The 58,213-nt window shown below is 65.9% G+C and overlaps 1 protein-coding gene across 3 annotated transcripts; it reads right to left on the minus strand.

The window, feature by feature from the left end:
- Positions 1-3,356: 3,356 nt before the first annotated feature.
- Positions 3,357-43,145, minus strand: WNT7B (Wnt family member 7B). Of its 3 annotated transcripts, none has more exons than XM_070051538.2 (4): positions 42,615-43,145; positions 23,265-23,491; positions 10,165-10,436; positions 3,357-5,611 (listed from the first exon to the last, which is right to left on the minus strand). In XM_070051538.2, exons 1-4 carry the CDS (start codon positions 42,683-42,685, stop codon positions 5,132-5,134), a joined length of 1,050 nt encoding a protein of 349 aa, XP_069907639.1. In that variant the 5' UTR covers positions 42,686-43,145; the 3' UTR covers positions 3,357-5,131. The 3 variants fall into 3 exon arrangements, with proteins under 3 accessions (XP_069907639.1, XP_069907638.1, XP_089163867.1); XM_070051537.2 differs by lacking the exon at positions 42,615-43,145 and adding an exon at positions 39,182-39,631; XM_089307741.1 differs by lacking the exons at positions 10,165-10,436; positions 23,265-23,491; positions 42,615-43,145 and adding an exon at positions 7,783-8,011.
- Positions 43,146-58,213: the final 15,068 nt, after the last annotated feature.

Consider the following 58,213-nt stretch of genomic DNA (forward strand, 5'->3'; position numbering starts at 1 on the left):
CTCCCAGCCCAATTTTTCTTGGGTGCGCACCAGGCAGCCTGGGTTCGGAGAAGTCGGCTGGTTCCCTGGCTCTTCGCCTGAGTTGGCCATGAGGGGTGTGGCAGTGAGAGCTCCTGCCCTATGCCAGCAACCACAGGGCTCAAGAGTAAGAGTCCTCTATCCTCCTAGAATCTTCTGGAACCTTCTGGAAACTTGTCAGTTTCGGCAGTTCCACTCGCCCCTGTCCCAGCACCCACGCTCCCTCTGACCTGGCTCCCGGCCTCCCTCCCACGCCTCTGCTCTTTTCCATTTCTCCTCCTGATCCCGGTTCTGATGCAGCCTCCTCCAGGAAGCTGTTGGAGCGCCCCGAAGGCCGGGCCCCGGGCCCCTGTGTGCTCCCCAGCCTGGCTGCAGGAAGCAGAGGGGCCTGTTTACTGGTCCTCTGTCCCCCACTCTGGCCTGGCACTGCTGAGGACAAGCCCCCTTCCGTGCTCGGTTCTGAGACCCACAGTGGCCGGCCAGGCTAGACGGACCAGGGAAGAAACGAGTCTAGTGAACGGAGCGAGGAGGCTGCAGCCGGAAACCCGGGAGGGGCCTCGGGAAGACGGCGGGGTGCAGGGGGCCCAGGGCAGAGCCTGCAGCCGGGCGTCCATAGCCGAGACCTCCGGCAGGGCCCAGCTGCAGGACCGGGGCCCTGAGGCCACTGTCAGGTCTCGGGTAGGGGCAGGGGCGGAGCGGGCTGCCCACCCGGAGTCCGGCAGCTGGAGGGCAGCCCAGGCCTGCCGCGCGGCCGTGGGCCCTCTGCCTGCAGGTGGGGTAAGAGGACTCCTGACCTGCGGCCCGGCCTCCTCCCTTGGTGCCTGCTGGCGAGGCCCCGGGCCATGCTGAGAGGGGGCTCCCTTGGCAGCACGGGGTCCTGCGGTGTGCAGAGAACAGATAGGGCCGCCTGGGCCGGAGCCAAATGCCCTTAGGGGAGCCTGGGGTGGGGGTCTCAGAGAAGGGCTGGGTGGGCGACACCTACCCCTGGAGCCCGGTGGGCTATGGGGGGCTCTGGCCCTGGGTCCCCCTCACCGGTGCCTTTGGCCAGCTGCCTGCCCCTGCCCGGGCCTCTCCTCCCGGGCTCCAGAGGGCCCTGGGTGGTGGCAGAATCCCAGAGAGGGACCTAGAAGCGGTCCAGGCTGCCATCAGCTGGGCATCGTGGCCCCAGGGGCAGTGCTCGGGGGGCCGGGCTCCCCTGTCGCATCAGCAACTTCCAGTGGCCACCCTGCCGCCACCCCTCCCCGGCCTCCTCCCAGGCTGCAGCCCCACCAGCCCAGCCCCGCCCGGGGTGTCAGCCCTTTCTCCCTCCTCCAGGGAGAAAGTGGCCCTCGCCAGTTCAGCCAGGTGTCTCACCCAGAGCTTGCCTGCTGTTCTTCAACCCGGTCTTTCTTGTTCTGTCCTTGGTGAAGACAGTGGCACTTGTCAAGCTGCTCTCCGAGACCCGCCTCAGTCTCTCGCTCCCTGCCCTCTCTGTGTGGCCTTGGACAGGGTCGGTGGGCCTCAGACCCCCCGCCCCGAACCTCTGGGTCAGTTCCTCCCCTTCTCGGTGCCTCATTTTGCCCATCTGTGAAATGGAACTGACACTGACCTGTGTTCTGGGAAGGGGTGTTGGGAAGGTCACAGGTGCCTGTGGTCCAGGCCCAAGGCTAGTACAGGGGTGCACAGAGCACCCCAGAAACAGGACCCCTACTAGTGAGGGGAGAGAGGTAGAACAGGGCCGGGGGGAGCCCTCCCTCCCAACAGATTCTGAGAAGCTGGGGTGCAGGGAAGGAAAGGAGCAGGGTAGAGGAGAGGGGGTCCCAGGCAGGGAGGGGCAGCGCGCAGGGGGCTGGGGGCAGCGGGCGGTGAGGCTGAAGTTCATGAAGGGCTGCGAAGGCCACACCGAGGAGACAGTCCGCCCAGCCGGGCCGCGGGGCCCCGTGAGCTCAGACGCCGCCGAGTGGACGGCAGGCGGCCCCGAGGGGCGGGTGCGGTGCTAGCACTTGGGAGGGGCGGCTGGGTGGCCCATGGCAGAGCCTCTGTGCATCTCTTGTCCATTCTACAGAAGGGAGGAGGCTCAGGGCGTGGAGGAACAGGCCCAACCCCTCCCTCTCCCCCAGCTGCCCACCACTTGGGGAGCAGAGAGGGCGCCAAGGGGGCTGGGCGGGGCCTGGGTGGGGCAGGTGGAGGGTGGGGGTGGGTGTGGGAGGGGCTCCCCAGCTACAGGGTCACCCAATCCCGCCACCCACACGGGGCCCCTGTGACTTGCCCGTGTCTGGGGGTGGGGATGGGTGGGGGCATCACCCTCGGGGACTAATGGGCTCCTGGTAGGGGGTCGCTGGGGAAGCTCTCCTGAAGTTTAACCTGCGAGGTGGAGAGTGCGGGGACGTCAGTTGGGGCAGGGGCTCCCGCCTTGCCAGGGCCCCGTGGAGGATGAGCAGCGGCCCTGGGAGGCCGGCCCTGGGCTTGAACCGTGGCCAAGAAGCGAGCAGAGTCTGGGCACCGGAGCCGGGGCGTTCTGGGCGCACCTTCCTCATTCCTGGCCCTGTGGGAGTAGCCGGACGCCGGCGTTCCTCTGCAGCCGCCACTGCCCGTTGCTTACCGTCTCGCAGGGAACCGGGGCCTCCTGCCAAAGGGCCCTGGCCTGGGCCCACCGACCATCGCGTCCTGGCCCCGGGCCACCTCCCGCTGCAGAGGCTGCACCTCGGCGAGGGTCACCCCGGAGGCTGCCTGCCTGTCAGCAGGGGACAGGGTTCGGCCTCGAGGTCCCGTACTCCACCCAGGCGAAGCCCACCCAGAGGCCGCTGCAGTGGCTCTGGCTCCGGGGCCAGCTCCGTGGGTGCCGGCTGGGTGCAGCCAGGAGGACCGGGCTGTTTGATCAGCGGTTCCGCCCTATGCCAAGCTGCCGGGCAGCGGGCAGTGGCCAAACCGGCCCTGCCGCATGCCTTCCAGCCCTCGGCAGGAATGCCATCCCCAGCCCCGGTTACCACGGCCCCCGGCTGGGCCCCGGGGAGGAGCAGCAAGGCCTGGTGGGGGCAAGGAAGGCCCCTGGGGGCACTGGGGCCTAAAACCACCAGACACCACCGGAGAGACCCACAGGGCCCCAAGCCAGACCCCATCTTGGCTCAGAAGTGGGAGGCACGGGGACAGGGAGCCGGCCCAGGACCTCTTAGCCCCTTCCGAGGGCCACACCTGCCCAGCCAGGGGGTCTGAGCTGGGCTCCAGGCTCCCCGCAGCCCAGCGCTGGCCAGGAAGGCCTCAGGGTCTGTGTCCAGCACCAGCAGGGCCGGTTTTGGGGAGGAGCCACCCCAGGACCAGGGCCGGGGGCGTGGGGCGCCGCGTGGGGATCACACACTCACTTCTCCGATTCCAGCATTTATTGGGCCGAGCGCTCCCCTCCAGGGGAGGCCGGTGACACAGCCTGTCAGAAGTGGGCGCTCCAAGGACACCCAGCGCCTCCCCTCCCCCGCGCCAGGCAGAGGACCCTGCTCCTGCCCAGGGCCACGCCCACCAAGGACCGACAGGGAGGGCGGGGTCTCGGCTGGGCGCCTGGGGGCCCAGGGACAGTGCGAGTGACTCGGTGGCAACAGGGGCCCCCGAGGATCCATTTCAAGCAGAGGAGGAGCCTGGCGCGGGGACCGTGGCTGCGGCCGCGCCCCTCCAGAACCCAGTGTAGGTCACAATAACTTAAGACTATAGACATTTGACGCTATATAACAACATAAGTTAACCAGATCCCACGGCACAGGACGCCGGGCTGTGCGCTCGGAGGTGTCCCTGGACGTAGAGGAGTGAGCAGGGGGCCGGGGTGGCGTGGGGCGTTCTCGGCAGCCCAGAGCATCCTGGCGGCAGGAGGGGCACGAGGAGAGATGCAGGCGGAGCCCCGACGGGGGCCGCAGCCCCAGGCTGGTGTCCAGGCCACTCCTTCGCTGTGCCTCCCAGAAAGCCCCCAGGGAGGGGCAGTGGGCAGTGGGGGGCACCAGAAGCCCCACCCCCTGCATCTCAGGGGCGGAGTGTCCAGCAGGGCCACACGGTCCCGAGTCCTGGCTTCCGGTTCTCTCCCCACACTCCAGTGGGCCCCCTCCCAGCGCTCCGGTCTTGAAGTTTCTGGGGCCAGGCGAGGACGACCCTCGGGGAGGTGTCCCCAGGACAGCAGGCAGGGCTGTGGTGCAGTGAGGGCCCCGCCCTGGGCCTGAGCTTTCTCAGCATCAGGGTCGGGGTGAGAAGACAGGACCGGGCCAGGGAGACCCTCAGAGACACGGAAAAGGGCTGTGGGAGGGGCCGGTTCCCCAGGTTCCCCGGGCCACGCTGGGAGCCCCGGTGTGTTCTCGGGTCAGCAGCTCCCTGCACACGCAGTCCCTGCCCCCCCCCCCCGGCACCCCACCCCAGCTGCTGGAGGTCAGGCCGGCTGCAGAGTGGGGGAGATGACGGGGGGCCAGGGAGACCCTCAGCAGTGCCTTTTCGATTTGCCTGACCTGATTTTCAAAAGGAGGGACTCTGGGGTCGGCGTCCAGGCCCCTGCCCAGCTGGCTCCCGGGGCCCCCAGCACTGCCTGCAGCTCCCGCAGCAAGGGGGCGCAGAGAGGCCTGGCCGGGGTGGAGCGCGGAGTCGGGGTGCTGCGAATCCTCTTCTGACAACCCGGGACGCATAAATAACTCGGGCCAGCAGGCCGGGAAACAGCGGCGGGGAAGGGGACCCCGGAGTCTCGCCGGAGTCTCGCCGTCACGCTGGTCTCAGGGACCCCGGGCGTCCTTGGGTGGAGGCTCCGGAGACAAGGGGAGGAGTCCGCCGGGCTGCGGAGGGAGCGGGCGCAGGCCAGGGGCGGGGCCGCGGCGGAGGGGCGGGGCCGCGGCGGAGGGCGGGGCCGCGGAGGAGGGGCGGGGCTGCGGCGGAGGGGCGGGGCCGCGGCGGAGGGGCGGGGCCGCGGCGGAGGGGCGGGGCTGCAGCGGAGGGGCGGGGCCGCGGAGGAGGGCGGGGCCGCGGAGGAGGGCGGGGCCGCGGCGGAGGGGCGGGGCCGCGGCGGAGGGCGGGGCCGCGGCGGAGGGGCGGGGCTGCGGCGGAGGGGCGGGGCCGCGGAGGAGGGCGGGGCTGCGGCGGAGGGGCGGGGCTGCGGCGGAGGGCGGGGCCGCGGCCCTCACTTGCAGGTGAAGACCTCGGTGCGCTCGCTGCACGTGTTGCACTTGACGAAGCAGCACCAGTGGAATTTGCAGTTGCACTGCCACACCTTGGTGTACTGGTGGGTGTTGTAGCCGCGGCCGCAGCACATGGTGTCGCAGCCGTCGGCGCCGGGCGAGGTGCGGTTGCACAGGCGGCCCTGCGTGCCCACGCTGCCCGTGGCCGCGTCCTCCTCGCAGTAGTTGGGCGACTTCTCGATGTACACCAGGTCCGTCTCCATGGGCTTCTGGTAGCTGCGCAGCTGCTTGATGCGCAGGAAGGTGGGCTGCCGCAGGCGGCTGGCGCGCACCACCTCCACCTGCACGGCCGCGTTGTACTTCTCCTTCAGCAGGTGGCCCACCTCGCGGAACTTGGGCAGCGTGGTCCAGCAGGTCTTGGTGGTGCAGGAGCCCGACACGCCGTGGCACTTGCACTCCAGCTTCATGCGGTCCTCCAGAACCTGCCGGCGACAGACGGGGCAGCCACTCAGCGCAGCCGCGCCCCACCCCGAGCCCGGCCCCAGCCTCCGCCGCTCATCCTGGCCTGGCTCTGGCTGTCGTGGGCACGCCGGGAGCAAGCCAGCAGATGGGAGCACTCTCTGAGTGTCTGTCTCTCTCCACTGCTTTTCTATTTAGCTAATTAGTAAGAAAGACCTGCGTTGTGAGCGGCAGGCCCCCCAAGCACAGTGAGAACCCTGAGGCCCCGGGTTGAGCTCTCCCCACAGCCGCCCAGCAGCAGGTGCACTGAGGCCCCGGGCCGGGTGGGACCTTGCTGCAGGTCTCCGGCCCACCCACTCCACTCCCCAGCCTGGCATGGGCCCCACGTGTGCTCAGAGCCTAACAGTGTGGCTGGTCCACGAGGGCCTGGCATGCCCACGGGGCGTGGTCCATGTCTGCTGGGGCCCAGCAGGGCACCGAGGGGTGGCGAGGGCACCGGGTGCTCAGACCCTCACCCCTCCGTGAGGCCCGGCCGCGCCGCCCCGGAAGCCGAGGCCCCGGCCCAGCCGTTGCTGCTCTCGCACCCCAGCCCCACGAGGGCCCTCCGCGGGTGCAGCCCTGTGTTTTCCTTGGGCCTCCCTCCGCAGCCCTGGAAGGCTGATTCCCAGAGCCAGCCCTGACCCCAGGTACTCATTTACCCGGATCGAATGCGCCTGCCAGCCAGGTCTGATTAAAGATAGGGAATCATTAGCTGTGGCCCCATGGCTGCGGGAGAGGCTCTTTGTCAGCTGTCGGGGCCCCGCCAGCCTCACCTCGGAGCCCGGCCTTGCAAGACTGGGCCAGAACTCACCGCTGTGGGGCACCTGCTGCGGAGGCCCCAGCTCTGCCCCAGACAAGACGTCCCCCAGCGAATGAACAAATGAATGGGAGAAAAAGTGGGAGAAACCATCCACAGCCTGTCCACCGTCGGCCCCGGGCAGGTCCCTGGCCTGGTCGCAGGAGTCCCCGAACCTCAGAGGGGAACCCCGGGCTCACAGTGTGGGAAGCAGAGAAGAAGGTGGTGCAGGGTCTGTGGGAGCCCATGGCAGCCCAACTCTGCCGCTCGCAGTGGGGGAGGGCTTCCCAGAGGCGGTGGCACCTATACTGGGTGTTCGGGGGGGGGGGGCAGGAGCTCATCAGGAGAGGCTCGGCGTGAGCAAAGGTCTAAGAGCTGTGGACCAGGGGACAAGAAAGAAGGGCTGGGCCCAAGCTGCGGCTGGCAGGGGCTAGAGTTGGGGGCGGGGTGAGTGGCTTCCTGGGGGGAGGGAGCAGAGGGAGGCAGGCGGGCAGCAGGGGTGGGCGGGGGCGAGGCTTGGGGAACAGTCTGAGCTGGAACTTCAGGGCTTGGTGCCTGGGATGAGGGGTACCCGGCTGAGGACACCTGCCAGGACGTGGGCTGGGGGTCCTGGGCCAAGGGCGGCCCCCTGGAGATGGCATGTGTGGGCTCCCTCCCTGCCCGGCTCTCCCTGTCAGCCTCCCGCGCCCCTCACCCACCCGCGGGCACCTTTGCTTGGATCTCTGCCTCTCCGGAAAGTGGCCCCTGCAGCCCGGCAGCTGCCTTGGTCACGCTGCCTGCCCGATGCCCGCTCCGGCCGGGCAGTCCCCCAGAGTTCCCCACAGAGCCCTCACTCCCGCCGGCTGCCCGTCCTCCCCTGGCTGGTCTGGATGCCAGGGCCTGGCGGAGCCAGGAGGCCAGGGGTAGTGCAGGCCAGGTGGCCCGGGCTCCAGTTGCCGCCCAGGGTCCCCGCTATGGCCTGCTGGACGGCCACCTCCTCACCACACTCTGCCTCCTGCCCCTGAGCCTCTGCCCTCCTCCTCCCCCGGCCCCTGTCTCTCGGTCCTCATCAAGGCCAGGCAGCCCCTCCGAGGGTGCGCAGACCCCTGCACGGCGGGTGGAGCTGAAGGGACAGCTGTTTGCAGAGCGAGGGGCTGCACCTCGCCTGGCTGGGTCCCGGGGCCGAGCCCGTCCTGGGCGTGATCACAGGGCTCAAGAATGTGCGCTTCCTTCTCCAGCGCCCCCTCGGCTGGAGCCACGGCGCCAGCGGCCGCCGGAACCTCAGGGCACCATGACCACCCCGCCCAGCCCTGAGGTCCCCCGGGGGTGCAGAGGGAGCCCACCCTGCCCAACAGGGCTGAGACTGAGGCTGGGCCCCACCTGCAGGCCTCGGCTTCTCCTTCTTCCCGGCGTGAGAGCGTGGTCCGTGCTCTGGGCACTGGGCTCAGCCATAGCTGAGAGCCAGCCCTGGCTGGGAGCAGCGTCTTGGCTCCAGACAGCACGTGCGTCACCCCTCCCAGGACCTGGGGGTCTCGTCCAGACGACAGAATGACCCGGCCACCAGCAGACCCGTGGTGGACCGTCGCTCAGGTAAAGGTTGTGCTAGGTCCCGCTCCCAGCTTTCCTGCCCCCCCCCCCCCCGGAGCTGGTGGCACCAGACAGCCATAGGCGCCAGCCCCACGCCACCAAGCACAGGAGCCCAGGGCTGCCTCTCGGAGGCACAGCCTGGGGCCTGCACAGGGCTAGCGAGCACCTTCCGCCTATCTGGGCGTTGTCTCCCCCCCCACATGACCGCAGAGCGGCCGGAAGGCTCCAGGAGGCCACCCACACCTGCGGCACCCCGTGGGCACTGGGGGGATATGGTCCTCAGGGGCACGGGGGGAGGGGCAGCAGGAGGTGAGCAGGCCCCGGGGCAGAGGGAGGTGAGCAGGCCCCGGGGCAGCTGGTCTGGCCCCAGCTGACTGGCCAGGCAGTGGCCTGCATAGCGCCCCCTGTTTGCGTCCACCGGAAGGGACCTCGCTGGGAACAGGCCCCCGACCTCCCCTCTCTCCCAGGGGCACCCCGGGGGCTGCAGCGCCCTCTGGCCTCCCATCACCTGGGACTCACCGAGGCCAGCCCTGGGGTTCTCGGGTTCTCGGGTTCCCTCTGCCTGGTCCATGTCACTGTGCCCGGGCACCTGCTATGGCTCCTGTGGCCTGGAGGCCAAAATCCAGCCTGGCCATCCCAGCTTTCACCACGATGCCTGTCCAGCCTGGTGGCCTCCGGGCGTGCCCTGCACGCCGCGAACCCCCGTGCCTTTGCCGGGCCGGTTCCCCTCCTGGACTGCCCTTCCCCACTTCTTGGCCCTGTAGGCATCCTTGCCAGAGCAGTGACCAGAGCTCAGGCCTCCGGTGCCATGTGACCAGCTCTGCTGTCCCTCTTGGCCTCAGCTGTCCTCATCTGTGAAATGGGGGCAGTAATGAGGGGAGCTATGCAAAAGCCCCTATTCAGAACCCACACTGCTGTAGACGCTGAAGAAGAGCTGATTCTCATGAGACTCAGCTTGCCTCCTCCTCCAGGGAGTCCTCCTGAATGTCCCCAGGTAAATGGAGCACAGCCTCCTCTGCCCCCCCCCCCAGTGCCCGAGGGGCAGGGACCCCAGGGACGGGGACGGAGGCCACAGTGGCAAAGACCGTGTCACCCCTTCCTTCAACAGGAGCTGCCCCCCCCACACACACACAGCCAGACAGTGGCACACCCTGGGCCGCGGCCTGGGCCACCACTCTGCTCCCGCCAGCCAGAGCCTCCTGCAGCCCCTCAGGCGCCAGCTCCGCGCACCACGTCCACAGGGCTCCAGGGCCACCTCCTTCTGCTCCCTCCCACGGCTCCCAGGCTTCCACTGTTCCTGGATGTAGCCCCCGAAGGCCTCACTGGGCCCCCTCCCCCTAGCCAGGGCCATGTCTGACTGCTCCCTGCCCACGCCTAGCCCTAGCACCTGCCACAGAGCAGGGGCAAGAAGTGTTTGTTGAGTGAATCAGCGAGCCAGAGGTGGACTCTGCTTCGATCCCAGGGACAGAGGGATTCTCTAACTCTTCTCCACCTGGAAAGCAAGTCTCCCGTTCCCCAGGAGCCCCTCGGGCCCTGGGTGCAGCCCAGTGAGGCGTTCCGCTCGGCCGGCCGCCCTATCTCAGGCCATCTGGCCGCCTGGCTCCTCCCAGCCCGGTATCTGGGGCCTCATCTCCCCGCGGTGGCCCGCCGGGCCCTGACTTCTTCCCCAGTGTGTCCCTGCCTGGACCGCCCCACCGTCCACCCCTCCCCCACTCCCCGTGCATGAAGCTGGCGACTGCCCAGGGGCCCTGGCTCCCAGCTTCTGCCTCCTGGGACATCCTTCCCCGGGCCCCTCGACGGAATCTGAACCGAGCCCTGCCGCAGCCTCGGAGGCCAGGGCACCAACAGAGTCCCACGATCTGGGGACCCCAGCCTGGCCCAGCCGGGCCCCTGCACTGAAGCGACACCCACCAGCTGGGGGCTATAAGCAAATCGGAGGCTCAGTGTGCACAGTGTGCGGTGGGAGAGCAGGCCCACTTCCTGGAGGCTGGGGAGGGGACTCAGAGGGGAGGCACCACCCACACGGCAGGGGGTGGCTCGGGAGCTCGGAGCCCCTCCCTCCCCCGCCCCCCCCCCCCCGGGCCGGGCTCCGCCCACCTTCCTGCCCGCCCCCCCACCCTCCCCCCCACCCTCCCCCCACCCCCACCCCCCCCCCCGGGGCCGGGCTCCGCCTACCTTCCTGCCCGCCTCGTTGTTGTGCAGGTTCATGAGGCGCCGCGCGTTCTTCTTGATCTCGCGGGCGTCCACGAAGCGCCGGGAGAAGTCGATGCCGTAGCGCACGTCGGCGGAGCAGCCGCCCCACTTCCAGCCCTCGGCCTGGTTGTAGTAGCCCTGCTTCTCCCGGTCGCAGCCGCAGTTGCTCAGGTTGCCCTGGCTGCAGGCGGCCGTGACGGCGTGGGCCACGCCGGCCGCGGTGATGGCGTAGGTGAAGGCGGCCTCACGGCTCCCTGCGGGAGAGACCAGGTGCCCTCTGCGTCCCCAGCTCGCCGAGGTGGGGCAGGTGGAGCCCACCTTGCCACGCGGCATTGAGGGCGGTGCCTGGTATACAGCAGGCACTCAAGCCCGCTGTGACTTTGCCACCAGCAGGTAACCTGTCACCTGGCGACCTGTCACCTGTTCCCAAGAGCCTGCGCTGGAGAGGTTCTCAGCCGTGGTGACCGGCACGGGGGCGGGGGCTCCAGCTCCAGCCCCCTCCCCTCTGCCAGCCTCCGCGCCGTGACTGTGCACAGACGGGTGGTTTTGCTGATCCCATGGGGACCAGGCATGCAGGGAGGCCAGGAGGGAGCTCAGGGGCCCAGGGAGCACCCACGGGGCTCAGAGCTGCACCTGGGCCCCCGGCGGCTGCCTCCATCTCCCTGACTGCCCATCATCAACCCTCGCCAGGCCCCGCCCCCTCCTGACACCCCAGGCTAGCTCGGGACCCCGAACTGCCCAGACCTGGGCACCAGTCCTTCCCAGAGCCACCAGCCAGAAGGGAGCCCCTGCTGCTCAGCCACCCCGTCCCAGGTGGTCACAGCATCCGCTGGGCTCAGCCCACAGGGCGGGACTTCCTGACGCCAAGCGAGGCCAGGCCCCCTGCATCCCCACACTGACTCCCACCCCTGGGGTCCCTCCCGACTTTCCCACAGCTGGGCCCGTGTTGTCCCCATGTCGCCAGCACCTGGCACTGTGCCAGTGATGCCACCCCGAGGACCAGGAGCCGGGGAGCAAGACCTGAGCAGGCCAGCACCCCGGCCGGGGGCCCCCAGCACCCACGTGCCCCTCCGTGTCCCCAGCTGCTGTTCCCGCTGCTGGGGACTGAGAGGGTGGCCTGCAGATTGCAGTAGGGTCAAGGGTCAAGTCAGGCCGAGAACACCCACTGGGCACCAAGGGCACACCTGGCCTTGGGCTGGGCACACTGCCTCACCTCCCACTAGTGGGGTCCCTGCTCCCCAGCACAGCTCGGTCCGGCTGAGAAGCAGGTGGGGCCTCCAGCCTTAGGGGCCCAGGCCGCAGTGCTTTGTGGGGCCTTCCATCCTCTGGGAAGAGTTAAGGGGGCACAGGGGCTGGCAGCCCTTCCTCCCCTTGGGGTCCAGCAGAGAGCCCCTCTCTGCGCCCCCAGCACATGAGGCCTTGCCAGGGGCCCAGCCTCCTCCCTCTGGCCACTCCCCCGCCACGCCGCCCTGGGTAGTGCCCGCCAGCTTTGGGGGGAACCCACCAGCTTGGGGTCCCCACCCTGCCACAGCCTGGCATACGCGGAGCAGGCCACCTGCACAGCTCATGGTGCCACCCGGCTCTGTGCTGGCCGGCACTGCTCACTGAGATACACGAAGGAGCCCCAGGGCCCTGTGCCACCGGCGGCCAGCGGGCTGGGGCCCCAGACAGGCAGGGACAGGGACAGAGAATGCGGGAAGCCGCCCCCAGCCCGGGGCGAATCCGGTCTGATCCTGCAGGGAAGCCCCGGATCTGTGGTGGGTTCCTGAACTCCTGGCTCTCTCAGCGCAGCCCAGTCCACGCGGCCTAAGGCGGGGGTTCCCTGGCCTGCTCTGTGGGCTGGCGCTAAGGGAAGCCTCCTGGATGAGGCGATGTTTTGAGCAGGTAAAGTCCTAGCAAGGAGCGTGCGTGAACTTCCTGAGTCTGTGTGTGTGCAGTATCTGCGGTGTGTGCTGTGTGACGCGTTACGGGTGTGTGCACGCGTGGTGTGTGTGCTCCGGACAGGCGTCCCCGCAGGAGCACAGGGCCCAGGTGTGGAGGGGCGGCTGTAGGCCGGATGGGTGCCCAGCCCGGCCGGTCGCTGTGGGACTCGGACCCCAGCGAGCAGAGCGCACTGGAGCTGCTCGTGGGTGGGGTTCTGCCGCGCCCGCCACCGCCCGCTCGCGGTCTCCCCTGAGCTCCCTCAGCCCTCACACTCCGGGCGGGGGTGGGGGGGTTTCACTTCTACTCCTACTGCACAGAGGCGGAGTCGAGGGCTCAGAGGGCAGAAGAGCAGTGGCCGAGCAGGACGTGATGCACGGCCCAGAACAGCTGAGGGAGGCCGGAAGCCCTCCTGGGCCAGCCTGGCCCCGGGCAGGAGGAGGCGGGGAGGGGCTGAGCACAACCCGAAGACCCTCTGTGCTTTGCCGCAGGCAGCTCCGCGGCAGAGGGCCGGGCACGGATGGAGGCAGCGTGGTTGCACTCTCCTGGGGCCACTCTCAGCTGTCCGGAGGCCCCAGCCTGCTCTGCGCTCTGACCGGGAGCCAGCAGTGCCCTGAATGATGCTGGGGGCAGGAGAACAGGCCACACACTGGCCACCGTGAGCTGCCACTTCTTGCCCATGAGGATGAGGAAAAGAGCCACTGCTGGTGGGGGACGGTAGACGGGGTGGACGGTAGACGGGCGACAGCAGCTGCCAGTCCCTCGGGTCCCTGCACGCCAGGTGCACCCCTGCAAGACTGAAGACACATGTGCTCGCAAGTGAGCCACGTGGCAGAACTGTCGATGCCAGCGGGCGGGCAGGTGGGCAGAGACGGCCCCAGGAGCTGCAGAGACGCCCATGCTGCTTCCTGGCCCAGCCAGGCCCCGGGGTGCACAAGCCGTAGGCTCCGTGGGTGTGACACATCGGGGACAGGGGACCTAGAGCCGGAGGGAAGTGGCCTTGTGGGAGATGCGGGCTTGGGAGGGAGGGTGGAGGACACAGGACTCCTGGAATAAAGGAAACCCCTGGGGATCGCAGGCTTTAGGGGGCGGGGCCGGTCCTCTGGCAACGCGGCCTTCAACACACAGCAGCCGATGGCATTTAGGGCACTTCCACCCCTCGTCCTGCTCAGCTCCATGACCAGCCCCACTCCACCAGGACACAGAAGAGGCAGGTGACAGGCCCAAGGCCACACAGGGTCCCAGTTCAGCCCCCTACACCCCAGCAGGACAAGGCTGCTGCCGCGGGCCTGGGGTAAGGGGAGGTGGGGATCTCCAAGTCACATCCTGGCCGTCTCTGCCCCATCCCACAGGTCCCCCATTTGTCTGGAATTGGGTGGAGGATACTGCCCCCATGTACCCCATTCATCCTGGGAGAGACGGAGACACAGTGAGGCCAGGCAACACTCCCAAACCACAGCAGCAGCTCGGGGTCACTCGGCCAGGCCAGCGCAGACAGAGGCCGTACTCGGGTTTCAGGGCCTGGAGGTAGCTGCTGGGCACGTGGGGCTGTGCAGCGGAGCCCAGGGACCCCAGGCAGGGTCCAGTGCGCCCTTGTGACTGCCCACGGGGGCCTGGGGGTGCAGCAGTCTCCTGGGTGGTCCCGTCCCTGCATGCCCGGCATACGCAGGTTCAGGCTGGGGTGAGGTGAGGCGGGAGCACTGGGTTGGGTGAACCCTGAGCTCCTGCCCCTGCAAGCCTAGCCTGGACCACCTGGACCCTGCCAGTGACAGCTGAGACAGCATCCGCATCAACCAAGGCGGGGGCACAGCGCACACCCCTCTGGGTCCTGGGAGGCAGCATTGCTGGCAGCAGGCCTAGGCCTGGGCAGGCCCGGTGGGTGTTGTGTGTGTGTGAGAGGTGCAGGGATGGGTGTGGTATGGGTGTGAGGATTCAGGTATTGGTGTGAGGGTACAGATGTGGGTGTGAGGGTACAGGTGTGGTGTGGGGTACAGATGTGGGTGTGATGTGCAGATGTGGGTGTGGGGTGCAGGTGTGGGTGTGAGGATTCAGGTATTGGTGTGAGGGTACAGATGTGGGTGTGAGGGTACAGGTGTGGGTGTGAGGATACAGGTGTGGGTGTGAGGGTACAGGTGTGGGTATGAGGGTAGAGTGTGTGAGGAACAGGTGTGGGTGTGAGGGTGCAGGTGCGGGTGTGGGGTGCAGGTGTCGGTGTGAGGATACAGATGTGGGTGTGAGGGTGCAGGTGTGGTTATGAGGGTAGAGTGTGTGTGAGGATACAGGTGTGTGTGGGATACAGGTGTGAAGATGCAGGAGTAGGTGTGGGGTACAGATGTGGTTGTGAGGATATAGATGTGGGTGTGAGGGTGTAGGTGTGGGTGTGAGGGGGTGCAGGTGTGGGTGTGAGGTACAGGTGTGGGTGTGGGTGTACAGGTGTGGGTGTGAGGTGCAGGTGTGGGTATGAGGGTACAGAGTGTGTGTGAGGAACAGGTATTGGTGTGAGGTACAGGTGTGGGTGTGAGGAACAGTTGTTGGTGTGAGGGTACAGGTGTGGATGTGAGGTACAGGTATGGGTGTGAGGGTACAGATGTGGGTGTGAGGGTACAGATGTGGGTGTGAGGGTGTGGGGAGCAACTCGGACTAGACTAAGTTACTGGAATTAAGACTTATTCTGTGCATCTGCTCTCCCACAATATGGCGCTGGGAGAGAAGAAAACAGCTTCTACACAGCTGCCTCCAGTTCAGCCAATAAACTGTAGGACTTGCTCCTGATTGGAGGAGAGCAGCGTACTCGGCGTGTGGGCAGCCGAGTTAGGATTGGCGGAGGAGGACTATAAAGGAGGAGAGAGACGGCATGCACCAGGAACATCTAAGAGGAACATCTAAGGGGAACACCTGTGCAGCCCCCAGAGAGCCGGCCGGCGGTGTGCCGCTCCCCTGAGGAAGTGGGGAAAGTGGCCAGGGGGAACCGCCCTTCCACGGAGGTGGAAGGGACGGCAGCCAACCCGGGAAGAACCAGCAGCAAACCCGGGAAGGGCCGAGCAGACGAAAGAACAGTGCAGGGTCCTGTGTCGTTCCTCCACGAAGAGGGGGAGCGACATAATGGTGCCGTGACTCGGATAGAAAACTTAGGAGGGAAGAAACGGGAAGAAATGGGAAAATACCGGAGAGAGAGAGACTAGCAAACAGCCTAGGGGAAAGCCGGATGAAAAAGGTGCCGGAAGAAGCTATTGAAAGCCTAGGCATAGACTCAGATACGGACTACGGGGGGGAAGCTGGGAGAAATCTCTAAGGTTGAAAGCGAAAGTGAAAGCTAGAACAAACAGACTCGGATACGGACTGTGGGGAGAGGCCAGGAGAAATGAGGGAGGAGTATTGTTGGAGGAAAGCTTGGGGAAACATACCGGGTAGAGAAAAATGTTAGGGAAATTGAAGCCGCGGGGGGCAGGCCGAGGCGGAGACGAAAGCCACTTTGGGATTCTCAAGTTAGCCCAGGAATAAGGGGTGAAAAGTTAAAACCAGAAGCGGAAATGTAAGCCAGGTTGGGATCCATCTGATTAGCCCGGGGAGCAAAGGACGGGAAGCCAAATCGTGGGGCAGAAACGTGAGCTGGGTTGAATTCGCCAGGTTAGCCCGGGGAACTTAGATTGAATGCTAGTGGCGGAGACGTAAGCTACGCTGTGTGACTTGCGGAGGCTGCCGCGCGCAGAGAGAGCGTGCGGGGCACAAGTAGATAGGGAACGCTGGGCTGGTGCGAGGCCGTGGTGCAGGCGCGAAGCCGGGAAGCCGCGCAGATGAGAGAGGCGCGGGCTGAAGCGGCTCAGAGCCGGGAAGCCGCCGAGAAGCAGCCTCGGGGCGGGCGCTGGGAAGCCGCAGGGATAAGAGAAACAGAAGTTTAGAAGTAAAATAAAAGAAATAGGAATGTTGGTAGACAGATGTAAAATGGGAGAAATAGGAATGCCCGGAGATATAGAGAAAAATAAAGCCTTCCCTCAACATGGCAATGAGAGAGCTTGGATTCGGTCTGCCTGATTAGTGAGGCGATGAGCACCTGCGGGCAGCTAGCAGCTTATGCGCCGCAGGTCACCGAAGACAGGCACGTTATTAACATCAATAGTCTCCCCACAATACCGCAATGAGAAGGCTTAGATTCGGTCTGCCTGATTAGTAGGGCGATAAGCACCAGCAGGCAGCTCGACCAGAGTATGAGCTGCAGGTCACCGAAGATAGGCACGAATCAACACCAATAGGCCTCCCCACAATATGGCAATGAAAAGGCTTGGATTCGGTCTGCCTGATTAGTAAGGTGGTAAGCACCAGTAGGCAGCTCGACCAGAGTATGAGCCGCAGGTCACCGAAGACAGGCACGCATCAGCGCCTAAAAACCTCCTCACAACATGGCGAAGAGAGGACCCGGATTCGGTTTGCCTGATTGATAGGACTTGTAAGAACCTGTGGCAACTCTAGCAAGTAGAGCAGAGTGTGTGCCGCGGGACACCGAAGACAGGCGCGTATCAACGCCAAAAAATAAAAAGAAAGGGGGATCTGTGGGGAGCAACTCGGACTAGACTAAGTTACTGGAATTAAGACTTATTCTGGGCATCTGCTCTCCCACAATATGGCGCTGGGAGAGAAGAAAACAGCTTCTACACAGCTGCCTCCAGTTCAGCCAATAAACTGTAGGACTTGCTCCTGATTGGAGGAGAGCAGCGTACTCGGCGTGTGGGCAGCCGAGTTAGGATTGGCGGAGGAGGACTATAAAGGAGGAGAGAGACGGCATGCACCAGGAACATCTAAGAGGAACATCTAAGGGGAACACCTGTGCAGCCCCCAGAGAGCCGGCCGGCGGTGTGCCGCTCCCCTGCGGAAGTGGGGAATGTGGCAGGGGGAACCGCCCTTCCACGGAGGTGGAAGGGACAGTAGCCAACCCGGGAAGAACCAGCAGCAAACCCGGGGAGGGCCGAGCAGACGAAAGAACAGTGCAGGGTCCTGTGTCGTTCCTCCACGAAGAGGGGGAGCGACATAATGGTGCCGTGACTCGGATAGGAAGCCTAGGCAGGGCTTAGTGTCGTTCCTCCACGAAGAGGGGGAGCGACATGAGGGTACAGATGTGGGTGTGAGGGTACATTTGTGGGTGTGAGGTTTAGGTGTGGGTGTGGGGTGCAGGTGTGTGTGAGGGTACAGAGTGTTTGTGAGGGTGCAGGTGTGGGTGTGAGGGTGCAGGTTTGGGTGTGGGTGTAGGTATGGGTATGAGGGTACAGGTGTGGGCATGAGGGTACAGAGTGTGCATGAGGAACAGGTGTTGGTGTGAGGTACAGGTGTGGGTGTGGGGTGCAGGTGTGGGTGTGAGGATACAGATGTGGGTGTGAGGGTGTAGGTGTAGGTGTGAGGGTGCAGAAGTTGGTGTGAGGATGCAGGTATGGGTTTGAGGATACAGATGTGGGTGTGAGGTACAGGTGTGGGTGTGAGGGTGCAGGTGTGGGTGTGGGGTGTAGGTGTGGGTGTGAGGGTGCAGGTGTGGGTGTGAGGTACAGATGTGGGTGTGAGGATACAGTTGTGGGTATGGGGTACAGGTATGTATGTGGGGTTTAGGTGTGGATGTGAGATACAGGTGTGAGTGTGAGGTACAGGTGTGGATGTGAGGGTGCAGGTGTGGGTGTGGGGTGCAGGTGTGAGGGTGAGGGTGCAGGTGTGGGTGTGGGGTGCAGGTGTGGGTGTGCAGCACAGGTGTGGGTGTGGGTTGCAGGTGTGGGTGTGGGGTGCAAGTGTGGGTGTGAGGATACAGGTGTGGGGTGCAGGTGTGGGTGTGAGGTACAGATGTGGGTGTGAGGATACAGTTGTGGGTATGGGGTACAGGTATGTATGTGGGGTTTAAGTGTGGATGTGAGATACAGGTGTGGGTGTGAGGAACAGGTGTGGGTGTGGGGTGCAGGTGTGAGGGTGAGGGTGCAGGTGTGGGTGTGGGGTGCAGGTGTGGGTGTGCAGCACAGGGGTGGGTGTGGGTTGCAGGTGTGGGGTGCAGGTGTGAGGGTGAGGGTGAGGGTGCAGGTGTGGGTGTGGGTGTGCAGCACAGGTGTGGATTGGCAGCGCAGGTGTGTGGTGCAGGTGTGGGGGGTGTCTGGTGTGCAGTGTGTGCGTCTCGCCCTCCTGTTGGCCTGTGTCCGTCTCTGTCCGCTGTCCTCCACTTCCCCCGGTGTCCCCTTCCCTGGGCTGCGCCTGGCCCCACCCGCCGGCTGAGTCACTGTCTCCGTGCTAAGCTCTTCCCGCCGCTGTCGTAAACAGAACACTGGGAGAAGCCATGCCAGGTCCCAACACGCCGTCCGCCCGCGCACCCAATGCCTTTGTTCCCACCCAGGGCGGCCCTGGAGAGGGTCGTGCCCCAGCTGGGCACAGGCCCCCAGCCCGCAGCAGTGGGAGAGCCTAGCCTGGGCTGTGCCACCCAGCGCCCAGGGGTCTGCCTGGTGATGGGCACTGGAGGGCCCATGGAAGACTCGGGCCGCAGGACAGGCTGCTACCCAGCCCCCTGCCGGCTGCTGGCCAGGCCTGTCCCAGTCACCTCTGGAGCTGCCCTCCCAGGGGCCAGCTGGCTTTCTGGTGCAGGGGACAGAGCCTGGGCCCAGCCAAAGCCTGAATGGGAGTGTGCTTGGGCAGACCCTCCTCCTGGAAGGGTCTCCTGGCTCCAACCTTCGAGGCCACACTTGTCCCTGGAGTCCTGGCTGCTGCACTGGACCCTTGGAAATGCGTGTTCATGCCAGGTGCCCGATGGGGGAGCTGACTGGGGTGACAGTCACACGTGCTCTCCCATCCAGGGCCTGCAGTCCACGAGGGTGAAGTACAAGGCTGGGGCTCGCAGCAAGCACTGCCTCCCAGCCTGGCCCTGCCTGCTGTGTCCTGGGCACACACCAGGCCTGGCATACAGCAGGCGCTCAATGCATGCAGGCTAAAGAGCAACAGGGGCTGACACAAGGTGCTCTGTACTGCCTGTCCCTGGAGGGTCAGTGGCCCCTGGCCTGCAGGCTGCCCCACCCCCCACATCGGGCACTCAGCATGAACACGCATTTCCATGTCCCCACCCCCACCCCTTATGGGAGGGTAGTGGGAAGAGACCATCATACCCAGAGCCAAACGTCCCCTCTGCCCCGACCCGGCCATGCGGGGCGAGCCCGGCCCCCAGGAGCCGCAGGTGGGCCACAGGAGTCAGCCAGAAGTTTCCCCGGGCCCCAGGGAGAAAGGTGGCAAGGCCACTGGGTGCGTCTGCACGTTTTGTTAGCCTGTGGCATCCAGGACCAGGATCTCCCTTTCCTCTGGGGTTTCAAAATCCAGCTACCACACATCTCCGTGTGCACACGTGCTGTGTCCAGTGCTGGCCCAGGGCCGCCAGCGTGGACCACATGGCCCACCCCCCCCCCCCCACTGGGCTTGCTGTGTGAGCTGGGCCGGGTGCAGACACAGCTGCCTGGGGTGCCCCCCTTGCCTCTCACACACCCTGCCCCTCAGATACTGCAGCACCGCTACGCTCTGCTGAGGCCCCACTGTGTGCAGCTGGTGGGCTGTGGGCTCATGCAAACCCAGCCCCTGAGGACGCCCCATGCCAAGCTCAATGACCACGCCCGCTGTCCCCTGGGCGACTCACATGAGCAGGGATTAGGGGCAGCCCCTATGCCTGGTCATGTCTGAGGCTGGCACATGATGGGCGGGGCTCCATGCTCCCTGGCAGTCAGGGAGGGGTGGGGGTGGCTGGGAGAGGAGGACCGGGGGCTGGGGGCCCCGTGTACACATTCACAGGCCCGGCCTGGGCTCAGCGGGGGGGGGGGGGCAGCAGCTGAAGGGTGCACAGCCTCCAAAGTCCTCACGCCCCCTGCAGTCGCGCTGCACCCCTGGTCCGCTCCCAGAACCCCCACTTGGCTTCAGGTCCCTGGGCCTTGGCGCCTGCCGTGGCCTCCACCTGGAGCCCCTCCCTGCGCTCCCATGCAGGCTGGCCTGGGTCACTCTGGCCGTCCCGTGTCACTGACTTGGTGGCTGTAGGAACCCTCTGCACCTGCATCCCCGGGGCCCGAGGCTCTAGGTCTCCCTGCCCCTGCTCTGCGGCCTCCCCCAGCCCCACCTCCCGGCAGAATGGGGACACCCCACCCCCACCCCAGCTGGTCACCAGTCAACAAGACACGGGGAGCCTGGACCACAAGCCCCGCCCCATCGCTGCGGAAACAGGCCTAGGACGGCTCAGGAGGGCAGAGGAAGGAGGCTGCCGTTGAGGTGGAGGGCGCCATGATGGGCCTTGACCCTCTGAAGGGAACTGCACAGATGGCATCCCAGGGCCCCAGGGGAGGCCGGGCAGGTCCAGCTTGAGGAGTAGTGAGTGCCCCGTGCAGGGGGGCATGCAAGCCAGTGCAGAGGTGCCGCAGAAGCTTGGATCTTAGTGTAGGGGGTGAGCTGCCCTCTAAGGGGGGTCCTTTCAACACTCAAGACTCAGGCACGGCACAGGGACGCAGGCAAGGCCTGCGGGGCCGCCCCCTCCCCAGGCCCCTCCCCTCTCGGGGACAGTCAGTTGTTGGCACCGCTCCAGTGGCTGCCCCCACGAGCGCTCGTGGCCCAGAGCCCGTCCCGGCACAGGACACCAGCATGCCTCGGACAGGGGTCTCAAGGCCTACTTGCAGCTCCCAGCGCCGGCCTTGATCAGAGGGCCCAGGGGGATGCCTACTGCCCCCACTGCCTGGAGGACTCAGCCCGCTGGGCCTGCAGCCAGAGCCGGGCCCTCGCGGGAGGCGGCGGGCGGGGCACCAGGCCCAGCCCAGCTGGCACAGCATGCGGGGGGCGCCCGGAGGACGTGGCCTGCACCTGGTTGTGGACACGGGAAAGCTGTCTCCAAGCGGGGAAATCAGACACGAGCCAGCCGAGGGCAGGGGCCCCCCGGGCTGAGAAGCAGCAGGAGCCAAAGCTTGGAGGCCGGAGAGGCCAGGCCTGGTGGATGCTGGGGGAGATAGGGAAGGGGGGACAGTGTCCAGCTGGGGAGCCCACTTTACCTTGGGGCAATAGGGAGCTACCAAAGGTTCGGGAGGAAGGGGCTGACATGACACAGCTTCTGCTTGACTCAGCAGCTGGGCTGGTGGAGGAGAGGCGGCTGCACGCAGGACCAGAGAAGCAGGCCCAGCAGGGGCCACCGGACAGGGAGGTGACCGCAGGCTCCTGCCCTGACAAGCATTCAGCAAAAAGGACCAGGATCAGGGATGGCGGGAGGGGCCGGCCAGCGGGGACCGAAGCGGCGGCTGAGGCTGTCACCCCGCGGTTACGGCGTGGTGGGGACACGTGCTGGCCAGAGCAAGCGTGAGGAGCCCAACAAGGCAGCCACAGAAGCCACGGAAGAGGCAGACAGTCGGCCCAGGGAGGTCACGCGTGGGTGAGAGAGGACGAGAGACGCGGCTGGCAGGTGTGGACAGCTCGGCCACAGATTTTACCTCTGACCTGCTGCTGAAGGGGGGAGGGGCTGTCCAGGGTGGGCTCCCTCGAGGCAGGGCCCGAGACCAGATCCGGTGCTCAAGGGACAAGGGGAAGCCAGGAGGGGCGAGGAAAGAGCCGAGCCCCAGTGGCCCCAGCTGTGGCCTGATCCTGGAGGGAGCTGGGTGGGGGGCAAGAGGCCACCAGTGACCCCTGTGCTCTGTCCTCCCTCCCCAGTGGGCAGAGCCAGGGACCGTCCCTGAATGCCCAAGAACAGCTGTGGCCCAGGCACCACTATGGGGCAGGCAGCATCACCCCCAGCAGGGGTAAAACCCCGGCCGGGCCTGACGGCAGGGAGAGGCTCAGCATGGCCACTGCGTCCCTCCCCCGTGTATCTGCGGCCCAAGCACCCAGCCCTCTGCCGGGCATGGGCCTGCTCCACACTCGTCTCTGACTGTGGGCCACTCGCAACTTCCAGGAGCACATGGGAGTGCCCACCGAGGCCATGGAGCCCCAGGTCTCAGGGCTGGAGGCCAGGCAGGCAGGGGGGAGCCATGGCGGCGCACCCCCCACCAACGTGGATGGGAGTGGCAGCCCCGCCCTGCCCGGCGGGCACCTGGATCGAAGCAGCTGCACTTGGGTGGCGGGGCCCCAGGGAGAGGGCGGTGCCACCCTCCTGGCTGTGCCAGGTGCCACCCACGGGCTGCTCACCGCAAAGCGGCCCCCAGGGCTCTCCTCGTGCCACCCCCAGCCCCATGCCAGCGTTCCACGCCCTGCAGAGCCTGCGCCTGGCCTGGGCCCAGCAGCTGTGAGCTCGGCGGGCGCAGGCTCCTGGGCTCTGTGGAATCAGAATGTGCTGTGCCCTAGGCTAGACCCCCTGCAGGCCTGGGGCTGAGCCCCTGGCTGACTCTCGCGGTGGTGTAGACGACAGGAACTGTCAGCATCCCCAGTGTGTGCCTGCAGGGGTGTCTGTAGGGTGCCTGCTGTGTGCAGGCAGCAGGAGAGGCACTGGGGCCTCGGGGCTGGGGGTGGGGCGGGGCTGCTGCCTCAGAGCTCCTACAGGTCGGACACCGAAATCATGATTTCCTGGGAGCCCCTGTCTGGGCCTCAGCCTCTTTGTCTGTGGTTGGGGGCGATGCAGGGGGAGGGGGAAGGAGAGTGAGGGGGGCTCGCAGCCCCAAGGACTGGGCACAGCCAGCGGGCGCCTGTGCCTTGCTCCACACAGCCCCCCTTGCCCAGCCCGACCCCACCCTGCCCTCCTGCTGCGGGTGCCAGTATGGCTGCTCCAAGTGTGCACCCCCCATGCTCCTGTTCCCAGCAAGCCCCCCACGCCTGAAGCCTCAGCGACTCCTGATTTCCAGGTGCAGAAGCGAGAAAACAGAGGCAGAGGGGCGGGGCCACGTGCCTCGGTTTACCAAGTAACGAAGAACACGCCCACATCCACAGCACTGCCTGCCAGGCCGCCAGCCTGGGTCCAGAGTGAGGCTCCTGGCCAGCCCAGAAGGGGACGTGACCATGGGGCCCAGGTGCCTGGTCACGCCAGCCCAGGGGCCATGCCAGCCCAGGGGCCACTCCAGCCCAGGGGCCACGCCAGCCCAGGGGCCACTCCAGCCCAGGGGCCACGCCAGCCCAGGGGCCACTCCAGCCCAGGGGCCACGCCAGCCCAGGGGCCACTCCAGCCCAGGGGCCACGCCAGCCCAGGGGCCACGCCAGCCCAGGGGTGCCCTTACCGACTCGGAGCTCCTGCCCGAACACGGTCTTCTCGCCCAGGGCCGAGCAGTTCCAGCGGCCGAAGCGGAACTGGTACTGGCACTCGTTGATGCCCATCTGTGCCCCCTCCCCGATGACGATGATGGCGTCGGGCCGGCTCTGGCAGATGGCGCGTTGCCGCGGTGCCAAGCCGGGAATCTTGTTGCAGATGATGTTGGCTCCCAGGGCCACCACCGACGACAGCGCTCTGCCAAGACAGGACAGGCATGGGGCGGTGAGGCCGGGTGAGCAGGAGGACACCCCCGCCCTATCCCGCGTGATCCGGGTTTGGAAAGGACCCGCCTGGCCTGGGCGTCGCAGGAACCGAGGCCCCCAGCCCCGGGAGCAGACAGAGCTCCAGGGCAGAGTCCCACAGCCGCGCCCTGTGCGGAGCCAGCTCTGGGAGCCGGGCTTTCCCTGCACCTGCAGACCCCCCCCCCCGCCTGCCCTCCTGGAAGCCCCTGTGCCAAGATGCCCATTGGGAGCTGCAGCCTGGTGTGACTTTGGGAGGGCAATGGGCCTCCACTTCCACACCCACAAAGTGGGCACACGGACTCGTGTCCTCACCAGCACCAGTGCCGGCAGTCACTCATCTCCGACGGCCGGCGCACGCCCATGGGCAGCTTGGCAGCACCCGATCCAGAATTGAGTCCTACTGTGCGCCAGCCCGGGCTCTGAAGGGGGCCTCCAGGCAGCGCCTCAAGCCCTCGCGGCAGCCTTGGTAACTGGCTCCCGCTCTCCTGCTGGGCTCACTCTGGACTGGATCTCGGGTTGGTTTGTTTTTAAAGATTTGAAAGGCAGAGTTGCAGAGACGGAGAGACAGAGAGAGAAAGAGAGAGAGAGAGAGAGAGAAAGAGAGAGAGAGAGCGCCGTGATCTTCTGCCCACTGGTTCACTCCCCAAATGCTCACAACAGCCGGGGCTGGGCCAGGCCAAAGCCAGGAGCCAGGAGCTTCATCCGTATCTCCCACATGGGTGCAGTGGTCCAAGTACTTGGGCCATCTTCCACTGCCTTTCCTAGGCAAATTAGCAGGGAGCTGGATTGGAAGTGGAGCAGCCAGGTCTTGAACCGGTGCCCGTATGGGATGCCGGCGTCAGAAGCAGAGGCTAACCCTGCAGGGCTACAGGTCTGGCCTGGCCCCATTTGTGGTCTTAATGAGGTAAAACTTGCACAGGGTCGACCTCAGGAAGGGTTCTGTGGGTTCAGGGCCCGGGCAGCTCCCCTACCTCCTGGGGTATTTTCATCCCCAACCAGGGGAAACTCCACACCCACACGCAGCCCACCCGGCCCCTCCTCCTCTTCTCCCAACCCCGGCTCCTGCCCCCCTCACGGCTTCTCTCAGAGCCGGGACCCCGCCGGAGGTGGCCTGCTCTCAGGTCTGGTGTGTACGGCAGCTGTGCTCTGGGCCTTGTTGAGGCTGGACAGCCGGATTGTGCCCACCTGGCTTGTACATGCAGGTACAAGTTGCTGTCACAGCCCCTGTTTTCCACCTCTAGGGCACACACCCAGGAACGGAACCACAGGGTCATGTCGGGATTCTCTGGCTTCTTCGGGCGCTGCCCAGCTGTTTTCCACAGCGGCCGCACCACTGGCTCACGGTGAGCTCCAGGAAAGGGCCAGAAACCTAGGGGAGGGGGCCAGGGCTGGACTCCCACCGCCTAGGGACAAGCAGCTGGCTCGCAAACACCCAGGCCTGCTCAGCCAGGGGACACCATGGGGCATGCGGGAGACCACCAGGGGCCCCCAAAGCCATAGCCCTGGCCCTGGGCCCCCGCCCCGCGCAGTGGGACGCCTCCTCCTGCCCTCTGCCTGCCAGTCGATCCCTGCCTGCCGTGAGAGAGTCAGTGTTTTTCCAAAGCCAGCTGGAAAGTCCCCGTGTGGCCGATCCCACAGCACGTGCTGCAGCCGGGGCGTCCTGCCCGACACCCAATCCCCGGCCCGCCCGCCGCCCCACCCGCTAATCTGGCCAAGACCCCTCTGGGTCCCCCACGGGCACAATGGGCAGAAACGCCCGGGGCTGTGTGCGGGTGGGGCAGGGAGCTGGCTGGAATCTGGGGAATTCAGCGCAAAGTAATTGTAGCTCCTCGGAAAACCGAGCCTGGGAACAGAGGTGATGGGCGCCTCCACCGGCCACCACGCTCCCCACGCCCCCCACGCCCCCCACGCCCAGGAGCTTCCCGCAGGCCCTGGCCACGAAGCCCCCCGCTCCTGATGATACCAGGTCTCAGCACAGACCCCGGTCCAGCAGCTCACTGCGCTGGCCACAGCCCTGGTCCCCGCCCCACCGACCCCGCCAGCACCCAGACCTGACCACACGCTCCCCTGCTCTGAGCCACCCGTAGCTCCCCACTGCCTTGAGCCCATCCAAGCTTCTCTGCCTAGAACCGGAGGCAACTTCCGGACAGTGCATCCTGGGAGCTGCCTGTGTTTGAATACAGGAGTCAAGAATTAGATCCGGAGCCGGCGCTGTGGCACAGCGGGTTAAGCCGCCGCTGAGGAGGCTGGCAGGTTGAGTCCCAGCTGCTCTACTTCTAATCCCACTCCCTGCCTGTGCCCGGGGAAGCAGGGGAAGATGGCCCAAGTGCTTGGGCCCCTGCACCCATGTGGGAGACCCGGATAGGTCTCCTTGCTTCTAACTTTAGCCTGGCCCAGCCCCGGCCATTGCAGCCCTTTGGGGAGTGAACCAGCGGATGGAAGATTCTGTCTCTCCCTCTCTGTAACTCTGACTTTCAAATAAATAAATAAATCTTTAAAAAAGAATTACACCTGAAAGAACTACAGCTCAACAACAGAAAGACAAACAGCCCCATTTTAAAATGAGCCCGGGAAGCCTTAGGCACACGTGTCTCCGATGGCCAACAGGCACCGCGCCTCGCTGATCCCTAGGGAAAGGCAAATCCAACCCACGATGAGCCGCCACGGCTCACCCACTAGGGCGGCTTCTGAATAATAACAACAAAACAGCAAGTGTTGAGGGGGGAGAGAAGTGCCTGCCCCCACCCCACCCCATGCACTGCTGATAGGAATCAGGGGACAACAGCATGGCGGCGCCTGGGGGAGCCAGCAGTTTGCACAGAGCCTGCACACAAATGTGCGTGGAGCACCCTTGGCGTCGGCAACAGATGAGTGGACAGACACGTGCGGGCCATCCCCACGGCGGGATCGTATGTGGTCATAAAAATGGACCAGGGTCTGACTCGTGCGACGCCGAGGAGGGATCTCTGACCCATGATGCCTCGCGAGAGAAGCCACCTGCTGCATGGTTGCATTTATGTAAAACGGCCAGGACAGACAAACCCGTGAGACCGACGGCAGAAAGGCCCCGCGCGGGGCCGGGGCGGAGGGAACCGGGAGTGGCTTATGAGCGGGTTCTGGACTGCCATCCAGCTGGGGATTGCATCACACCGTGGAGACGTGCACAGGTCCCCACAGCTAACGTGGTGGATTCCGGTAAGTTCCGTCTATACTCAGAACTTCTGCGGACCAGAGGTAGGGTCGTGGGAGGGGCTGACGGGGGCCTCGCCCTGCTCTCTCGTCCACTAACCCGGCTGTGCGGGGCTGACGGGGCGAGGGGCCATTGAAAGGTCAAAGGTGACATAAAGGTATCGGGGAACAGTCACAGTAGCAGCTAGGAGCACAGACATCCAGGCACGGTTGGTAATTCAGATAATTCAAATTCACCTCCCTTAGTACCTGAGGGTTTCTCACTGACAACACGGAATCCTCCGACCCTGGGCGACAAGGACCCCTGCTGCGCCGCCCCTCCCGCAGGTGTGGGGACAGCAGCTCCAAGCCGGGGACGCCTGCTGAGGTCGCCCGGCCAAGCCCTCGGCTTCCACAAACGGGGTGGCTCAGAGAACCACCACCCGCAGCCGTGCGCTCCAGACACGCGGGCACCGTGCCCGCTGTTCTCAAAACACGGCCTGTCGCTCCCTTGGGAAAAGTCACCGGAGTCATTCTCGCATTGGGGACAGCGCTGTGACTGCCCCGCCAAGCAGCCTGGAGGGGTGGGGACTGTGGATATGGGCGGTGGGCACTGGCCCTTGTTAGGAACCCGTCAGCCTGGGGAATAAGGGTAAAAATGTAGAAGGACCAAGTACCTGGGCCTTGGAGGTGGCGAGAGGTGGGTGCACGCATTGGTAGTCGGGGGCGCCCCCAGCAAGGTCCCCGCAGGTGGGCCCGGCTTCCACCCCCAAATAGGCAGCCCATCTGGGCCAGCCTGCAGGCCCTCAGCTGCCCGTGCCCCAGGAGAGGTGGGCCCAGGAGGCTCCGAGCAGCCTGGGAGCTGGGGGGTTGGGGGGGCTGGGCTCACATTTCCCATGGGAATCTCTGCTCTGGGCTCAGCCACTGTGCAGGGGCCTCGGGACGTGGATGAGATGCCAGCGGATGGGCCGGCTTGCACGACTAGAATCTTCCCTCACCCCGAGAGGACCTCAGAGGAGAAGGGGTCTGGCCCCATGGACAGTCTCCCTTTCTGCCCCTGGGGGCTGTGCTCAGGCCCCCGCGTCTCAGGGCAGGGGCCAGCAGAGCACTGGGGCCGGGCGCCGTGTGAGTGGAGGCCACCCGGGTGAGGATCTTTTTCCACCTGCCAGAGCAGCCCCCCAAGAAAATGCGGCTGCCTCCCAGATGAGGGGGCGTGGTGGGAAGGACATGTCCTTGCCCCGATGGCCGGAGCCACATGGCTGTGTGGGGAAGCCCTTGGGGCAGCACTGGCCAGCACCAGACCAGCAGAGTCCTGGGGGCACGTTAGAGCAGCAGGGGAACCCTGACTCTGGCAGGTCCCCTGACCTCGGTGCCTCGGTTTCCTCCTCTGTCACAGGGGGTGGTGACACAGCCCAGCCGCCCGAGGGGCCAGGGCGAGCGGTCGTGGCCTGCGGGGACGCCCCCTGCCATCACTGCTCTTGAGGCCTGAGACCAGGCACTGTCCCTGACGCTCATTGTCAGACGCACAGTCGCCCCCGGGAATCAGGGACCGGCACCTACACCGGTGGTTCCGAAGCCATCGAGGCCACGTCAGCCGCCGGGGGCAGGGGGAGGGTCAACCCCGCCTGCCATTTCCTCTGCCCTGCAGCCTGAACTGGCGTCTGCACCCGGAGGGACAGGTGCTGATGACGTCAGAGAGTTTGCACAACCAGGAACGGCAGCCCCAGGGACCAGCAGCAGAATAGACCACTCAGCCGGGCAATGAGAAAGAACACGTCGCTGACGAGCACGGAAGGGACATGCCACACACGTGTCCTGCTGGGCTGCGGGGGCCAGGGAGGGAGCAGGCAGGTGTCACCCCCACCGCGAGCCCAGGATACGCACACCTCATCTTTGAGCCAGGAGCCCTGGGTGGGATGCACTGACAGACGGAGCCTGGTGTGTGTGTGGGGGGGGGGGCGTGGAATGCTCTAGACCCTGAGCGGGGGCGGGGGGGACACGGATGCGCAGCGCCGTCCACTTGAGAACCCTGCAGCATGCGGTTCACTCCTCATCCATGACGCATAGAAAACGGAGCCGGCAGCAGGAGCCTCCGGGCCTCCTTACAGGGACTGAGATTGTAAAAGAAATAAAACGCCCACTGACAAAGCACACCAGGTGATGCCTCTGTGTGCCTGGTCTCAGGGGGATGCTGACCCTGCCTGCCACAGGCGCTCGCGGGGGTCGCGGGGGGCTGTGCCTATCAGACAGCCTGAGCCTCCTGGGCCCGCAGCCCTGGTGGGCCCCAAAGGAAGGCAGCCAGGAGGTGGGAGCAGAGACCCCAAGGGGCTGGACCCTTCCTGGGGGTCTTCCTGCCTAGTGCCTGGGTGGGGCCCAGCACCCACTGCCAGGGGTGCCCCCCTGCCCACCCGGCTGTGTCCAGAGTAGCTGGGCCCAGCAGCAGGGAGGTAGCTGCCCAGGGTGGGGAGACTGCCCCGGGCAGGCAGCCATCCAGCCTGAACCCCTGTGCTGGCGGGGTGCTCGGCACTGCCGGCACGCACCGTGGCCCTGGCCCAGTTCCCCACCTGGGGAGAGTGACATCACGATACGATGACATGATGATGAAGAGGCCCCCAGAACAGGAGCAAGAGAGGCAGAGAGCGGGCAGGGAACCCACACCTCCCACCACCTTCCTTGTGACGTCACCCCGTCCCTGGCCCTCAAAGATGGCAGGGGACATGCAGGGTGTGGTCACCTGTCTCCTGGCACCAGGACCTGCATCTGGGGAGGGGCTGTTGTGGGTGGGGAAGGAAGCCCCCTACTTTGCACCAAGCTGGGAGGAGCCTCGGGGGCTGAAAGTGAGGTGCAGCCTGGTGCCCAACAGGCCCAGGACCCTACAGTGGCTCAGGATGACAGGAAGCCCATCTTGTCCCTCTTGCGCGCTGTACCTGGAGCAAAGCCTCAGTGATCAACATCAAATGAATGACTGAATGACAGCCCAATGACCAGGCGAACGGAAGCATGGAGGCGGCCGGGCACACCCCTTCCTGGGACAGCGAGGCTGGTGTGGGCACCCTCGGCAGCCAGGACCACAGCCGAGCAGGTGAATGGGCTTGGGGCGCCCGCTTTCACTCGGGCCGTGTCACAGGGCAGCGGACAGTGGCACTGGGGCGCAGAGACTGTCCTTGCCCTTGCCAGCCGCACCGTGGGAGGGGCCGGGTGATAGGGCAATGAGGGTGAGGCCACCCCAAACCCCTCTGGCAGTGCACCGGCTCCCAGCTGTATTTTTCCATTTAAAAGCTACCGAGGAGGCAGGCATTGCACTGGGCAAAGTGGGCGAGCCGCCGCGGGGGCACCCACATCCTGCGTCGGACCAAGAGCTTGTCCAAGCCCAGCTCCCTGCTGACTTTCACGCTGAGAGGCAGCTGGTGATGGCCGAAGTACTTGAGTTCCCGCCACCCACTCAGCCGGGCAATGAGAAGTGCCCAGATTGAGTCCTGGTCCCGGTATCGGCTTGGCCCACCCTGGCCTTGGCAGGCATTTGGGAAGAGATCAACGGACGGGAAAATGAAAAGCTGAGAAGGCTGCCACCTGGGCCGTGCACTCACTTACCCAGAGGGAGCCTCCAGCCATCCGGAGGCCACGGCCTGACCCAGGTGCGGCCTCGCCACCCGAGGGTGCCGCAGGAGCCAGGCACCTCCACCTGAGCGTCCCACTTCTGCAAATTCCCCACAAAGCACAGCTCAGATGCAGGTGCACCAGCGGAACCAGAGCACTCCCAACCTTGGCCTTGGCAGCCCCAGCACAGCCTGCCCTTAACCCTGGGTTTCTGGTTGGAGCAGCCCACCCTGCTGGGGAACTTGGATACTGGGATTGTCCCCAAGGCAACGACCAGGCCAGCACTCCATAGGGAAGTAGGATCTCAGAAGTTTCCAGAAGCCGGACTGAGCCCTCATGGGCCTCAATATCCAGGACCCCTCCCCACAGAGCCTGTGGGGGGATACTGGGGACAGCTGCCCTCTACCCCCAGACAGCACACACCCCTCCAGCATGCCCTGCTCTGCCCTCCCGGGCTGCTCATTCACCTGCTTGATCCTGGCCCACTCCCCAGCTGGCACCAGCAGGACCCCAGCCTCAGGCTGCCCTAGCCATCACCCAGCCTCAGCCCTGGCTGATCCTTGGTGGCCACTATGGTGGCCACTGTGGAAGTCAGCCACAAGGTGGCCCGATGCCCACCCCTCATCACTTCCTCTTACCCCCACCCCAAGATTCTGCCCCCACTCTTGCTCCTCCCTGCACCTGATCCCTCCACTTCCCAGGCCCTTCCCTGGGGAGACCCCCCCAACATGCCGGCCCCAGAGGCCAGGGCAGGGATCCTCAATGCCCAGAACCCAGCCAGGCCCTAAGCTGACCTTGGAAATGAGGGCCGCTGCCCCCCATCACAGGAAGCACAGGCATCCCCCAACACACACACACACACACACACACAGCCAGCTTCCTGGGAGGTGGGGACAGGCTGGCCAAGCCCGGCCAGATCCCTGGCCCTCCAGGCCCCTAGCCCCAGCCCTGGCCTGGCTGCCCAGCTGCCCCGAGCGCCTCCAGCCCACGCTCCTGGCCCGGGGCACTATGCAATTCTTCCCTCTCGGGCATCCTCCGGCGAAATATTTGAAGAATGTTCTAATTATCTGTGATCAGCCAGGGAGGCGTGCCTGGGTCCACTCGTCCAGGAAGTAACTCGAAAATCCCTGAGGGTGGCGCCAGCCCCCACGCCCACCCCAGGCTGCACCCACCAGCCTCTCCCCAAAGTGGGCAGCCTCTCCCTGGGGCCCTGGTGGTTCCAGCCCCTGGTGGGCCCCAGGAGGTTCATGAGCCCAGGGTGGCGCTGGGGCAGAGAGCAGGGGCTGGGGGCGAGTGGGGGCTTCAGCAATCCTGATGGTGGCATGGGGGGGAGGAACCCTCCAGGATGGACCCCTCAGGCTGCCCAGGGCCAGAGCTCTGCCCCCACCAGCCCCGGTTCTGGTCTCACCCGGCTGTAGAGGTCTCCGTGCCGGGGGTTTGCGGCCAGGAGCATGGCGGGGGCTCAGCGGAGCTCTGTCCAGCCGGGGCACAGGCCTGATGTGGCTCCAGCCGCTGCCTCCACTTCCCTGCTCCTCCTCCTCTGTGCTGGGGCCGGGGCCGGTGGGGTGGGGAGCATGGAGCGTGGGCCGGGGCACAGGCCACTTCCACACCCCCGGCCTCAGGCAGGCCACTGGGAGGCCACGGTGAGCCTCGGTTTTCCCATTTGAAAGCGCTCCCCTCCCTCGGGACGGAGAGAACCTGGACCCTGCTGAGGCCCTGGGGGGAGGGGAGCAGGGTGGCCATCCAACCTGGCTGCCCCCTGTGCCTACACAGGGGCTATGCTGTGGGGAAGGGACCCCTCACCCTGAGCAGTGGCCACCATGTGCTGGCCCTTGGGACTCTCCCCACCCTGCCCCGCCCTGCCCCACCCCGCCTCTGGACCTTCTGGGTGAGGACACAGACAGGAGAAACACCCCCCACCCCAGGGCCACCTGGGGGCAGGACGGCAGGGAGAGCAGGTGCTGCTCCCCAGAGCCCCGCCCAGGCCTTAGCAGGTACCTGAAGCTGCATCCCTGGGGGGAGGGGTGGGGTCCTGCGTTCCAGTTCTGCGCGGCCGCGCCGAGCCTCGGTCTGCCTGTCTGTCCAGTGAGGACAGGGGCCCCTGTTCGTGGGCGGGGCCGCTGCTGTGATCTTTCCAGGCCACTGCCCTGTTCAGCCCGCAGCCCGCAGTGTTCCCGGCAGAGAGCGGAGCGTCCGGGGCTGGCTCCCTCGCGCCCCCGGCGGCCAGCTGCCCTCCCACCCTCCGCACATAGCTGGCATTCCTGGCCTGGCATCCTGGGACCCCACCCTGGAGAGAAATCAGGCAGCCTGGGAGAAAGCAGGTGGCGGGTGCCCCCCGCCCCCCCCCCCGGGCAGGACTGAGGGTGCTGGAGGTGGGTGAGGGTGCTCAGCATCACCCCCCCCATGGCTGGACATCAGAGCCTCACCCAATCCTCGTGACCCCACAGCCTCAGGACACTGACCTCTGACCTCAGAAACTTCCAGATCTCTACTGGCTGTCAGGGTCCACCACAACAGGAGCAGGCTCTGGCCACACTGGACCAGATCTCCCCTCCGGGCACCCTGCCTGCTCCCTCCGGCAGCCAAGCAAGATTCCAGACCCGGTTCGGGGCTGCCTCCTCCTCCTCCAAGAAGGCCACCTGGATCTCTCCTCCGTTCTCCCCCTCCACCCCTTCCAGCATGGTCATGCGTGTGCAGGCTCTGGGGGAGGTCACTGGGGCCAGGGGTCAGCGACGCCCTTCCCTATGCCCAACCCCTGACCCTGCTCTTGCTTCCCGCGGCACAGATGGGACCGTGATACCCACGGAGGCCACACAGCCAGCCGAACCCAGCTCTGTCGGACGCAGGGGCGTCTGCAGGCCTGGGTGACCAGGATGCCAGCCCTCAAGACAGGTGGATGGGTGGATGGGCGGGCGGGCGGAACAGGTGGGAGGGAGCTGGCAGGCCCTGCTGGCCCGCAGCCAGGCTGGGAGTCTGGATGTTCCCCGGCAGCTCTGGACAGCGTGTGAGTGGCGGGGTTAGAGGCCGAGCCCCGTGGGCAGTGGACAGCGAGCCGTCACCTCCCTGCAGGCTGCAGGGCAGGGCGCGCTCCTGTTCTGGGGACGACGCAGCCTCCTGCTGGAGTCCTAGAAGGCGCCCTTTCCAGGAAGTGATGGGTGACAGACAGCACGAGTGTGCAGGGCTAGGCTCTCTGGGGCCCCGGGCCTGCCTGCACCCAAGCCAGGACTCTGCTGAGACCCAAGCCCCGGGCCTTTGCCTAGAAAGCCCCCTCTCGCCAGGACACTCTGGGGGGCCGGGAGGAGCTACCCTCACTGCCCATGGGTGGGGGCCCCTGCCGTGGCCTCTGCAGGGCTCCGGGCGAGGGGGTGAGCTCCCTTCCCAGTCACTGCTGGCCAGTCCCACTTCCTGGGGGTGCAAAGAGCAAGTTCCAGGCAGTGGGCATGGCCGCTGGGACGGGGCGGAGGGGAGGGACAGGAGGGGCCTGAGAGAGCAAGGCCAGGGAAGCGAAGTGATGCTCCGAAGGTTCCCACAAACCCACTGCCACGCTGGGTCCTGGCTTCCCCCCACGCACACGCTGCCCGCCAGAGGCCACAGCTGCTCCGCGCGGGCTGTCTCTCTGCCTGCGCACGCTGGGCCAGGGGCCAGGGCAGGAAGAGACCCTGACTAAGGACGACTCCCGGCTCCCTGCACCTGCTGGGGAAGCTGCTCCAGTGGCCAGAGCCCAACCAGGAGGCGGCCTGCTAGGAGCCACTAAGCCACTGGACGCCAGGAGACACCGGAGAGGCAGCGCCGACCCCATGTTCAGCCTCCCCTCCCCGGCTCTGGCACTGCTCACGTGGATGGCTGGGGCAAGAATGGGCTACAGAGCGGAGGGAGCGCACAGGGGTCCCAGGGCAGGGTCCTCCCGCATGTGTGTGCCCAGCCGCCTGCCCCGCAGGGACGCCCCAGGAGTTCCCATTCAAAGGGGCATTTTCCCTCTACCTCTTAGGACTGCCTGGGCCCGAGACTCAGGCCTCTGGCGCCTGCCCGCACTCACGCCTGCAGCGGGGAAGGGGAGCTGGGGGCTCGGTCGCCAGGGGGCAGGGCTCACTGGATGGCACTTGCAGGAGTGCTCACTCGGGCTCTCCCAGACCACTGCCAGTGCCCAGGGCCACCTGGTGCGTGGGCGGCTCCCTCCCACCCCTGCCCGGGCACCTGGCAGGCGTCAGGGGCTACCATGCAGAAGTGCTGGGGGCTGCAGTCTCTGTGTTTTCCAACCACAGCTGCACCACCCCGGGGCCACGTGCTCCAGCCTGGGCACCTGGGGGCATGGGGCAGGGCTGTGGGCTGAGGCTGAGCATGGCCTCAGCACCCCTACCCCTCGGATGAGGCAATCACACCGAGGTTGGCTTCCCTGCCCAGGCAGGGCCCTTCCCCAGTCTTGGCACTTCTGCGCCTGCTTGCATGCCCCCAAGGCCAGGGAGATCACTGCCTCTCCACCGGTGCAGGGTCTGCCCCAGGTTTGTGACCCACACAGATCTGCATTATGCCCGCCTTAGGTAGGGGGCAGAGCAGGGGGAGGGGCCCGGGCAGGCTGAGTGGGAAGAAAGGAGGGAACGGGAGGAGGGAGCGCACCTGTCCCCACCCCCACCCCGCCGGCCAGCCGGAGGGGAGGCCCCCAGCCCCGCGCCAGGGAGGGAGGACAAACGGAGGTTTTGTCTTTGGCCAGCGGTCGGCCTGCGCCACACAATGACCCTTTCATCAGCCTGCAGGAGCCCTGCGCCCGGGGTTTCATCTGACAACGGAGGGCGCCGGCCTCTGGTCCCCTCGGGAGGGGAGTGGAGCCCTATCTCCACCGGACCTGGGGCTGTGCAAGATGGCGCCCTTGGGGGAGCCTGCAGCCCGGGAAGTGAGGCCAGGCCTGGAGGGTGGCGGGCACGGCCATCCTGACGGGTCTTCGTCCCTGGTCAGAGCCTTCCCCGGCCCTCACCTGTCCTGCACAGACCCTGGGCAGAGCAGGCCTTGGAATCCCCAGAGGCTCTGGGCTCCCCGTAGGCGACCACAGGCTACAGGGCCATCCCGGGCAGCAGGAGGCCGGGAAGTGTGGGACAGAGGGAGCTGCAGTTGTGACCTCCCTTCTCAGGGTAGCCGTGCCCGCCCTCAGGGCGCTGTCCAGCTGGCTGCACCTGCAAGCCCCTGAGACCCCTCCTGGCAGTGGGCCAGCACAGTGGAGCTGGGGGAGGCGGGCACCCCGAGTGTCTCAGGAAAGGGCTCCTCTCTGCACCCCAGCATCTGCTGACCTCAGCAGGACGCTTTGGGGCTCCCTCCAGGGGACCCCTGGGGGGTAAGTGTGACCACCAGTGCTGCTCCTGCTCCTGCTTACTCTGGCCAACTCCTAGCCATACTTCAAGACCCTGCCATCCCCTCCAGGAAGCCCGCCTAAATAATGAGTGTCCCCCTCGCTCCCTCTGTCCTGCCAGCACCAGCTGCCCTGTACCTGGTGACTGAGAATGAGGCACCCCCAGCACTTCCTGCACCCACTTCCTCTGCATTTTCCCGTGGGAGCACCCCTGATCCCCACCGCCTGAGACTGGACCACACAGGTAGAGCCAGGGTGAGAGCTCAGATCTGGGTCACCTTCCTGTCCCTTGGCCGCAGGTGAACTCAAGGGAAACCGACTTAAGACGTGGTCCGCTTGGCCTCAACACACAACTGCAGAGCCCAGCACAGCCCCAGGAGGAAGCGGACGGCAGTCCCCCTCCTGCCCTCTGCACACGAGGTCAGGACTCACTTCTGGGATGCACTGAGCTGAGGGTGGCAAGTCCCACCCCCTGGGAGTGAGGCTTCCCGGAGGCTCCTCTGTCAACCTCCAGCCGGGGAGGGGGTCCTCGGGGGCTAAGATGGCGTCAGGTCACCCAGCGCCGGACACGTGGCCCACCCAAGCCCCGGGGGGGATGTCTGGAGCCCCTGAACCTGCTCAGCCGCAATGCAGACCCCTCCCGCGCCTGGACAGACACGGGCCCTCCCACTGGGAGCCCAGCCTGTCCCTCCGGGAGCCTGATTCAGCACACACACGCCCCCCCCCACACACACAGGGGGTCCTGCCACAGGGCTGCTGGGTGTGCGGTTGGCATCACTGGCAAAGCCACAGCAGCCGACCAGGAAAAGGCCCGGCCCCGGCAGGGCCGTGGTGAGCGCCGCCCCCCACCCCCCGCCAGGTGGTCGGTGAGTAACCAGCCCGTCACCATGAGTCACTCGGCTCCCCAGAGCGGGCGGTCACCATGAGAAGCTGTACCGGAAGACCTGGGGGGCCATCGCAGCCAGCCCCCACATCTGGGAGCGGAGGCCATGACCGGAAGGGCCAGCCTAGGACAGCAGCGCCGCGCCTGGTGCCTGCTGGAGCGCCCATGCCAGCTGACCCCTCACCACAAGCCCTCCCCTGGCCTGCAGCCCCCACCTGCCCTCCTTGAACCCTCACTGACCCCCTCTGGCCCTGGGAGCTCCTGGCCTGACCACGGGGCCAGAGCTCAGCACCCCTTCCAGGCCAGCACACCCGTCCAACCCGATCAGCCGCCGGGCCCAGGCATGCGTCTGGGATTCGCTGTGTGGGGACCACAGCCCAGCACCAGCAGCTGGGAGAGCAGCCCAGATGAAAGGGGCAGGATCAACTGCCCGCCAGGGTCTGCGATCCCAGCAAAGGGATGCCTTCTGGAAAGTTCTCTGGAGCAGAAAAAAAGCCTCCACCCAGGGCCCCTCCTGGCCCTGGCGTCCTCAGATCCCGCGGGCTGGCTCTCCCGGCATTCCTGCAGGACTGAGGGTGGGCTCCCATGGATCCCACCTCTCACAGTCCGCAAGGCACTTCCGCCCCGGGGGCCTGGCCACCGTGGGAACCGAGACGCCAGCGGCAGGGTGTTCTCCTGATCGGCACTTTCACTCGCATTGCCCGCCTGCTCCCACCTGCGGCCCCTCACCCACCTGGCCTCCCCAGTGCCCATCAAGCAAGCCAGGGGAAGGCCCCGAGATAAAGCCGCCTCCCTCCGCACTCCGGGGGCCTGGTCTGTGTTAGTCCCTGCTCTGGGAAAGGTTGTCATCAGCGCTTTCCTCCTCCGGGCGCAGCAGGTTGGGCAGGTCGGGCAGGGGCTGCCAAGGGTGAGGTGGGACTTTGTCCAGCCCCTGCCACCCACCCTGGAGCCCAGCAGGGGCACAGGAGCGGGTGGGCAAGCCCTGCTCTCGGGAGCACTCCTGGCAGCCCCGCTGAGGTGCACAGCCGGGAGCGAGCCTCTGCGGGTGCAGACGGCGCTCCTGCAGGCCAGTGTGGGAGGCTAACCCTGAAGGAAAACCTGGGGTCCCCAGAGACACATCCTGAGCGTCTCCCCCTCCTGGCACACCCCGGGCCCCTGCCTGTGAGCATCCAGGCCAGGGAATCTGATTGCAAAAAGGATTTCTCCAGCGCTGCAGCTGCCCATCCTCGCAGCGAGCTCAACAGGGAGATGCCGGGACAGGGGGCGGCTTCCCACCTCCGAGGCCCCGAGGCCACGTCCTCCTGGCAGATCCTGCGCCCGGGACCCTCCGGACCCACCAAGGTCTTAGCCTCCTTCCCCAGCGGCCCCCCGCCCGCCCCGGGGCGGCCGGCTCCCCCGCCCTCCCCACAGGCGATGCCTCCTCGGCAGCCGGGGCTGCCCGCCGGGCCTGGAGCGCTCTCTGCTCCCGGACCTTGTAATTATGTCCCACAGCCCGGGAAACCGCGGGCCTCGCAGCATCTGGCTGCGGTTGCGAACTTTTGTTTCAAGATGCGCGACTATTTATAGAAGGAAAACTGGTAGGATAGCAATTTCCTAGGAGCTGGAGGAGAAATTGGCTGCGTCTTTATTAAAAGGGGGTGGGGGCACGGCGATTTATTAGGGCTGCGGCCGCGCGGGGGGAGGGGTGGCGCAGGGAGCGGGAAGGCAGCGGCTGCCCCCTCCGGCCGCGTTAGGCGACCCCGGACGTGGCCCGCGTGTTAAGGAGGGGGAGGGGGAGGGGAGAGGGGAGATGGGAGGGAAGGAGAGCTGGCGCTGAGGTTTAATCAGTAGCATCCAGCTTCAATTCCCCCAAACGGCGGTCCCATAAATCAAACTTCTTTTTAAATCGGAGGCCAGAGCATATGCGTCCCATTAGGGATCGGGCGAAGCCACCGCTGCGTGGACGCGCCCCCTCGGCTCGCTGGGCCGGCCCGGGCCCTGCCCCGAGCTTCCCGGAACCTGGTGGGCACTGCCCTACCCGACACACGCGCGCGCCCACGCTCTGCGCGCTCCCTCGGCCCGGACACCTGGGCGCACCGCCGCCGCCCGCGCGCACTGCGCGCCCTCCTCGCCCCCAGGTATGGAGTCACCCAGGGCACGGATCAAGCGCATGAAGTCGCAGCGCCTTAGGGGTCCAGCCTGGGAGCGGTCTGGTGGGGGCGCAGCGCGCACGAGGGTGCCGTAGTGCGAGCTGGGGAGCGGGTGGGTGCGTGCGGCTCTTCAAAATGTAGCAGGGTCCGGCGTGCCGCGTGGATTAACGTGCGGAGGGGTGCCCGCGATGGTCCGGGACCCGGCTGAGAGGCACAGGGAATCTCCGCGCCGCGCTCTCTGACCCTCGAGCTGGGTGCGCACAGCCAGGTCTACGCGGGCAGTCGGGTCGCTCTCGGGTCACCCTTTCTCTGACCCCAAAGCTAGGATTTGTCACCGCCGCGGCCGTCTCCCAGGTGCTCCATCTCGGCGGCGTAGGCCGACGAGGCGAGCCTAAGTTTCCCCCGGCTTCTGCGCGCGCCGTGCGCCCCGCCCAGGGGCCTCGTAGCCGCGTTCCCTGCCCGCCCCGCTCCAGCGCCGGAGGCCTGGGAACCCCACCCGCCCACCCGCGCGCCGCCCGCGGCACTCACAGGTAGCTGCCGCTGGACAGGAGGAGAAAGATCTGCGGGCAATAGACGGAGAGGAGCGCGCTGCGTGGCGACAGCAGGAGCATGGTGGGCCGGGGCGCCCGGCCGGGCTGCACAGGCCCCGCAGGCAGGGCGCCTGGGTCAGCTGAGGCCGGGGTCCCCGCGGCCCTCCCGGACGCAGGGCAGCGGCGCCCGGAGCTAGGGGCCGGGACTCGCTGGCCCGGGCCCAGGGGTCGCCCGTGCCCCGCCGCCAGGGCCGCGCATCGCGCCGGGTCTGGGGCGGCGGCGGGCGCTGGGGCTGGAGTGCGGCGCGGGGACCGGGCCGGGGGCAGCGCGCCCGCCTCGGCGCCCGTCTGGCCCTCCGTCCGTCTGTCGGTGCGGACCGGCTCTGTAGCTCGCTGGGCTCACGTCTCCAAGTCTCCCGAGGCGCGCAGCTGCCATTGGACGGGCCGCCTCTACATCCGCCTCCTCCGCGGGCGGGTTTTTTTAAAGGGGAGGCTGACCCGAGCGTGCGGCGGGAGCCGCCCCCAGGGCTTGCCGGCGAGCTGTCTTGGCCCCGACACACTCACCCCACCTTCCTGAGCCACGCGGCTCTCCCCTGCCTCTGGGAGGGCGCACCTGGGGGTGGACGCTGCGAGGAACTCACAGGGCGACGTGTGCTCCTCTTGGGGCTGTGCTGGACAACGTGCGCTCGTGTGTGCCTGCGTGTGCATGCATGTGCGTGCATGTGCCTGCGGGAGTGTGGGCGGGCTGAGGGCGCAGGTGTGTGTGCACAGATGGGCTGTGTGTGCTGCGTCCCCGCCTGCGCGCGCCCCTGGGGTGCTGCGCTGACTGTGGGTCGCACGCCCTCCCTGCCATAGCCGCCCAGGCCGCGCGGGCCGCTGCAGTAGCTGAGCGCCTCTGCCCGCTCGGCCGGCCGCTGCACCTCTTGGGGCGCAGCGGGCAAGCCCCGCTCCTCCTCTCCTGCCAAGGCGCGGATCCCGGCTTCCCTGGCAGCTGCTGGTCCTTCAAGGAGCAGCCCCCTCTTTGGGTAAGTCTGATTTTTCAGCCCCCAAACACACACGTAGGTCCCCCCCATTGCGCGTGGGAATGGGCCTCGCGCACAGGCAGAGCAGGCAGGGCCAGAGGCAGCTCTGTACCCGCTGGCTGGGTTTCCCGGATCCTCACCTGGTGTGGAGACCCATCTCCAGCACCCGGGAGCGAGGCCCAGCCCGCCGCCTCCACCTTCAGCTCCCAGGGCCCCCGGTTCTCAGGTGCCTCTGCCGTATGGGGACAGGGCTGGGCCTGCAGCCTCCACACCCCAGTCCCAGTGGGTCCAGCCTCTCCCTCCTGCGCTGGCCTCCTCCAGGGCTGGAGTGTGAAAGCCAAAGAGGACCTGAGTGAAGAGTTACAGCTACCAACTCCAGGGTGCATCTGTTCTTGGGGGACTGTGAGGACTGGCAGGGGAGCCCCCCGAATGCACGAGGGGCACTATGGGTCTTCAGAAGCAGGCGTGGGCACAGGCGGATGCCTCAACACACGCGGTCTCTGGTTGGAATTTTGGTGACCCTAAAACCCCAGCTCTCAGATCTGCCGCAGGGGCAGTGACTCCCTGGGCATTAACGGCCAGCAGGGCTCACGGGGCTACAGCCCCTCCCCCAGGACTAATGCCCCACCCCACCCCAGCCCCCCGCCCATGAGGGAGGGGCTACCATCTCCCTTCCATTCTTCTCAGAAAAGAGAGGCTAAGAAATGAAGAGCCACAGGCCAGGAGCCACAGGGGACTGGCCTAGGCGGTTGTCCACCAGGCTCCCAGGTTGTTCAAGCCCTCAGGCCACATCTGGGGCCAGCTGCCCCTCCTGCCCATCTGGTGCACGGAAGCAGCTTGCGGAGAAAGCAGGGCCCTTCTCTGCACGCCGGGGGCAGCTCAGCCGTTGGCGCTGGTCTAGGACAGCCAGAGCTGCAGCCCTGCTGCCGAGGGACCCGGAGCTCAGAGAGGCCCTGGAACCAGGCTGGCGTGGACAGCACAGCTATGCTGGTGTGGAGGGGGCCAGGGCAGGGGCTGCTCCCCGCCAGCTCTGGTTGGGAAACAGATACCGGGAGTAAGCCAGCCCCAGTCCCAGCCCCAGCCCCAGGGCCAGCCGCGTCAGGGTGTGGCCGGGGCCATGGCTCCAGCCCGGTTTTCTGATGCTCGCAGCACCTGATCCTATGGTTGGAGGGCAGGGGAGGCTTGGTGCTGAGGCCCAGGCAGCATTAAGGGCTGTCCATCAGTTTGGGGAGCCAGGGAGTCAGCCGCAGGGGCTGCAGAGTCGGGAAGGGAGCTGGCTGCCCGCCCCACCCCCACCCCCAGCGGGCTCCCTGCGGGCACCCCTCACCTTCCTAAACAAACACCCGGGGACACAGCCTGCCGCAGACCTACAATAAACGGAGCCACGGGCACCGCAGCCCCGCCCTCCCAGACCTGCTGGGCCCAGGCGAGCATGGGGGCTTCCAGCCTGGAGGCTGAGACCTCGGTCCGGACCCGCAGGCGCTGGGCCTCCTGACGGACAGAGGGTGTGCAGGTCCTGTTCCACCTCTCCGCCCCGGGAGCCGTGGCTCTCGCATGCAGGACCCGCCCCTCCTGCGACTCGGTTCCCCGGCCTTGCCCAGGGCGCGGATCCCCGCAGGTGCGAGGGGCGCGGGTTCCGCGCGGGGCGGTGGGCTCCCCGCAGCTCCTCCAGGTCACAGCGCCCCTCCACCCCCACTTAGAGCGAAGCCGAGACAGAATCTGTGTAAAGGAGATCGCGGCTCAACAGGTAAGGACTCGGCTGGGTTCAGGAATGTGGAAATACGACTCGGAGCAGCTACCGCAGCGAGCAGCGAGCGCGGCCCGCCGGGCGCCCGCCGGCCGCGCGAGGGGGAGCGCCGCGCGAGGGGGCCGGCCCAGGGCCCCGGGCGGGCGAGGCGGCCGGGGCGGCCCCGCGGCCCATCCCGAGCCAGCCGGACGGGTTGTCAAGGTAATTTCAACACGTCGGGGTGATGGATAGAGACGAAGGGCCGCGGCGGGTGCGCGCCCTGCGCCGGCCCGGCCTCCCGGGCTGCCCGACGCCCCCCGCCCGCCGCCCCGGCGCGCCCTCCAGGCCGTGAGTGCTCGGCCCGGGCTCGGCGCCCAGCGCAGCCCGGGGGAGGGAAGGCGCGTCCCACCCCCGGGGCCTGAGCCCAAACAGGTGAAAGTACGCGCCGGGCACGCTCGCCGCTACCCGCGCGCCCCGCTCTCCCTCCCGCCCTGGCCTCGGCGCCCCCTTGAGAGCGCCCCCCGACTCAGGGGACTTGGCTACCTCTCCGCAGCTTAGGGCGCGGGACCGACACCCAGGCCGGCTCCGGAGCCCCGAGAGAGCCGCCCTGCCCCCCGCTCGGGTCCCCGCATCCCCGCGGAGACCCCCTGGAGGCAGCCGCCCCCGCCGGGCGGAATACTCACCCGAGCTTCACGTAGAGGACGCCAAAGCAGAGAAACACGTAGAAAATCCACTTGCGAAAGTTTCTGTGCATGATCCAGAGAGGGGGGCTGCGCCATAGACTGCGGCGGCCGGAGGGGACGCGCAGGCCGGGCGGGGATCGGGCAGAGGCGGACCGTGCTCAGCCGGCGCTGCGGCTTGGGCGGCCGGCGACGCGCGGGCACTCGGCACGCGCTGCCACCATGGTGAGCCCGGGGCGCCGCAGCGTGCGCCCGGCGAAGTGACCTGGGCCGGGGGCCGCGACCTCGGGTCCCGGCTGAGCTACCGCGGGTCCGTGTGAACTGGGGCCGGGGCCCGGGGCCCGGGCGCGGCCGGAGGGCTGGCGGGCGCTGCCTCCACGGGGGCGCAGCTGCCTAAGGCCGTGCGCGCCTCGCCGAGCGCCGCGGCGGCCAATGTGTCGGCACTTGTCGGCCTCCCCAGGTGACTCGCGGCCCCGGCAAGCCAGGCGCGAGCGAGCGAGCGCGCCCAGGTAGGAGGATCCGCCTCCCGCCCGCCCTCCTCGCTCGCCGCGCGCTCTCTCTCTCCCTCGCTCCCGCGCTCTCCCCTCCCCTTCCTCCTCCCTCCCCAGTGACACACAAACGCATCTGCCCCCGGCCCTCCTCCCCGGCCCGCTCTATTCCAATCTCCCTCTGTGGACTGGACAGGGGTGGGGTGCGGTAGACAGGGCTGGGGCGGGGTGGGGGGAAGCAGGCTGGGATCCGAAGGGACACCTGCGCGCTGCTCCGCGTCTGCAGCGGTAGGGGCACGGCAGGGGGCCTGGGAACAAGGCGCACACGTTGAGTGGTCGGGCTTCCAGTTCTGGCTGCGGAGGGAGAGCTGCCGGCCCCTCGCCGTTCTCAGCGTGCTTCCCCTCCCCCCAGAAGGGATCACACGGGGTCCCCAGGATCGCTCCTTCCCTGCAGACCAGCACGGGGACACCCGCAGCTCCGATGCCAGGGGCGCTGACCCAGCGAGGGGACCAGGGAGGGGACGCGCCGGGCCAGAGGATTCCCTGGCTTTGTTTTGGGGGTGGCTCCTGGCTCCAGGGATCCCCTGTGCTGTCCTCCGCAGAGTCGGAGGTAGGGTTTGTCGTCAGCCAGCAGAGCCCGAAGCCAGACTGTGCCCCGCGTCACCTGGAGCTGCTCAGGCCTGCTTCAGCTCCGGCCAGTGGGCGCCACAAGGACCCTGCCCCGCCAGGCCTGGTCCCTCCCCAGACGCAGGTGCGCGGCAGAGCCCGGCTCCCTTCCTGCTCTTGGACGTTCGCGTGGCCGCAGCGGTGCCGCTGAGGGAGCGGACGGAGCCGGGGGCGCTCAGTCCTCGAGGGCGGAGGGAGCAGAGGCAGGCGCAGGCAGGAGCCTGCGGGAGGACTCGGGTCCCACCTGGTCAAGCCCGTGCCACAGGAGCTCAGAGCCCACCCCCGGCCCCCGCCGTCCTGCGCGACCCCTGCCCCCGACCCCCTCTCAATCCCTTCCAATCCTCGGAGCTTTGGCTGCGAGGCGGGCGCGGGCGTTCGTGGGCGGTCCACCGGAGCCGGCAGGTGCAGCTGCGCCCAGCGAGTCTCCCGGGGACGTCCCCAGAAAGAGGGGGCGCTGGGGGTCGCGGGCAGGGACCCTGAGGCACAGAATGGAGTGAAGAGGTGCAGCAGCGCCTCGGAGCCCCGGGCATCGCCCCCGCCCCGGACGCGGAGGCGCGGAGCGTGGCCGAACCCTCGCGGCCCGGGCGGATGCTGCCCCCCGGCGGCCACTCGGCAGACGCTGGGACGGGAGCGCTCCCGCCCAGGCCCGCACGGTCCCGAGGCTGCGGCCGCCGGGAGCCACTGGGAACCATGGGCCTCCTCCCCTTGGCGAACCTCGGCTCCCGCCCCCGCCCCCGAACCCACCCATCCCCGGGCTGGCGGGGCGGAAAGAGGCCGGTGGGCGGGACCCCCAGGCTCGTGCTCTGTGCCTCAGTTTCTCTGGGGGAGCAAGAGGCAGAGGGCGCCAGGAGAAGCTTGGGGACCGAGGCGCGGCGTCGTGCTGCCCCCTCCCGGCCCGGGGAGGCTGCGTCGGGGACTGACTTGGGTCCAGCCGCGGTGCGGCACCGCAGAAGGAGCTCCGGGAAGCCAGGCCTGACTTGTTTCCGAGGTTGGAGCTGTTTCCACACTCACGCGTACACACACCCACTCACACGCATGCACACATCCACGCGCAGTCACACATGCATGACCTACATACACTCATGCATCACACACCCGTGCACACTCCATGCATGCATGCACACACATGCACACACATGTACACACCCACCCATGCACACACATCCATGCGTGCACGCGCGCACACCCATGCACAAACGTGTACACAACTATGAACACCCATGGACACACATGTACACACCCGTGCACACAGCCATTCAACACATCTACACACACGTGTACACACACATGCACACTGGCACCAGAGTGGGCCTCCCACCCCCAGCTTGCCCTCCGAGGCCTCAGGCCTGAGTGGCCCCTGCCCCTACCCACATCGTGGTCATCTTGGAAGGTGGCGGCCAGTGCCTGGCTCCAAGGGTCCTGTGGGGTCTGGGGGTGGTGGAGTGGGAGGAAGCGGAGCGCTCGGGCTCCCGCCCGCGTGGTCCCCCAGCGAGGCTGAGCTCTAGAGTTGGACACCCTGGGGCCCCTGCTGGGTCTTAGGTGACCTTGGGTTCAGGGGGCTCAGCTCTTACCTCTTGCCCATGGGACCCCAGGCAGAGCTCTCACCACACTGGGGGTGACAGCAGCAGCAGTGGCACGTGCCCCCCAGAGACCAGTGCCCACCCCACACCCAAAGGCACTGACTCAGTGCAGAGTCTGTGGCGAGTCCTGAGCCTATAGGCTTGTGCTGGGCAGAGCTTAGGTGTGGGCCCAACAGGACCAGCCAAGTGTCCGACCCCATGGTGGGACAGGCTTCCCGGACCCCTGGCGGGTGATGGGAGCTGAGCGCAAGGTTGTTGTAAGCCATAGGACCTCTAATTGCGAGGGGGCAGGGCTCTTTCCTAAGCCTCTGTCCGGCTCCCGTGTGAGTGGAGGACAGAGCCCAGCAGGGCAGCGGAAGCCCCCTGCGCCACTCACCCTGACCTGCGGGCCACCTGGAGCTTCTCCCTCTTCTCTGGGCAACAGCAACTCAGGACTCTGTTCTCAAGTCTGCCCTCTCTGAATATGGAGGGCTTCCTGGAGGAGATGACCTGTTAGAAGCTGGGGTCTGCACAAGCATGGCTCCGTTGGGGACGAACAAGGCTGCTCTGTGTGGCTGGAGTGGAGGCAGAGGATCTTGGGATCCACCCAGGGATCCCTCCATGGGCACAATGGGATGAAGTTTCCGGCTTGGGCAGCCCACGTGTCTATGGCACCACATTGGCCTGGGCCGTAGGGTACTCCAAGCTGGAAACCCCAAAGCCAGTGTTCTGTCTGACTGACCTCCATGTCCCCAAGGTCAAGAGCAGAGCAGAGGGAGAGTCTGCTGAGAGTAAAAGATGGATGGATGGACGGATGGATGTGTATGGATGGATGGATGGATGGAGGGATGGAGGGAGGGATGGATGGAGGTGTGTGTGGGTGGATGGATGGATGGATGGAGGTGTGTGTGGGTGGATGGATGGATGGAGGTGTGTGTGGGTGGATGGAAGTGTGTGTGTGTGTGGGTGGATGGATGGATGGAGGTGTGTGTGGGTGGATGGATGGATGGAGGTGTGGGTGGATGGATGGATGGATGGATGGAGGTGTGTGTGTGTGGGTGGATGGATGGATGGATGGATGGAGGTGTGTGTGTGGGTGGATGGATGGATGGAGGTGTGTGTGTGTGGGTGGATGGATGGATGGATGGATGGAGGTGTGTGTGTGGGTGGATGGATGGATGGAGGTGTGTGTGTGTGGGTGGATGGATGGATGGATGGATGGAGGTGTGTGTGGGTGGATGGATGGATGGATGGATGGAGGTGTGTGTGTGGATGGATGGATGGATGGATGGAGGTGTGTGTGGGTGGATGGATGGATGGATGGAGGTGTGTGTGTGTGGGTGGATGGATGGATGGATGGATGGAGGTGTGTGTGGGTGGATGGATGGATGGATGGATGGAGGTGTGTGTGTGGATGGATGGATGGATGGATGGAGGTGTGTGTGTGGGTGGATGGATGGATGGAGGTGTGTGTGTGTGGGTGGATGGATGGATGGATGGAGGTGTGTGTGGGTGGATGGATGGATGGATGGATGGAGGTGTGTGTGTGGATGGATGGATGGATGGAGGTGTGTGTGGGTGGATGGATGGATGGATGGAGGTGTGTGTGTGTGGGTGGATGGATGGATGGATGGATGGATGGAGGTGTGTGTGGGTGGATGGATGGATGGATGGATGGATGGAGGTGTGTGTGTGGATGGATGGATGGATGGATGGAGGTGTGTGTGGGTGGATGGATGGATGGATGGATGGAGGTGTGTGTGGGTGGATGGATGGATGGATGGATGGAGGTGTGTGTGTGGGTGGATGGATGGATGGATGGAGGTGTGTGTGGGTGGATGGATGGATGGATGGATGGAGGTGTGTGGGGGTGGATGGATGGATGGAGGTGTGTGTGGGTGGATGGAGGTGTGTGTGTGTGTGGGTGGATGGATGGATGGAGGTGTGTGTGTGGGTGGATGGATGGATGGAGGTGTGTGTGTGTGGGTGGATGGATGGATGGAGGTGTGTGTGGGTGGATGGATGGATGGAGGTGTGTGTGTGTGGATGGATGGATGGATGGATGGAGGTGTGTGTGGGTGGATGGATGAATGGAGGTGTGTGTGGGTGGATGGAGGTGTGTGTGCATGGATGGATGGAGGTGTGTGTGCATGGATGGATGGAGGTGTGTGTGGGTGGATGGAGGTGTGTGGGTGGATGGATGGATGGAGGGATGATGGGTGGATGGAGGTGTGTGTGGGTGGATGGATGGATGGGTGGATGGAGGTGTGGGTGGATGGATGGATGGATGGAGGTGTGTGTGTGTGGGTGGATGGATGGATGGATGGAGGTGTGTGTGTGTGGATGGATGGATGGATGGATGGAGGTGTGTGTGTGTGGGTGGAGCATGCGTGGATGGATGGATGGATGGGCCTGGAGAGTAGGGTCTGCCCTTGTCCCCCCTTGCCCTGGGCTCGCTTGGCCTTCCCATGGACAGGCACTGCTGGGCACCTCTGATGGTGCAGCCTGGAGTCCGGGGGCAGGCAGGCATGGCCGAGGGGCAGGTGCAGACACAGCTTGCTGGGACCTGAGCCCCTCTCTCGCACAAGCCTGGGTGCAGATGCCCCCGTGTGCCTCCCTCTGCGGCGTCTGTGTCTTCCCTCTGTCCACTGCTGCACCCCACGGCCTCATCCACTGCCCCAAGCTGGACTCGGCCTTGTCCTCATGCCTTCCTGCTCTCTTCCCTCGTCGAATCCGTTTGCAAGGCCTCATCCCAAGATAGACTGCACTCTTGGCCTGCCCTGCCCTGCCACCACTGCCGCCTGCGGCCCTGAGCCCATGCTCCCCCAAGTGGCCCCCACTCCTTCCTTGGCCCATTGCCCTGCCTCCTCCAGTTGGGGGGGTCGCTGGCGAGCACACCCCAGATCGGGCCACTTCCACTTGCACAGTTCACGGCTTCCCGATGTTCTCACCTCTGTCTGGCCCTCGGAGCTGATGTGTACATGATGAGCTCACGCACACAAGCCCCCATCTCTCCTCCCGGTCCTCCAGGTTGTCCTCCTGTCACTTGAAAGCATCAAGGCAGTTCCTGCCCCAGGACATTTGCACATGCTCCTCCCCCTAGCAAAGGGCTCCTGCCCTGGTTCTTGTGGCCCTCACTTAACTGTCCCAAATTCCTCCTCCCCAGATATGCTCCCTGTTCCCTGGTGACACCGAGGACAACGTGGCATTGCTTGTTTCCTGTCTCCTCTCAGCACACTCCAAGGGATCGGTGTCTGCTTTGGTCACTGCTGTACCCCAACGCCTCAGTGAAGCGGCTGGAGGCATCGCGCACCCAAGGTTCCAGGGAGCAGCTGAGACAACACAGACGGGGCCACAGCTGAGCCCTGCTGCCTTTCCCCGTCTTCCTGTGGCTCGTGACTGGAGTGATGGACAGGCACTTCCGGAACCCCAACTCCTCCTGCCCAGGTTACCCTGGGCGTCCACTGGCCCCTCAAATGAGGCTCGCACAGCCTTGCTAAGCTCATTGTGCAGATGGGTAAACCGAGGCAGGTGGATGCACTTGGCTGAAGCCACACAGCTGGTGGAACTGGAGCCGACCCAGGCCCTCCGGGTCTGGAGCCTGAGCTCAGCCTCGTGGGAGGTGGGCCCCGTGCAGGCATCCACGCCCTGCTGCGGGAGCAGGGAGCCCACAGGCCCGTGGTGGCGGGGAGCAGGCGCCGAGTGTGGCCCCGAGGAATGTGCAGGCGGGTGAGGGGTGGGCACCAGGGACCAAACCCGAGATGGCCCCAGGCCTGTGTGTGTGAGATGTCAGGGCTCAGGGTCCCTATGACAAAGAAATAATTTAGGGCGCCAGTAGTCAGCCCTGAGCTGCATGGAGGGGGCAGAGGAGTGAGGGAGCCCAGAGGGCAGGTACGGGGACCTGCGAGAGTCCATTACAGCCAGTGCTGACGGGGCGCAGGGCAGGGGCAGTGAGGGGAACCGGGGACCCCAGGCTGTCCTGCATGTCAGCCCCCACAGCGGGCATCCAGGAGAGGGCGCTGGCAGGACGAACCCCTTCCTAGACCCGAACCAAGGTGAGCAGTTTATGGAAAAGTCCCCTCTGGGTGCAGGGGCTGAGGGGTGTAGGAGGTGTAGGAGGTGAGGGGTAGGTGTGGGAGGTGAGGGGTAGGTGTGGGAGGTGAGGAGTCAGGTGTAGGAGGTGAGCGGTCAGGTGTGGGAGGTTAGGTGTGGGAGGTGAGGGGTCAGATGTAGGAGATGAGGTATAGGAGGTGAGGGGTAGGTGTGGGAGGTGAGGGGTCAGGTGCAGGAGGTCAGGTGCAGGAGGTGAGGGGTCAGGTGCAGGAGGTGAGGGGTCAGGTGTAGGAGGTGAGGGGTCAGGTGCAGGAGGTGAGGGGTAGGTGTGGGAGGTGAGGGGTCAAGTGTAGGAGATGAGGTATAGGAGGTGAGGAGTCAGGTGCAGGAGGTGAAGGGCCAAGTGTAGGAGCTGAGGAGTCAGGTGTAGGAGGTGAGGGGTCAGGTGTGGGAGGTGAGGAGTCAGGTGCAGGAGGTGAAGGGCCAAGTGTAGGAGGTGAGGTGTAGGAGGTGAGGGGTCAGGTGTAGGAGGTGAAGGGCCAAGTGTAGGAGGTGAGCGGTCAGGTGTAGGAGGTGAAGGGCCAAGTGTAGGAGGTGAGCGGTCAGGTGTGGGAGGTGAGGTGCAGGAGGTGAGGAGTCAGGTGTAGGAGGTGAGGAGTCTGGTATAGGAGATGAGGTATAGAAGGTGAGGAGTCAGGTGCAGGAGGTGAAGGGCCAAGTGTAGGAGCTGAGGAGTCAGGTGTAGGAGCTGAGGAGTCAGGTGTGGGAGGTGAGGAGTCAGGTGCAGGAGGTGAAGGGCCAAGTGTAGGAGGTGAGCGGTCAGGTGTGGGAGGTGAGGTGCAGGAGGTGAGGAGTCAGGTGTAGGAGGTGAGGTGTAGGAGGTAAGGGGTCAGGTGTGGGAGGTGAGGTGCAGGAGGTGAGGAGTCAGGTGTAGGAGGTGAGGTGTAGGAGGTGAGGAGTAAGGTGTAGGAGGTGAGGTGTAGGAGGTGAGGGGTCAGGTGTGGGAGGTGAGGTGTAGGAGGTGAGGAGTCAAGTGTAGGAGATGAGGTGTAGGAGGTAAGGGGTCAGGTGTGGGAGGTGAGGTGTAGGAGGTGAGGAGTCAAGTGTAGGAGATGAGGTGTAGGAGGTGAGGAGTCAGGTGTAGGAGGTGAGGTGTAGGAGGTGAGGAGTCAGGTGTGGGAGGTGAGGTGCAGGAGGTAAGGGGTCAGGTGTGGGAGGTGAGGTGTAGGAGGTGAGGAGTCAGGTGTGGGAGGTGAGGTGTAGGAGGTAAGGGGTCAGGTGTGGGAGGTGAGGTGTAGGAGGTGAGGAGTCAGGTGTGGGAGGTGAGGTGCAGGAGGTAAGGGGTCAGGTGTGGGAGGTGAGGTGTAGGAGGTGAGGAGTCAGGTGTAGGAGGTGAGGTGTAGGAGGTAAGGGGTCAGGTGTGGGAGGTGAGGTGTAGGAGGTGAGGAGTCAAGTGTAGGAGATGAGGTGTAGGAGGTGAGGAGTAAGGTGTAGGCAGTGAGGGGTCAGATGTGGGAGGTGAGGTGTAGGAGGTGAGGTGTAGGAGGTGAGGGGTCAGGTGTGGGAGGTGAGGTGCAGGAGGTGAGGAGTCAGGTGTGGGAGGTGAGGTGTAGGAGGTGAGGAGTAAGGTGTAGGCAGTGAGGGGTCAGATGTGGGAGGTGAGGTGTAGGAGGTGAGGTGTAGGAGGTGAGGTGTCAGGTACAGGAGCTCAGGTGAGCAGGTGCAGGAGCTCAGGTACCACTGCAGCGTTTGGAGCTGCACGTGGCCAGGGTTCCCCCCCCAACAGGGCCTCTTGTAGTGTGCAGAGGGAGCAGGTGCCGCAAGGCTTCCTGGGAGTGTGCAGAGGGCGCAGGTGCCGCAAGGCTTCCTGGGAGTGTGCAGAGGGCGCAGGTGCCACAAGGCTTCCTGGGAGTGTGCAGAGGGCAGGTGTCACAAGGCTTCCTGGGAGTGTGCAGAGGGCGCAGGTGCCACAAGGCTTCCTGGGAGTGTGAGAGAGAGCAGGTGTCACAAGGCTTCCTGGGAGTGTGCAGAGGGCAGGTGTCACAAGGCTTCCTGGGAGTGTGCAGAGGGCGCAGGTGTCACAAGGCTTCCTGGGAGTGTGCAGAGGGCAGGTGTCACAAGGCTTCCTGGGAGTGTGCAGAGGGCAGGTGTCACAAGGCTTCCTGGGAGTGTGCAGAGGGCGCAGGTGCCGCAAGGCTTCCTGGGAGTGTGCAGAGGGAGCAGGTGCCGCAAGGCTTCCTGGGAGTGTGCAGAGGGCAGGTGCCGCAAGGCTTCCTGGGAGTGTGAGAGGGAGCAGGTGTCACAAGGCTTCCTGGGAGTGTGCAGAGGGCGCAGGTGTCACAAGGCTTCCTGGGAGTGTGCAGAGGGCGCAGGTGCCGCAAGGCTTCCTGGGAGTGTGCAGAGGGAGCAGGTGCCGCAAGGCTTCCTGGGAGTGTGCAGAGGGCGCAGGTGCCGCAAGGCTTCCTGGGAGTGTGCAGAGGGCGCAGGTGCCGCAAGGCTTCCTGGGAGTGTGCAGAGGGCAGGTGTCACAAGGCTTCCTGGGAGTGTGCAGAGGGCGCAGGTGCCACAAGGCTTCCTGGGAGTGTGAGAGAGAGCAGGTGTCACAAGGCTTCCTGGGAGTGTGCAGAGGGCAGGTGTCACAAGGCTTCCTGGGAGTGTGCAGAGGGCGCAGGTGTCACAAGGCTTCCTGGGAGTGTGCAGAGGGCAGGTGTCACAAGGCTTCCTGGGAGTGTGCAGAGGGCAGGTGTCACAAGGCTTCCTGGGAGTGTGCAGAGGGCGCAGGTGCCGCAAGGCTTCCTGGGAGTGTGCAGAGGGAGCAGGTGCCGCAAGGCTTCCTGGGAGTGTGCAGAGGGCAGGTGCCGCAAGGCTTCCTGGGAGTGTGCAGAGGGCAGGTGCCGCAAGGCTTCCTGGGAGTGTGAGAGGGAGCAGGTGTCACAAGGCTTCCTGGGAGTGTGCAGAGGGCGCAGGTGTCACAAGGCTTCCTGGGAGTGTGCAGAGGGCGCAGGTGCCGCAAGGCTTCCTGGGAGTGTGCAGAGGGCGCAGGTGTCGCAAGGCTTCCTGGGAGTGTGCAGAGGGCAGGTGCCGCAAGGCTTCCTGGGAGTGTGAGAGAGCAGGTGTCACAAGGCTTCCTGGGAGTGTGCAGAGGGCGCAGGTGCCGGGGCGTGGGGCTGCGTGGCCTCAGCGTCTGCCTCTCGGGTAACCCTGACTGGGGCCCTGTGAGTGCTTGCCCAGCGGTGCCTGCCTCGGTCAAGGTACCACGTCCTGGGGGGGCGCTCCCTGTCCTCTTGGGCTCCCACAGGACCAGGTCTGCTCCACCCAGTCTGCTCCCAGGACTCAGGACCCTGGCTGGGCCAGCTTTGCTAGTAGACAGCGCCCCCAACACGCTGCTGAATGTGTGCAGGGTGGGGCCTGGAGTCCTTTACTTCTGGCTCCTTGCATAGGGTGCATAGGGTAACTTGACCCTGACCCCTATCCGTCCGCCCGCGGGGATGGCTACTGGTGGAGGCTGCTGGCTACGGGGGCAGTCCCAGCTCCTCGGCACAGGGCACTTTGCGCCCCCGTCAGTTCCTGTTCCGGCCAGCCGGCTGCTGGCCCCGCATCCCATCAAAGCGGACCTGTTCCTACCTCTGGCCCTCCCTCGTGTGATCCCCTCAGTCCCTCATGCTGTGCCCTGCCATACCAGTTCTGGCTGGGGCTGGCTGTGTAGCAGCAAAGCTCACAGCGGCAGTGCTCAAACAAGACAAATGTGCGTTTGTCCTCACAAGAGCAGCCCCGAATCGGCCGACGAGAGCTGGTGGGGACCACAGCTGCCGTCCGGGACCCAGGCTCCCGGCAGCCCCTCGTGCCGCCTTTCTGAGCACCTGGCCCTGTGCCCCAAATGGCTGCAAGAGTCCTGGCATCACACCTGTCTTCCGGGCTGCAGGAAGGTGGAAAGGCCAGAGCAGGACGGCCTCGCTCTGTTCCTGGACGCCCCCTGAGGCTCCAGCTTCCCTCTCCTGGGCAGAAGCTGGTCGCACAGCCACATGCAGAGCCAGCCTGGTGGGAGAGTGACCCCTCCACTGTGCAGCCGGGCGCCCGGCTCTGGGTGTTCCCGCCACACCTGCAGGCCGCCCCCTGTGGCCGTCTCGGATCCACACCCAGCCTGGTGTTTCACCGCGCCCTCTCCCGGGGCCATCTGGGCCCAGGCTGCAGGGGTGCGGAGGCTGGTGTGGTTCCTCCCCGCCCCTCCCCCACCGCGACACCTGCCCCAGGCTGAGGCAGGCAAGGGACAGGTGCACCTCCTACCATGCATGCCCTCTCATCCCAGCTGCCACTGCAACCCCACGCAGCCCCGTGCCTTTTCCGGGTCCCCGAGCCACCCGTGTTCCTTAGAAAGCAGGACTGGGTGGCCGTCTTCCCCGCCTCTGTGAGGGACTGGCCTGACCGCGGGTGTAGCTTACCTGTCACGACATCTCCGCTTCTGCCAGGTTCCCATGCGGGTTCAGAGTCTGGGGCACCAGGAGCTGCGGCGCCAGAGCGGACGCCTGGGGATCTGCGTCCTTGTCCAGTACTGTTCAGGACTGGTGGACAGCAGTCACTCCGCTGCTCTGGGCCTCCTGCCTGGAGGGTGAAAGGGCCGGGGCTCAGGGTAGGGTGGGGACTGCCAGGTGCGCCCCTCAGTGCGCTGAGCCTGGTCGCCAGGCCTGGGGCTCCTCCAGCAGAGGACCCTTGCACTGCCTGGCTCTGCCCACCAGGGGGCAGCAGACCCCCCCCCAGTCTCCGGTTCCCAGTGTAGCCACACAGCCTTCCCCGCCTGCACCCATCCGCCTTGCCCAGCTCCGGGCAGGTGGGCACACAGGCAGGGAGTCCTCGTCTCCCCCTGAGAGTGCACACAGCCCACCAGGAGGCGGCATCCAGGGAGGGTGTCAGGGGAGGCTTAGGCCCCCACCCAGATATTGTCCATGGGGCTGTGGGTGATGGTTCAGCCCACGAGTGCAGGTCCCCGGGGACACAGGCGAATGGCTCCTGCTCCTCCCCAGGGCACCTCCTCCGAGGCCGCCAGGTGGGGGACACAGGTGTGCACGTGGTGATGGGGGACACAGGTGTGCACGTGGTGATGGGGGACACAGGTGTGCACATGGGGGGGACAGATGTGCACGTGGGGGGGCACACAGGTGTACACGTGGTGATGGGGGACACAGGTGTGCATGTGGTGGGGGAACACAGATGTGCACATGGGGGGACACAGGTGTGCATGTGGGGGAGCACTGGTGTGCATGTGGTGGTGGGACAGGTGTGCATGTGGGGGGACACAGGTGTGCATGTGGTGGGGCACAGGTGTACATGTGGTTGGGGGAGACAGGTGTACATGTGGTGGGGCACACAGGTGTGCATGTGGTGGAGGCACAGGTGTGCATGTGGGGGGACACAGGTGTGCACGTGGTGATGGGGCACACAGGTGTGCATGTGGTGGGGGCACAGGTGTGCACATGGGGGGGGACACAGGTGTGCACGTGGTGATGGGGCACACAGGTGTGCATGTGGTGGGGACACAGGTGTGCACGTGGTGATGGGGGACACAGGTGTGCACATGGGGGGACACAGGTGTGCACGTGGTGATGGGGGACACAGGTGTGCACATGGGGGACACAGGTGTGCACGTGGTGATGGGGGACACAGGTGTGCACATGGGGGGACACAGGTGTGCACATGGGGGACACAGGTGTGCACGTGGTGATGGGGGACACAGGTGTGCACATGGGGGGACACAGGTGTGCACGTGGTGATGGGGGACACAGGCGTGCACATGGGGGGGACACAGGTGTGCACGTGGTGATGGGGACACAGGTGTGCACGTGGGGGGGACACAGGTGTGCACATGGGGGGACACAGGTGTGCACGTGGTGATGGGGGACACAGGTGTGCACATGGGGGGGACTCAGGTGTGCACGTGGTGATGGGGGACACAGGTGTGCACATGGGGGGACACAGGTGTGCACGTGGTGATGGGGACACAGGTGTGCACGTGGTGATGGGGGACACAGGTGTGCACATGGGGGGACACAGGTGTGCACATGGGGGGGACACAGGTGTGCACGTGGTGATGGGGGACACAGGTGTGCACATGGGGGGGACACAGGTGTGCACGTGGTGATGGGGACACAGGTGTGCACGTGGGGGGGACACAGGTGTGCACATGGGGGGACACAGGTGTGCACGTGGTGATGGGGGACACAGGTGTGCACGTGGGGGGACACAGGTGTGCACGTGGTGATGGGGGACACAGGTGTGCACATGGGAGAGACAGATGTGCACGTGGGGGGGCACACAGGTGTACACGTGGTGGGGCACAGGTGTGCACGTGGTGTGGGGCACAGGTGTGCATGTGGTGGGGGAACACAGATGTGCACATGGGGGGACACAGGTGTGCATGTGGGGGAGCACTGGTGTGCATGTGGTGGTGGGAGACAGGTGTGCATGTGGGGGCACACAGGTGTGCATGTGGTGGGGGGCACAGGTGTGCATGTGGTGGGGCATAGGCGTACACATTGGGGGGACACAGGTGTGCACGTGGGGGAGCACTGGTGTGCATGTGGTGGTGGGAGACAGGTGTGCACATGGGGGGGACACAGGTGTGCATGTGGTGGGGCACACAGGTGTGCATGTGATGGGGCACAGGTGTACATGTGGTTGGGGGAGACAGGTGTACATGTGGTGGGGCACACAGGTGTGCATGTGGTGGGGGCACAGGTGTGCATGTGATGGGGCACAGGTGTACACATTGGGGGACACAGGTGTGCATGTGGTTGGGGGACACAGGTGTGCACATGGGGGGGACACAGGTGTGCACGTGGTGGGGAGGCAGCGACTGCCCAAGCTCTGACTCCCTTTTCAGGGGTGGGAGCAGGTGGCACTCGGGCAGCAGCCCAGCCTGCACCTCCGCCCAGGTGGGCACCAGGGCCCCTGCCGAGGGGCTAGGTGGACCTCACGGATGACACGCGCTGTGGAGCAGGCCGGGCCCCGGGGAACGCAGCTCCTGCCCCACCCCGAGGAGCCGCAGCTGCAGAACCCCCCCGCTCTCCGATTGCACTGCTCCCTCGTGCGCCCCCTTCCTGGTCGGCCCACGTGGCGCCTCTGCTGTCCGTCCCTGCCGCGAAGCACCCGGGCCCAACGGTACAGACAAGAGGCCCCCAGCCAGCTCTGGGAGGCCCGACGTGGCTTTCCCAACCAGCCCGCCGGTCAGAGCCGGCACCCAGAGCGCGCCCAGTGGCCCAGGGGTCCCCTTCCCCATGCCATCCCCAAGTCAAGTGTCCACCAGTTCACCTGTGACTCTGGGGTTTGGCATCCTGCACGAGTCCAGGAATGGAACCACAGCACCCGCCATCCCGGCACGCCCACCAGGGGCCCTTGGGATGGGCTGGGGCTGGGGCCTCTGGCACCCTCTTCTCGGAAAACAGACAACCTGGGACAGACTGAGGGGTGGCGAGCCCGTCTCTCCTGGCGGCTGCGCAAAGCAGAGTGGGGCTTCTCACTCGGCCAGGCAGATCCCAGCACATGCCCCGGGGACTGAACCACGTCGGACCATTTTTTTAAAAAAAACTTATTTATTTGAAAGTCGAAGTGACAGAGAGAGAGGGAGAGACCCAGAGAGAGATTCCTCCATCTGCTGGTTCACTTCCCAAATGGCTCTAACAGCCAGGGCTGGGTCAGGCCACAGCCAGGAGCCAGGAGCTCCATCCGGGTCTCCCACGTGGATGCAGGGCTTGGGCCGTCTTCCGCTGCTTTCCCAGTGCATCAGCAGGGAGCTGGATCAGGAGAGCTACCGGGACGTAAACCTGTGCTCCAGTATGGGACGCAGGTGTTGCAGGTGGCGGCTTTACCCACTGCCCCCCAGTGCCAGCCCCTGGCACAACCTCCATGAGCCGAGAAATGGGTACAGATTTTAGGAAGCGCCGAGGCTTGGGCCACACCCTGGGACTCGTGGCACAAGCCAGGCCCGTGGGTGTGGAGGAGGCTGGGATGGTGGCCACACTGAGGAGCTGCAGTGCCGCCCCAGCTGAGTGTGGCGGAGCTGCCAGGCTGCCTGGGCCCAGGGCCTCCATCACTGGCGTCGGAGACGCCGGGAGGAAGAAGCGGCAGCACCGGCTGTGTCTGACCCACCGGCTGAGGCCACTGCGGCCCAGCTGCCCAGGGGGAAGCTGCCCCACAGGAGAAATGCCTTGGAAACCCACAAGAGACCAGGGTTGGGCGTAGACCAGCCGAGGCTGTTCAGGAAGGGCTTCTTGGAAGAGTGAGCCAGGCAGAAAGTCCCAGAAGCACTCCTCACGGAGGGCAGCCCCGAGGGGAAGGACGAGCCTGCTGGGTGGGTCACCTCCTCCCAGAGGACTCAGGCTTCTGATCCGTGCAATGGGTTGGGAGTGCCTGCCCTGTCCACCTGGGGCTCCCGGAGCACAGCCCCCACCAGCCCCTGCTGCCCCAGGCCGCCCCAGAGACCCCCAGGCTCTCCTGCCTGATGTCCAGGATGCTGTCCCCCAACCCACCCACTTCCTCTAGGGAGCCCTCCTGGGTGTCCCAGGTGGCCTTAGACATGCCCTTCCTTGCCTCCACACCCCTCTGTCTTCCAAGCTCAGCCCAGGGCCCACTGCACTGCGGCTGTCTCTGTTCCTTCCAGGAGAAGTCTCAGGGCAGAAGTGGGGCAAGGGCACCAGTCAGAGTGTGCCTGAGCCACACACGGGAGACAGCACGGCTGCATGGCCGGGGACAAGCAGCCAGAGGGCCCCTGTGACAAGTGGTGATGAGGGTGGTGATGGTGATGGTGGTGGTGATGGTGGTGATGGTGATGGTGGTGGTGATGGTG

The sequence above is a fragment of the Oryctolagus cuniculus genome, chromosome 11 (genome assembly GCF_051225735.1).
Source record: "Oryctolagus cuniculus isolate XC-2025 breed Fujian yellow rabbit chromosome 11, ASM5122573v1, whole genome shotgun sequence".
Taxonomy (NCBI): domain Eukaryota; kingdom Metazoa; phylum Chordata; class Mammalia; order Lagomorpha; family Leporidae; genus Oryctolagus; species Oryctolagus cuniculus.

Excerpts from the sequence above, each read along its gene's own strand:
- WNT7B (XM_070051537.2), bottom strand. The coding sequence starts at position 39,264 with ATGCTCCTGCTGTCGCCACGCAGCGCGCTCCTCTCCGTCTATTGCCCG. Across the intron at positions 23,492-39,181 it reads CTGTCCAGCGGCAGCTACCT|AGCGCTGTCGTCGGTGGTGG; the intron begins GTGAGTGCCGCG and ends CTGTCTTGGCAG. Across the intron at positions 10,437-23,264 it reads CGGGCAGGAGCTCCGAGTCG|GGAGCCGTGAGGCCGCCTTC; the intron begins GTAAGGGCACCC and ends TCTCTCCCGCAG.